The following is a 60,948-nucleotide window of genomic DNA, read 5'->3' as shown; positions in this document are numbered from 1 at the left end:
CAGTGCTACTCTTAACAACTTCATATTTTAAAGGATAACTTCATTTTTTCCCAACTTGAAACCTTTTTTCCATGTTTTTGTGTCTAAGTGACTAATGGAAACAACAATTTTTGGAATTGGTCCAGGACTTAGACCAATATTTCGCTGCAACCACAAAACAGACAGCAATGTAACCCATTGGGGCAATTGTGCACTGACTCTTTAAGTTTATTAAAACATTTGTTTTTGTCACTGACAGGCTCAGATTGCTTTTGAAAGTGTCTGACAACATTACAGAAAGCACCCTACACAGATAGATCTTTTTGTTAAAGAGTAAGATCCTTTTCGTTGGACAGCCATGAAATCGCCATTGTTGAACCCAGCAGACTCTATTTAAATAAACACGCATTTTCAGAGGTGGGAGTAAGTCACGCCTGCAAGTCACAAGCAAGTCTTGATCCATACTAAGTCAAGCCAACCTGTTGTTACTCCCAACTTGTCAAATACTGCTGCTTGGTCAGTGATCTTGGCATCAGATAATGACACATAGAGCCACCTTTTGGATCTAACTCTTTAACAAAAATGTTTATCTCTGTAGGTATTCTTTCCATAATGTTGTCAGACACTTAAAATAAAAAATCTAAACCTGTCAGTGGCATAAACAAGCACTTTTAGGGGACATTAACTGACATTGCATAATTGCCCCAAGTGGTTACGAAGCCTTTTAATCGCGGCTGCTGACTGTAGCCCTCTTGCTTAGACCAAATTCCAAAATTGTTGTTCCCATAAATCACTTAGTGACAGAAACATGAGGAAATATGGTCCACAAATAAAACTAAATAAGCTACTTGATATCAGTGTTATCCAAGAAATGATGCAGAGGAGATAGAAATTGTAGCTTTTGGTAGTTCCACTGAATCGAGGCTGGCGAGTGAATCAGGTCATAAACAGCTGGATGCTGCTGTACTGGCAAATAAGAGGCCTTTGTCATAACTTAACATGGAAACAACTTTATCAATAAAAGGAGAACAATCAACACTTCTACAGGGACCAGACCTCATCCCTGCTAGTTGGAGATGCATTTGCGAGGCAGAGGCAGACAGAGCTGTTGTATCCGAGGAGAGGGGCTGGCAGAGCAGGCTGCCCGGCTAACTATGTAAGGGTCATACCCCTCAAACAGCGCCTTTCTTTCTTTGGGGCTGGACAACTCAAGAAGTCTCGGGCTAGCTGTGTAGTGTCTCGCCGCTTTGGAGACAGGCCAGCACACAGAGCGCTCTCCTACGAACTTGAGGTGGTCGTGCTTGGGGGCTGAGAAGATAAAAGTAATTATGTCAAATAGCAAGTAAAACAATGCCACAATAGAGAAAAAATTGACACACTTACTTGCAAGGAGCTCTATGTGTGCTGATGCTTTGCAGGGCATGTGGGTCAGGGCTACAGGTTTAGATTTGGGCCCAGAGACCTCCAGTGCTGGCTTTCTTTTTGGTTGGGCAAGCTGGCAAATTCTGGAACTGGCCACTGCCGTCTGCGTCCCTCTGGTCAACTACAATCACATATCAGGTCATGAAGGAGTTTATATCAGACATGCACGTACAAAACCAAAGTATCAGACAACTCCCTCGTTCAGCAAGGTAAAATGACTTGTTTTTTGTGTTTGTCAATGGTGTCTGGCACTGCAGAGAGCAAAAGTAAGTTTCACATTCGGTTCAGTTCCCTGTCGGAAATTACTGTGCGATGGAGAGGTAAAGCTGTGACATTCAAACTATATCGTACACTTAAACTGATATTGAATTTATTTTAGGTAGGTGGCTGAAATATGTCTCGTTGCTGGCTCCATCCATCAACACTTCTCCCTGCTTCTTCAAACTGAGGGCATGCCATATACTGTACAGGTAACACACTGACTATGGTTGAGTACCTCATATAACCCCACTTCAAAAAATCCAGTGTCCCTTTAAAATGTAGGTTTTTCCTCATGTTTTCAAGTAGAAAGATATCTGAAAATTAAACATGAAACTTTCAAGATGTTGTTAAAGAAGATGTTTTGCTAAAGAGACACAAAACCAGCAGAAACAGCTGCCATCACTTCTATCATCAGGAAAATACAAAACCACTGAAACCACAGAAGACAAAGTGACAAGCAACCTGCATCTATAAAAAACAACTAACAGACTCAAAGACCTTGAAGTCGTTCAAGTTGACAGTTTCTCAACACCTGACAGTCTGGACTTACAAAACTAAAACATTTGGCTGTGGAGATTGAAAGACATGGCATACTGGGAGAGCTGCCAGCGACCTCATGATCTGCCAAACAGCAGTTCCGCAGGAAATAGTGTGTGTGTGTGTTACTCACAGGAGCCAGCACAGGGCGGTCTGGCTGCCAGCCAGCTGTGTGGGCCCGAGGTTGAGCGAGGCGACACACCCGCCCGGATGGAACGGCCCTCAGAGCCCAGTCACTCACCTCCCACACAGGAGAAAGTCTGGGGAGGGACAAAAAGACAGGTAGAGGAGGTAGAGAAAAAGAGATAAAGAGGAGAGAAAGAGGAGAGGAAGAGGGCATAAATGAGAGAGAATAGAAAGGATTTCGAGGAGCGTGAGATGTGAGTAGCAAAGGTAAAGGTGACTAAAATAAAAGAGGAAGATGAGGAAAAGGAAGGATGAGGACAGGAATCCAAAGACATGAGGGCGATTAAAAGCAGAGCCAGGAGGAGATGAGTTTAGAAAGATTTTACACGTATTTGTGTGGACCTTGAACTAATGACCAGGGACAAAATCTGTACCTCATGGTTGGACTAGTTGGGAACCACTGCATTGTACTGCATACTGTAGTGAAGGTGTGATTAAGTAAAAGATTAGGCAAAAAAAACACTTGGCTTTGTAGGGAAAGATTGTGTTTTGGCTTAAAACATTCATCTTTGGCAGCAACAAAAAAAGCTGCTAGAAAAGCAGGGACAGGGTGTTACAAAAAACAAAAAAAAAAACCATATTCCCATAAAACACAGCTGGTAAACACTGCGATGCATTGCTAAAAAACACAGAGGTTCGGTGCCACAAACAGTCACTCAAAGTCAAATGGTGTTATTGTTGGTTTTGAACTAGACAAAAACTAGGAAACATTACTCCACTTCTCAAATCCTTACACTGGCTACCTGTCACTCACACTTTGAAAATCTCGCTTTTTGTGACATATGAACTCTAAGGACCCTCAGAGCATCTGGGGCCGGCTTACTGACCGTCCCAAGAGTCAGAACTACACATCAAGAAGCAGCGTTTTGTTATCATGCAGCACAAACCTGGAATAACCTCCCAGATGAGGTTCGACAAGCCCAGACTCTGACCCCTTTTTCAGTCAAAACTCAAAACGTTTCTTTTTTACACTGTGTACTCCACCCGCTAATGACTACAAACTTATTTTTAAACTTGATTATAAATAATTTTAAATTATCTTTTTATCTTTGCAACTCTTGTCTGCACTTTTGCTATTTTTAATAGTGACGTTTTTATCATTTAATAATTGATTTTACCTTTTATATCTTATCTCTTTTACTGTAAATCTTATTATGTTTTATATTTAATTGCTCTGTAAAGCACTTTGAATTGCCCTGTTGTATGAAATGTGCTATACAAATAAAGCTGCCTTGCCTTGCCTTCAACAGTTATCTGCAGCTTTTTGGGAGTCTTGTCTATGTGTTATATCATCCACCATCACCTCCACCTCCCAGTGACAAAGTGAGGTTAAATATTACATCACTTCAGAAATGTTGACATGATGCACATGATACATATTTGTGGTTTGCAGGAACATACAATACAAACTTTCCTTTTTAGTGACTTGATTATAGAGACACCAAAATAGGAAACAACATATAGTTTGTCATGCATTAGTGATAGAAGAACTCATATTTACGTGACTTGAGTGTAGAACTTTTTACTTCTACTTAGGTCCGACCAGCGAGGGGTCAGCTCTATAAAGAAAAAAATTATGTCGAGCATCATAAAAAAAGCACTGAAGTCCAGATTTTTTAAAAAATAGAGGACAAAAATGGAGAGAGCTGTACCAATTTTGGTGGTGGATGTGGTCTTCTCTCGTGGCATTTCATCCAGCCAGTAAACAGAACGACTGGAAGATAAAAAAAGAGGCCTCAGTAGAGAAAGATGGAGGAAGAGAGAGATTCAGAGAAGTTCAGTTAGGCCTACCGGTCTGGATATCTGAGTCGGTTCGGTTTGGGTTGAGCGAGTTTCTGCGTCCGAGTTGCCATGGAAACAGCTGAAGCTGATGGGAGAAACGAAACATTTTGCTCCCTGTTGTTGCTTGACGTGGATGTTTACGCTGTGCAGAAATATGCCTTTTTGCAGAGTTTGACATTTGCAGGCTTTTTTTTCACCTGCAGGAGGTCTGAAAGTTTCGCTGTGCTAAATCTGAGTTTAAAATGTATGAGCATGGCTTGTGACAACAAAACTTGTTTAGAAGCCAATTTTAGTTTCATATACAAGTTACACAAGCAACCTTCAGTGCACAACGAGAAGGGACTTCTCAGTGTCGAAAACACCTCAACTGATATTTCTTTTTTGTTTTTTATGGAAAGGAGTAGCTGTAATTTAAATATTTTTTTAAATGCAAGTGATTGAATCAATGTGAACAACCCATATCAGACACAAATTAGAATTTAAAGTATTAGGCATATATGCATATATATATAGTCATTTTCAAGCAAAAATTCAAAACATTACTTGGTTTCAGACGTTAAAATATGTGGGGATTTGTTATTTTCTCTGATTTGATTGTCAGTGTAAATTAGTGTTGGGGTTTTGAAGTGTTGGGCAGACAAAATGAGTAATTTGAAGCCAAACTGTGATGAGCATTTTGACTTCTTCCTCTCATGTCATTAACATTATAGTCTCTTTATATTACATATTATGACTGTATATTGAAGTTTAGGCCTACATAATCATTAATTGGACTAGACTAAAAGTTTTTCTCTTGTTTTTCTGTTCTCTTTTTTCTCTTTGTACTTATTTGCACCGCTGGCATGGAATGAAATGCTATTTCAATTCCTTGATGTCTAACAAACATGTCAAAATTAACAATCAAGCAGACTTTGACTTTTTAAAACGTTAAAAAAAAAAAGCTACAATAATGCAATAATGTACTTTTACCTGTACTGTACTTCGTCCTCTCCTGGTGACATCGACACCTGCTGGTTGCTATGGGATCAGGTGACATGACAAAGATTGTCTATGCACAGGACGAGCCAAGATGACAAACTCTGCCTCCCCGTGCAGTTATTCATTTCCCACGTAACTGGTCTCTTTGCTGTGGATGCCCAATACCGCCAATGAGGTGCAAATACAAAGACCCTGTAATTAAGTCGTGTTGATGAGAAACTCTTAATTATCGCAAAAAGATTATGAAAAAAATATCTGGATGACATAAGCTACTCATCTTGAAATAATAACATACCCATAAAAAATGAGAAACTCTAAAAACTACGACTTAGTGTCACAACATGAGAAGGTTTCTCGATGTAATGACTTAATATTTCAAGATAATAAGGACTGGTAGTAATCATTTTAGCATACTGTTAACATTTTGAGAAAGCTTTCATAATTGTGACATACAAACTCATGATGCTGATATACAAAGTCATAGCTTTAAGACATTCTGTTGGTATAAAGCTTTGCATTGCTGTGAAGGAACCGACTAAACTTATATAAAACATGGTTTCTGGAAAGAGGAGCAGAGTGATCTCTCTCTTTTACTCTCTACTCTCAGCTGACATTGTCATTTAGGGAATTGTTAGTGGAAAATATTAGGAATACACATAATATAGTAATTTACTCAACCTTCACATGATAATTAATGCAAAGCAAGTAATTCCATTACCTTTATTTATCTTTACTTACCTCTTTTTACTCAAATAAAAAACAGCCCTGCAATTGCTATTGCCAAAACCCAGCTCCATTTAAGGAAGCAGTTATTTTAGTGTGTATTGAACCAGCATATTTTCACATTTAACTGCGTGAATTTTATTATTTTTTATTCTGGGTTTATTTATTTTATTCTGGGTTTTTTTGTCAGCTTTGGATGAAGTGTAACATGCAAAAATAACATTACTTTTTATTTAAATGCAGTCTGGTGAAATTTGGCAATAGGGATTTCAGGACAACAATATTTTTTTGTTGTTTTTTTTTAAATTACAGCCTGCTTCGCAGCTGCCAGTGGTGCTTTCAATCAACACTGCACCAATTTCAAAAAACATTGCTTCCATTAGTCACTTGAGTACAAAAACATGGGAAAATAAGGTATAAGTTGATAAATACCAAAGTTACCCTTTAGGTGTAATTGTGTGCTGTAAAATACCTGTTTCACAATCCATTCAAAATACAAACTTGATACGCAAAATAAAAACATGTAAAGATGATTTAAAAACAGACACCTTTATTTCCAACAGACATTTAAAATCTTATAAAACAGCACAGTAAATAATCTACCAAAGCTTTTTTTTATAGTCATGATCACAAAGCCACAAGCTTTTAATATAATACTGTAGTTATTATTCTCTAAACTAGTATTGCAGGAGTCTGTTGCTGTGTGAAGTTAAGTCATGTCTGTCGGACATTATACTGTCACTTAGTGTTGTTCACACATAACATGAACTGAGGAGAACACTGCAGGGTGCGCAGCTATGTAACATTCACAGGCCAGGGTTGAATATGTAGTGTTTGGTTGATATTGTAACACTTAAAGGGATAATAACAGTGTTGTTTCTAGTTACAGCACTTATTCCACAGCATTTACTACTGTCTATATCTAGTTTAAATCCCCCACGCACCTTATCCATAATTTTGTTTGTTTTTTGTCACTTTAAAAAAAAAGATTCACATAAAAACAACTGCTGCCTTGGCTGAAAAGTGAACCTAAATGATTGACACAAACAGAGAATTAACACCACTATTATCCTTTAAGTGACCCGGCAGTACAGTCTATCTCTGCTCTACAGTAAAAAAGACAAATCTCCATGCAATATTCTGTATATTCGGCTGTCTTAAGATAAGACATGAGTTTGTCTTTTTTTTTCCTTTTACCTAAAAGTACTCAGCTACCAATCCTTATATCAATGATCGCTGGTTTTCAGGAGTCCATGGTAACAAAAAATACGGGGATTTCAGTGACAATACCAGTTCACAGGCGAATATTCATGAGGCACTGAGCTCTCTTATTAAGCTGCCAGTGTAGTTACTGGGGTTATGGTAAATGGAAAAGATGGCACCAAACAGTCCAATCTCTTGCGGGCAGTGCAGGTAGAATGGCAATGAAAAGGCAGGTAGGAAAATAGGAAGGGAATAGTAAATACTGAGTATATATTGTATTCAGTAGCACCAGGAGAAAAAGTATGCGAGTGTTGTCAGTGTCAGAGCGTCTGCACTATGACAGGATACAGTAGGGACATGTGCTCAGCTCCTCTGATAGGCAGCTTGTGTGTGGTGTAGTAGTGGATGACCTCGGGGATGGTGGCGAAGGGAGGGCTGTTCTCCCCGAGCACGTAACGTCCATCTGCAGACTGAGTAAACTTCATGTGCATGAAGCCCTTACAGCTCCTGACAGAGACAGAAGGAAGACAGAGAGGTTCACCTTTGCTTGTTGTTGAGACAGAAGAAAATGGAAAGTGATTCTATAGGGATTCCAAAGCTGTTTCATTTCCCACACAAGACAAAATTTCCTGGTATCCTGTAGAGACACGTTGCAGGGAGTGACTAAACCCACGCGTAAGAAACATGTAATGAGTAATGTTTCTGAAAACAATTAGGGGAAACAAAAATTATTCTGGGAACAGATGTGGGGAAATGATGAAAGTTTGACCCGTAAATTTGTATTTTTACTTTGTATGATTGTGACACTACTGGCACGCTCCACATCTTCAATCCAACTTCCTGTTGTTGTTGTTTAGTGAATCATTTTGAGACAAATTTTATAATCAAAGACAAAGACAAACCAAAAAGGAAGCATTGTAACAGAAGAAGGAAGTGGAGACAAATGAGATAGCATCTGTGCTCATGACCTTGATGTAAATTTATTTAATTTTACAATGTTGGTGTCACTTTTTTTGTGGGTGCGTTGCCAGTTTTATTCCATGGCATTGTGACTCTTAGACCAGAGCTGGCCTTTTCTAACACTGAGTCTGTATTCACTGATGATAAAATAGATAAAACTGCAGATAAAAGATAAATACAGATAAAAACAAATAATCCTCTGCATACATGTTTTTGTATTTAATGTATCTCCTCTATCAGCAGCCGACAGCCCTGACTGCTCCAGTGTTTGTTTTCATTTAGCCAATCTTGTATAATTTAATATATATACATTATTGGTAGCTACTTGTTAATTGCTTTGGGGAAAGAAAGATTGGATTAGCTGTGTGATGTATTCCGTGTAAGCCAAAAATATTACTCCTACACCAGCTCTTTAAAGGATTCTTACTTGTAATTATGAGAACTTTGATAAATGTGGACCCTGGACTGAAGTGAATCCACAGAGATCGTAGAAACAGCTTGTTTTTGCGATGTTAAACATCACACAGATGCATTCACTGACACTCCATAAACTACTCCTACATCGTTTGATTATTTACTCGATTTTGGCTGGCTAAGCTCACTGCTTCAAAGAGTACAGATGTGAGGTTAGGAGCAATTCCCAGCATGCAGACGATCAATTACAAAACAGCTGCTTTCATGTTGATTATTCATACGTGATGCAAACACACGCAGAGAGGAGAAGGGGGATGGGGGAAAAAAAGAGCAACACAGATGGGGCTGGGGGGGTGGGGAAGGCGGATAATGGGAAAATGTTGAACAATTAAAAGTTGCCTCTGGGCTCAAGTGTGAGAAAATGTTCTTACTACCCACAGACAATAACAATACCGAAATGAGACAAAAAGTAAAAAAAAAACCTGATAATTTTGGATACAGCACAGTGGTGTGTGATACACTTGGGTAGAAATCCCCTTTAATAGAGCGCAATGATGTTTTAAATTAAGGCTGGAATCCGTACAGCTTACCATAAAGCACAAAAAAGCTTGTAAAACTGGCAAAGACGAGACAACTCAGAGTGTACAGTAAATACGCCTGTAAATAACCCTCACCCTCACCCTCACCCTCACCACCTCCTCTCTCCCCCCTTTTTACTTCTATCTGTCCAATCTAATATAGGCAAAGAAAAGCCAAAAATCTTTGAAATTCAGTTGAGTGTGAGCAGGAGGGTCTACCTGAGTGAGAGCGAGTAGTCGTTCCGGCAGGTCTGGCTGTTCCTCACAAGGTAGGAGCTCTCCTTGCACAGCGTCAGTAGACTCTCTGCCTCGGAGCGGCTCAGGGCTCCGTGGTACCACCTGAAGGTGACCAGGAGGAAACATGGCGTTACTTACTTAACATTACTTAAATCTATGTGGTGTAACTCATGGACTGCCGTCATCTTCATGCCGTCTCAAACTGTATTTGCTGGTTAACTCTATACTACAGATGCAATTATTAACCAATTAGTTCTCTTAGGTCTCTTTTCCTAGCATCTTATATGTGATTTTTTTCTGGTTTATTTACTCCATGGCTGTTAACTGAATACCTTTATGTTGTGGACAAATAAAGACATCTGAGGATGTCATCTTGGTCTTTGGGAAACACTGAATTACATCGTCATTTACCATTTTCTGACCTTTTATAAACCAAACAACTAATCAGGTAAATGAGAACAATACTGTAAATAATTTTTAGTTGCAATCCTACTCTATACCCAATTTACGGATTTGTGGTTGAAACACACTACAACCTGCAAGTCAAAATGATCGCTCAAGTTTACTTGCATTTTAAAAACACTTCCCCAAACAAAGGGCCTGGCAGGATTTAAGTATGTGATGTCATCGTTCTGCATTGCTATCTTCACCAATTTAACTGGCAACAGAGAAGCGGAAACAAGCGTGGATGACATCAAACTATGTCATCTTACATGAAAAAACAACAATTTAATCGACATATTATTGCTTTGATCAATGTAAGGGAACGGAAAAACAAAAATAAACAAACCCCCTCTCAACAAGAAGATCAATTAATTAATGTCCATCAATTAATTTCAAGCTAAATCGATGAAGCTGAACAGAGTGAGAAATCAGTCTGATTATCAGACTTAACTGTGTGCTGAGAATTTTGGAATTTCACTGGAGTCAATGGCATTTTACACTTTCCACTTTCCACTTATGATGTGCAATACTTTAGCTTCAGCAGTGTGGAAATACATAAGACTCCATCCTGTCTGAATCTGTAAAACAAATTACGACACAACAGAAGTTTTTTTTGCAAGAATGGCAGGCTGAAACCAGAAATGCAGGAGAGTGACTGTGATGACTGATGTATACAGTGAGTTAATGTGATTCTCTCTATTCCCCCTGCAACTGCTTTGTCTGTGACTGTCCGTGCAAAAAAGGCAGTTTCTTTTCATTTAAAAAATGTTTAGAGTCAATTGCAAAGAAACAAAAAAAAGACTAGAGCCAGGGGACACATGATTAGACACAACTTACAAAAAAAATAAGTGCTGCCTTCATACGTGTACGTGCAATCCCAAAAGAAATTAAACCTGGCATTTTGTTTTGATCAATAACAGAATGGAAAGTAATTTCCTTTTGTATGCTCAACTGTCAAATACAAAATAAACATTAAAATCCATTTGTCCCAAAAGGGTGAATAACACATTACCACATCTTCCTAATGACACACACAGTACAGTAAAAACATGGGAAGGAAATGAAGATCAGGCATATCCATTCAAATATGACTACTACACTGTAGCGTTAAATTAAAATACTGCTGCTAGAGATATTTTCTCAGCAGTGAGTTTGTTTTTGCTAACAAATGAATGTAATACAGTTCAATTTGTTTCTAATATTTTTCAAAAATATGCTCATAACTATCTCCGATGTGTGCATGAAATTTCTTACAGCTAACTTTCCAATATAGCAAAACTTTCTACCAGTTTAAAAAATAAAAAACAAGCAATATTTGTTAGAGAATGTGCTGTTCCTCTGCCTTTGACTGGTTTACTTCACTACTGCAATTTATGAAACCGATAACTATAATTCAACTTGATATTTTTTTCTGGTATGTCGTTATTTCTGTTAATTTTTATTTAATCCATTTTTAGTCTGTTTTTATTCTATTTTAATTGATTTAATTTATCTCTTTTTCTGTTTTTAAATGTTATTCTTACTCATAATGTAAAACAATTTGTAATATCTCTTTGATTGAAAGGTGCTATATTCATTAACTTGCATGCCTTAACTTGTCATTGTTAATGGGAGCGGGCCTGTTTGCCTTGGATGCTGATGTGTATAGAATCATTTCACCAAAGGGAAAAACGTAAATCTTTAAATATTTATGAGGAACTCTACTTGAAAGCAACAGAATCTGAATTAGGAGATGACCAAGTAGGTCAGCAATGTGAGATTTAAAGTGAGGGTGAGGAAGACGACTGCAGCTATGACATGAAATGAGGAAACGCAATCATAACATTGCAGATGTCCACTTACACTTGTCTCTCCAGTGGCATTGTAGGATCCACTCTCTCTCCAAGAAGAGGAGGAGTGTCCCCAACCAGGCGGAGTGTGTTTGACTCCGCTGTGGTAGATGTCTTGGCGAGCCTGGTCTGCTCTGTGTGAGCTCGTGAGCGCTCCCTTTCTGCCCCTTCAAACTGAACTATACCCAGACAAAAAGAAACAGTAGGTGAGTGTAAAACTAGATATATCGCCACCCGGTTGCATGCCTACGCACACCAGTCAAGTTGCACTTACGGTTTACATCCATGTCTTTGAAAACATGGATGCGTCACAAACAGAAGATCCACACAATCAGCACAGTTTCAATGTGGTTTTTGAGGGTTCTTGAATTGTGTGTGAATTGAAAATGTTGTATGAGGTCACAGTGACCTTGACCTTTGACCAATGAGCACCGGATTCTAATCAGTTAATTCTTGAGTCCAGGTGCATTTTTGTCATAAATTTGAGGAAGCTCCCTTAAGGTCACTGACCTTTAGATACCAAATTCTATTCAGCTTATCATTGAGTCCAACTGAATGTCTGTGCCAAACTTGAAGAAATTCCCTGGAGATGTTCTTGAGATATCACTTTCAAGAGTGAGATGAATGCAAGGTCACTGTGACTTTGAATCAGATCAGCCTTGAGTCCACTCAAACGATGTGCTAAATATTAGGAAATTCTCTTAGGGTTTTCTTGGGATATCGTGTTCACAAGAATGAGACAGTCGAGGTCACCTCAACCCTAAACGTTGACCTATGACCACCAAAATCTAATCAGTTCATCCTTGAGTCCAAGTGGACATTTGTGCTAAATTTGAAGAAATTCCCTAAAGGCGTTGTTACGGTGTTACAAAAATTGGATGGGTGTATGCAGGGACAAATTGAAAACATAATGCCTCCAGCTGTCGACGGTGAGGAGGTATAAAAACACATTTAACATGTGTAGACATGTGTAGACGGGTTTACCTGCTAAAGCTTTAGAGATGTTGTCCTTCTTCCACTCCCACGGCTGGTCGTATTCATCAGCCGGCCGCTCGTCATCCTGAGGCAGCCTGCTCTCCCTGCTGTCTATCTGGTTAAGTCCGACCTCAACCCTGTGAGTTAGCTGTTGTGCTGCTGGAGCAACTCGATGGACGTGACGAGTTCTCTCCTCGTACGGGTTGTCGTATAACTGGCCGCCATCTCCGCTCCCAGACCTGTTAGTCATCACGCTGTGCTGCAGTTCTGCACAGTTAATAGGGAGTGAATGATTTTCTAGAGATTTTACAGTCACAAGCAGGCAAACAGTGTGACTACGTTGATCAAAATTTCTGTTAAACTTAAAATGTGGAGCCGGAAAACTCAAATTAAATCTGTTGAGCATGTATTTAAAATTTATTTCACACACTAAATTCCCATGAAGGGCAACAATACTAGATGTTGGCCAGGTGGTGCAGACTCATATCCTTCCACTCTCTAGTCAAGATGAAAAGTTAATTTTGTTGGTGTACTTCCGGCTGCATCCAGATGACAGTATGTACTAGATAGTTATTTAGCTTGTTTAAAAGATGTGTGAAAAAATAAGCCATTTATATATACAATGAATGTTATTGTAATTTCACACTCACAGATTACTCCTGGTAGCTAGTTTTCCATATTTCTACACTGACTTCATTGGTTCTGAATTATTTAAAAAGGAATTGCGGAGAAGTAATATCTTGGAAGCAAAGCGCCTGCAATTTATGGTAGCTGTTAAGTGTGTGATACGCTATTGTTTGACTCTTTCTGTAATACGTTTTATCAAGAGCCAAAATGACTAGTGAGAGAAAAAGATCTCATAACAAACCTGAGATAATCCGCTGAGCCTCAAAAGGCTCCATGTAGCTGCAACAGTCTGTTGGTGCAGATTTGGGCTCCCAGTTTGCTCTGCCTCTCGGGTCTGGACGAACATCAAATGGATCAGAGTAGTCTGTGTCAGTGTCCAACGCTGCTGGGGCAGAAGGAACGACCTTGGTAGGGAGAGAGAAACAAAGAGCATCTCATAAAGTGTGTGCAAGAGGAAAATTAGCAAGTGAAAGAGAGGAAGACAGAGAAAAGGATGGAGGAAATAGAAGAGAAATGCCAAAAAGAAAAAAGCAGAAAAAAATAAAAACAGTTCTTACAGGTTCCTCTTGAATGGTCACAGGACTCAGAGGGACTTTACAGCGTCCAAACTCCTGAGAGTCCACTTTAATAAGCCTGTGTTTGGGAGACACCACTTTCACCTGGAACATAACACATGTAAACAAAACTCTGAATGTTCAAAAATCACCAAAATACTCAATGTCAAATGGATATTCAAAAGAAAGGACAGTCTCCAAAGGTATGTTTATCTTGCAAGACCTGGTATACAATTAAATAAACATATTGTGACTGTAAAAACATGCATGTCATACCTCCACACCATTAGGCAGCACCGAACCAAATGCAGGGAAAGAAGGAAGGCTCACTGTGGCACTACAGGGGCTGAAACCACCATTCTGATGTTCCTTATCAGAGTGTTGATACGGGTCCTCAAAATCTAGCTCCTTCTGTGCTCTGTAGGCCCTCAAAATCTCACTTTCACTGTAATCTGGCCTCGGGGGCTGTGGGGGGTCACGCTTGGTGCCAAAGTTCAGGTAGTCCTTCAGCCACTTTGCCATGGATCTGAGAACAAAGTGGCAAACAGTTTGTTTAGAAGAACTAAGGAGGACCAAGTGCTGAAATGACAAGTCAAGAAGTTTTCAAATTTCAGTAGTTAAAGGTGTGTTAGATTTAGGAAGATTTAGCAGCATTCTGCTTCCTACAAATGGCTCATTCTAAAGGCCCTGACACACCAAGCCAATGGTCAGCCGTCTGTCAATGCTGGACTATCGGTGAGCATCCGTCGCCCTTGTGTCCCACACTGTTGGTCTTTGTCAGCGTGCATCAGCTTTATTTCTGCAGATGTTAATGAAACACATATATTTCCCATTGGGGGAGCTATAAAATCTAATCTTAAACATGCCAAACTTAGGCTTCAGAAGTGTAAAAAGTTTTTCATATTATAAATTAGACACTGGACATTGGACAATTCAACACATCAAGGCATCACAAGGTCTTGCATGCTATGAAAGACATATTCTTTGACCTAACTGAACAGTGTGACCCAAGGACTAAAGTTGCTGGAATTGGGGTAAAAAAGGTTAAAAATGTACATAACATACCACAATGCCCTAAAGTGTGTTTGTTGGGAGTTGACATGGATGGTGTAAAATCTGGAGTAATACAAAGTTTGGTAACACTGCCATTACTTTCTGTGAAAATGATTATCCTTTTGAATGTTAAAAGGACGTGGAAAAAATAAACTGTTTTTGTTGAATAACTGAATTTATAGAGCTTACAATGATGGGACTTGCAGCCTTAGCCCTACAGGGGTTTTACAGAGATGATTTAGGTGGACTATGGACACTCATCAAAGAAGCATATAATTTAGGTTAAGATTTGTTTGTTTTTTTTTTAAACAAAGATAGTCCTGTGAAATTAATTTTTACATGAACCTTTTATGTAGAAGGCAGAAACCCTCTCATAACCATCTCACAAGTATATTAAAATGACATTTTTAATTCTGTAGTTTCTAGCAAACTGTCTGTTGTGTATTTGTACTGCATTTTGTGTGGTGCGACTTTTTATATTTGTTTTGTCTTTTTTAAAAGAAATGTAAATAATAATAAAGAAAAGTATTACATTGGCACTTATATAAATTGATGCAATACCAGCCAAGCGGTAAACCTGCAATCTTTAGTTGGGCCTATTGAGTTGAATAACTAATGTAGGCTAATGATCTGAGTTTTGTTTACGCTAGCATTAATGAACTTGGCTAGAGTTAAATCCCCTTAAAAGAACTGACTCTGCCCTCAGGAAGAAAGGTGTTGGCATTAATCAACAGGTCCAACGAAGATAGGATTTCCAGCATCCCATGGATCCCAGTAAGTGAAGCCAATAATGGTTTTAGATAACAAAGCTCAACGCTAACCAGCTCGCTCAGTCGGCAAATCACTGGAACCATCAACAATAGCTTGTTAGCATCAAGGGGTAAATTAGGGGGTCTCTATGAATCACGTATACATAACAGCAGACATAAGACAGCATTTTCTTCAAAACTGTCACCACCAAGCTAAATATGTGACTTACACTGCTGTTATGTTCTTTATTTTTAAAAAGTAAAGGGCTGAAGTAGTGTGAGTCGTACAATTGATGGTGACCGCTCTGTAAATATGCCAAAGCTAAGTTAGCTGAGTTAGCAGAATAGCAGCTAACCTCGAAGCGACCGTTAACTAACTACTAACGTTTATTCTCCATGCTCACCCTCTTTCTTTGCATTGACGGCTTCCCGGTCCGGTTATGTCTTTCTGGTTACCATCCGGCGCTTCGTATCAATGTTTTCAGGTCTAAAAATAAAACATTATTATCCGTGAAATCTGTCCTGCTTTCGAGCCAAGCAGGTCAGTGAGCTAATGTTAGCCGAGCCAGACGAGACCGTGGAGGCGCAGTCTGTCTCCGCCGACACAACACTCACTGGCACGGCGGCTTAAAGGGGAGGAGCGAGGTGTTTATGGTGGGTCGACATTAAAGTTTCAGATATGCAGAGCTTGTTTACTAAAAAATTGCCAGTGTGGGATCCCGCAACCCCGACAGAGGCTCTAGCTAAGCCCCTAATGTCCTAAACTCTAGAAACATACTAAAGACCTAGAAATGTCTTACAATCCTAGAAACATCCTAAAACCCTGGAAATGTCTTAAAATCTAAGACATGTCCTAAAATGCCCAAAACGTCCTAAAATTCTAATCACATCCAAAATCCTTAAAACGTCCTAACATCCTGGAAATGTCCTAAAATCTGAGAAGCACCCTAACATCCTAAAAATGTCCTAAAAACCCTGGACATGTCCTAAAATCCTAGAAATGTGCTAACACCCTGGAAATTTTCTACAATTAATGTCCTAAAATCCTAGAAACTTGTGAAAATCAGAAACATCCTAAACTCTAAGAAATGTCCTAAAATCATGTAAGTAAAAAAAAAAAAAGTTCTAAAATCTTAAGTGATGAATCCTAGAAACGTCCTAAAATCTTAAAAAGATCCTTTAGTCCAAAAATGTCTAAAAATGCTAGAAACATCCTAAAATCCCAGACACATCCTAAAATCCTACAAATGTCCTAAAATCATAGAAACATGCTAAAGCTAAAGCGGTTTTCCCTAAAAACGGTCGAAGTATCTGTAATGTGTCAACATTAAAGCTTCAAATATGTAGTACTCATTGCGATTGTTTCAAAATCTACAGATGTTTTACATCAGTGATACTGAAGTTATGTCCCGCTGGTTAAATCTGGCACCAGATAGGATACCAAGTGGCCCCCTAACCACGCATTGGAGCGCATTAAAAAAAAACATCAAAATAAAGCTTGTCTATCAAAAAAGTGCCAGTCTGAACAAATGTTGAATTACATAATATCAATACAGCAGCCTATATTCTACCTCTTCTGTTCTAGATATATTCATAACTTTATGGGCAGATAGATGTTTGACAGCAGAGAAATATAAGAACTAAATATCCTGATCCCACATTGACATTTAAGACATTAAAAGAGAGACGCTGCAAGATGCCAAAGCATGTCAAGGACAAAGTTAATCAGATTTTAATAAACACTAAAATATACACCTGATAATTTCCTTGGACAGACCCACAAACTGGTTAATATGATTTTGATGTCTGCACATAATTACAAAAAGGTCCATATAATTATGTTTATGCATCTTTCATACGATTACATGTCAGTCATTCAAGTCAAGAAAAACAAAACAAAAAACACCCATCTCAAGCATCTTCTATTCATTCGCTGTCATTGCTGTCACTGTCTGAATACGCCCCCAGCAGGCTGAGAGACGACGACCCATTTTGTGAGGTAACGGGCGGAGAAGCTTTCTTGGAGTCTGCTGTAGATGCTTTTGAATCTGTAAAACAAGATAAACAATGATTTTGCCTCCCAAAATTATATACAAACGTTTGATTTAGGATGTGAACAAGCAGCAAAATAAAATAAGAAAATATGTGCTCATGGGAACACAAGGGAGAAAAAAAAGGCATTAACTAATTTATTAGATCTCAGAAGAGTAAAGTTTTACTTCCATAAAAGCTGTAAGAAATACAGGTGTGTCACCTGTTTGTGACGTGGGAGCAGCAGCACTGGGCTTGCTGACAGCCGTTGTTGGTTTCTTTCGCACGACCAGGGAGCCCAGTGCTCCCTTACTGCCCAGCGTCCCCACACTCCTCTCCCAGCTCTCCACCTTGGCCCTCTTTACTCCTCCGGCTGTGGTTCCCTGTGAAAACACAGCATGAGACACTTCACTATTTCCTGCTCATACAATGAATTTTTAAAAATCCCCATGAAATGAAGAATACATCTTCGAAGTTTTAATCCTGTGTCTCTGTGTTAATTGAGCATGTTATGTCCTAAAGTCCAAGACATTTCCTAAAATCCTAGAAATGTCCTAAAATCCTAAAAACACACTGAATGTGAGCGGTCAAACCTACCTGTGCCTCTGTGGGTTTGACAGTGGTGAGGATGTCTGTTGGTTTGTCTGTGCTGGATTTCTCTGACTTCGAGCTGCTGCTCTCTTCCTCCTCTGAATCAGAGTCCCTGAGTCTTTTCACAAGAGCACGATCCAACATCTCTCTGTCAAACAGATGCATTCAGTTTTGACTGAGTCCTTGCTGAGTATTGTGTTCACATTGATTATAAGAAGAATACACATGGAAAAAAGTGAAAGCTTCATTCACAACATTCAAATTCTAAACCTATAAACCAAAACATTAAATCCACTGTCTGTTAAAGTGATTATCATTGATCACCTATCACTTACACTGATCAAGTGTTAATCAACATTCAAATGCTGCTTACCTTTTTTTTTTTTTTTGCATGTTAATTCATTATGTTTAAAATTTGTATTTCTACACAGCTGCAGATAAAAAAAATAGGCTACACCAATATTACTACTAATCATTTCCTAAATTCGCAGGTTTTTAGCTGATGCAAAATGTCTGCATCCGTCTATATTCACTGGCTTTTAGGCTTTCAAACACAAGATTTTCACTGCAGTCCAAAAATGGTTTGCTCTCCTGCTTGCCGGACACAAAAGGAGGTATGCACCTGTATTAACGGGACAGTCTAGCAGCAATCTAACAGCAACAGTAAGATATTTGATTGATCAAATTGAGGATTTTGTTTGGAGTCATGAAATCCGACAAGAGATTCAAAGCTTTACTCAAAAACTTTAGAAGATGCTTTGAAAAAAAAAAAAGATTTAGTAAACCTCCAAGTTATTCTGACATAGGCAGATATTAAAATTCCTATTTATCTGTAGCATTTGTAGTTTAAAGATGACAGCCAGATTTGATTTTCAAAATGATTCTTACAAATAAGTTGTTTTTCCAAAACTGTGCAACAAACTTAAAAAAAATGCTTTCTTTAACTATCCTTTGTTTATTTGAACCTTCCTCACTTACTTTGTCTCCCGCTCATCTTCTTCTTTCTCCCTTTCCCTCTCCCTCTGCTCCATCTCTCTGTATCGGTCGATCATTCCCTCAAAGTCCACCTGAGCCTGCCTCTGGTTCAGCTCCTTCAGCTCCTGGAGGTTCTCCAGAACTTCCATCTCCATCTTGGAGTCCTTTGTGCGGTTCTCCAACACCTGGCAGAGGACCAGAAAATCATCAACTTTACATTCTTATTTCCAGTTAAAATAATAGCAGTAAATTACACTTTGACACTGACCTTCATGGGGTTGTTCAGTTCCTCTTCTTCCCTCTCCTGTTGAATTCTCTTTTCCTCCTCTTCAATCAGTTTCTCTGCCTGGAAGTTTCGTGTCGCTCCGTGCTCCATTGCGTAGTCTGTGTTCTCTGGGTCGGTCTATAGTAACAACATGAGAGAAAAAAGCATGTAAAACTATCAGAAAATAGCAAGCAACTCTTTGTTTACTTTTACTTTAGGATTTTCTCTCATGCCAGAAAATATCACATTGACAATTAATGTGTTAAATCGTCTCACCTTAAACGTAATCTCAGCAAGACATCGAGTACATTTGATGTAGAAACGGAAGATGGGTAGTCCCATGTACAGCTCATTCTGGACAGTCTCTTTGCGTGCATTGAACTTCTTCCCCTTGTAGATGTACTCGCCACATGTTTTACACCTACAAACAACCAGAGAGGCAACGCTGGTCACTCCACAGTCACATGACCCATTTTTCTGAGGCCAGACAGTCCTTTATTACCAAGAGATAGTTGTGGTTGGACTGTAAATGCAACTAACATCTAAGACACAGTTTTTACCTTCAAATATCTTTCCAGAATTATACCAGTGGACATGGAGACACAGAACCTGGTAACATACCTTGATATTTTCACATGGGATAAGGTTCAACTGTGGAAATGGTTGACTGATTGGTTAACAATGAAGGCGGCAACTGAAATAATCAAACTGCATCACACAGCTCACCTTCTTTTCTAACAGCTGCTCTCTTAGAGAGAGACAGAGTCTTCAGTGAAAAGAAAAACAATCATAATGACAGACCACCTTTATTTTCCCAAGCGATCAAGAATAGCAGATTCGGCTTTTAAATCTACCCCCTTCTCCTCTCTCCTGAACTACTATTCAATTACATGACTAAGCATGCAGACAACTGGTACTTTGTCTTGAGATCTTGGATGCAAATATGTGACAGCTGCACTGCACTGTTTTTATCTGTGTGTTGAAAACAGCTCATTCAAGGCTATTATGAAAATGCCTTCCACTGCTGCACCAGCTGTGGGACAATAAAAGAGCGTGGAGCGTGGGTGAAACAGACATACCTCATATTGAATGGAGCCATCAATCTCACCACATACTGACGATCTTTAGGGAGTTTGAGTTTTGGGATTTTGGATGGATCGAAATCTGGTGGGTAGTATTTCTGTGGAAAAAAAAAGAAAACAGATGCGAGTAAATGAAAAGTCACAACTTGTAATAAAACTAACAGTAAGAGAATCAGAATTAGTGTGTTACTCTCAATATACTTGCACAGAAATTGATATAACAGCTAAAAACAAGGAAAACAAAGCTGAGTAAGGTAAACAAAAACAACAACACAATGAAGTGAGAGGGTGGTAACAATTTAAGGGGAAAACTTCAATTTCAAAATGTATAGTGTTCACACCACCAGAAAAAAAAAGTTTTTGTTTATCAATCTCTGTAGTTAAACTATGAAACAGTTTTAATGTGGAGCTAAAGCAATGTCCAGACATAAAGCATTTTAAAATAATTAAGGTAAAACATTATTTCCATGAGGTGCAGGTATGAAGAGGGAGTTTGAGTTTACACCAGTTACTGTTTATTCATTCGGTTATTTAATATTTATTTTTTCCCAGGTCTATCTTCATATTTTTCCTGTAAATTATAATGAAAAATCATATACGTTTGAGTGTCTGGGAATATGTAAATTAATGTTTAATAAATTACAGTAAGGGTTTAAATGATTAAGGAAGCTGGTTAATTAAAATTCAATGACTTGTGGAGAAGAGGTGGGATTAAATAAGTTTTTACTTCTCCTCACTCCTTTTCAAACATGTAAACAAAGAAATCTTGTGTTTGAACATTTCTTTTGCTTCATATTTTTCATTGACTGTAAATATTACTTTTTTTCTGTCTGCTTTTGTACAATTATTTCTCTATTCCATGTCTTACATGTTCAAAATAGATCAAATCAAAATGGCATGTGTACTGTAATAATATTAAAACATATATACTCATTACATGTTGAACAACCTGTTACATTATATATTTAATATATTATATAACAGGTTGCTTTTAGCACACAAGCTTGGCGAATTTGGCCGTGCTTATATTCGTATTAAAATCACAATGATAGTATTTAAATGTATAAAAAAAAAAAACTGTTCAGACAATAAAAATATATATAATTTACTGGTAGCAACAATGAAGTACAGCGGGTATTTGGCGTTACAAGAAAACACTTATATGATTGATGTTGAAATTTAGTATAACAATGTAGAAGCAGTAAAAGCGGAGTTAGACTTCTACATAAAGTAATCGTGGCTAATACATAATATAGTTTAGAAGTCGCAAATCAACAGCTAAAACAAACATATCAACCCAACGTTCATCACAATTAGCTTCAAAGCTAACGTGTTAGCCTGTTTTGGTTTCTTACAGCTCATACAGCGAACTGTTTTAAACGTTAAAAGAGATACAATGTTCTTATACTTACATTTAAAACTTTTCTCTCAGACATTGTTACTTGTGCTAGAAACCAAACGTGGAAAAAGAAACGCTGGAATTATTTAATTGAGAGCTACTTCCAAATCACCGCTAGCTGCGTGTAGGCTGAACTGTGTACTTCCGGTTCTCTCAGTAACAGTTTCCGGTCTTCTCTGAAGAGTGCTGCTGCCCCCCTGCTGCAGGGGTGAGTACCTACAACAACACCCGAAAAACAAATCCTGATGGCAAAAGGTGAACAATCATAAGATCGGATAAATAGGGACAATTATAAGGAAGTAACAAAAAAGGAAAGGTTTAAACGAGTCCTTTATTTTATGTGGTCTATTAGCTTACACAGACAATACACAAACATAGATAAATAGCCTGTGTTACACAGGTTGAAAGTATATTTCATTCATCTTTAATTATTCAGCTTCTCCATACACATCATTGTATTTTGACTGAGTATACAAATTACTGATCAGTTTAAACCATCAACCAACTGAAATCTATTAGCATTAAAATAAATGTTTAAATTTGGGGGAGAAAAGAGAGAATTTTTCACATGATCATATACCACATGCTGTATCTGCTTATTCTGATACATTTCACTGAACCCTCGCCTCATCTAAATATTAAAATTCAACATGTTGTTTTAATTTTTTAACCCATATTAAACCAGATAAAAACAGCTGAGTTAATAGTCTCTTTTTCAATGAGGACCTGCCCAAAAAGGCAGCAAAGTTACATCCAGTACAGGTTGATTACATACATACAATAAAATTCAAAACAATAAATCACAAATGGCTTTCTAGTATATTAAAATATACCAGTGCTGCATCCTTTGCATAGCAAGTGAAGACCATCCTACCAGATTGTGCAAAGTGCAGTGACGAGTCCTGTCGCCTGAATTTTGAAATCTGTCTTACAGGACTCAAATGGCTTCACCTACAGTACATTGAATGGACAGTTCTATAGATGGACGCCTTTATCTTAAACACTTTTACTGGTGACATAATGTGCTGAAATCACATAAACACACACATTTCAGAATATTCATATATCTGTAATTGTATATGAGATGATAAGATATTATGTATATTTTTCTATAGCATTCATTTAACCTAAATGAGTCATTGGCTGACTATGGCCTTCATTTCTGCCTTGTCTTTTTAGGAGACAGCGGAGGAGATTGTGATCAACATGGTGGAGGGATGGCCTCCCAGGGGTAACTTGTATTGTCAGTAACATGGGGTCTCTGAGAGGGTTGGTGTGTAAACATCAGCCTGCCTGCTACACACACACACACACACACACACACACACACACACACACACACACACACACACACACACACACACACACACACACACACACACACACACACACTGCTCATTGCTTTAGGGGTGGTTAAGGTTGTTCCTACAAAAGGAAATTGGATCCTGATTACAGATTGGTGTCACTGTGGGTTAACCTGAGGTCTGATTTATTGAACAGAGGTGACATGAGAAGACAGAATAGATTAGCATCAGAAAATTAAGGGGAAAAGGTTCATGTTTACAAGACTTACCCTCCACAAAAGGTAGTTAAGAGTAATGACATTATGTTTTGGATAAAACCACAGCAGCGTCCTTTGTTATTTGGTTTGAAAGTCGCAGATTCACAGTTTTGTTACGTTTTTAATTTTCTCTAAGTGTTGATTTCTCAGCCTGTTTCTGACACATCAAAATGACTCACGATTGAGTCACATGCATGTTTAACTGGAAAGGTTATCTTTGCATACAATAGGTCATGATTTAAAACTGAAATGAGATTAGAAGCTTGTTATAAGTTTGGTCCCAATCAGCCACTGGATTACATGATCAAATATGTTTTTATAAAACATAAATCCACTTTTAACCATCCGTGATTTCATCCTGTAATGTCCACAGATACAAAGGTGCTGAACAGTGTCACCGTGTCAAAATGTGCCATGAATATTTCAGAAGCTGGCTGATGTCAACAGTAGCCGTAAGGCGCCTATAAAGAGAGGGTCCTACTCAGACCTCCACACGACCACAGAGCCTCCGCAGACTTTTTCTCCACCCGCCGAAGAGGACTCCTCCTGTTTGTGTGTCAGCACCATGGTCAGCGCACGGGCTCTCCTTCTCGCGGCCACCTGCTGCTGCGCCTACCTGTGGCTTGCTCGCGCAGAGGACTCCTCACTGGAGACGCGCTCGTTGGACTTCCCGCTGAAAACCCAACAGGAGAAAGACCTGGTGAGAGATTTTAGTGATGTGTCAGCTGATAAATGAAGGCTGTCGATATATGTCCGAGAAAGTCTTACAAAATGCTTAACTGCACACACATATAAGATAAAGTTAAGCTTTCACAGTTCAAGTAGGCTAATGAGTTTTCTCGAAACACAGTGTCAAGTTTTAATAGGCTTTTAATAACCTTTCGGCATTTTATTCTCTGCAGATTGACGCGTTGCAAGAAGTTTTGGAGAAACTGAGGAGCAAAGAGATGCCCTCAGAGAAAAAGCTCGGCTGGCTGCCTTCGGTATGTTATATTATAAAAATATTAAATTTACTTGAATTTCTGTAGTGAGTGTTTCTTTAATATCTGTTTTTATGCAGTTTTATCTATGTACAAATAAATACATAAATAATAAGTAGAAATATATCAATATAGAAGTTTTGTCTATTATCTGTTTATAAAATGAATGTTACACTACATGGTGGAAGTGTCTTACGCGTAAATGGCCAACGTTTCCAGAGCAATACTTTGTAAAAACTGTTATTTGATTCGAAGAACACGTGCACATCTTATTTCCGCATTATCGTCAGTTAATTATGTTTTTATCATTCCAGTGTGACGCAGGGGAGCCGTGCGCCGTGCGTAAAGGTGCGCGTATTGGCACGCTGTGCAGCTGTCCCCGGGGAACTGCCTGTAACTTTTATGTTCTGAAATGTTTGTGAAAGAAAAAGATGGCGAAGAAGAAAGAAAATACAGGAGAGTGTTAAGAGCTATGGAATGAAAAAAAATTTTTTTCTGTGTGACAAAAATAAATGTCTTAATTTTGTATAATAATAGATTTTAAAGTCTGTGTGCATCTGTATCTATTTGTTTTAGGTTATTTGTGTGGGGCCGTAGCATCTTGTGAAAGACTCTGAATGCAATTTTTGTCATAAATCCTTTTTCCCCTTGTAATTTTGTTTTTATTGTTCCTGTTATGTTAGATAGTCAAGGTATCCTTACATCGGTTTCTAAACACATTTGTAAGACAAGGTGGTCAATAAAGTAACTACATTATATTAGTGTTTGCATGTCTGTTGGACTATTATAAAACAGATATAAAACAATACAACATAATACAATAATAAATCAAATCAAAGGGTTTTTTTGCATGACATGTCTTTCAACCATGATGATACACACATAAAACAAAACAATACCTGCAACTTGGCAAAACAAAAAGGGACAAAATACAGTGAGATTTAATATGAGAAAATAAATAAATAGATGAAAATAAATAAAAATGAGGGTTCAGAGCGCCTGAAGTGGACAACCGTCCTTACATCAGGAAAGTATGATACACTTTGCATTTCAGCATCACAGTGGGCTATAAATCCACATAATTTTTCCCTGTGGTGGAAAAATGCAGTGCTTTTACTTAAGTAAAAGTTTTCATACCACACTGAGAAAATATTGTTACAAGTAAAAGTCTTGCATTTAAAACGTTACTCAAATAAAAGTAGTACTGTGCAATGGTCTTTGGCAACCGTAAACTTTTGTATTTAAGAAAGGTTATAATGGTCATATGTTTTTATCTTATAGTAGTCTCTTTATTAAAATACAACCAGAACATAATGAAAATATACAATATTTAAAATGCAGATATTTCAGAATAAAACAACCTCAACTAAAAGTACAAGTGTTTAGGTTAACCTCCCTTTCCGTGTAGCATGTCTTCAACTGTTATGGGCAAAAAATATGAGATCTACAATACTTATTATTTAAGAAAACTTCAAGATATAAGAAAAACTTCAAGATATATATATATATATATATATATATATATATATATATATATAATAAAATAGACTTAAGTGTTTGTCTAAATAGTTTGGTGATTCAAACAAAACATCACATTATTACTATAAATTCTTCTAACGTTTTTCATGCAAAAATATTAATATGTAAAACAGAAAAAAGTGGTAAAAGTGACATGAAAAGAAAAAACTCAAGTAGGGTACAAGTACCTCAAATTTACATTGTTATACCACTGCTTTTTCCAGGTCAGTTCTATCAGTTCAGACTTCATCCTTGAAGACTGAGTGGTACCCGGATATTCAAAGAAGGGGTCCCAGATCAGTTAGAAAAGGGTTTAATCTTCAAGGCATGCAGTATTATTACAAAAATGCACCACCTCAGTTTCCACAAACATCACTTGTTGTCAAATTGCATCTGATTTAAATTACAGCACTAAAACTATTATGAGACAATAAAGAAAAATCAATTGATTCCTTTTCGCCACGTGTCATCAATAATGCAGCCTCCTCCTACACGTTCACTAATGCACGCGGGCGCATTCCTGCACAGCAGCTGTCATCTCGCTGTAATAAAAGGCGCTGTCAGCCTGTTTCAATGACATCACTTCCAAGTGCAAGTTTCCAACATGGCGTCCAGCCGGCTGCCGGAGAGGGAGGTCCAGGAGGAGCCGAGACGCGCTGCCACCGCGAACACCGACTTCTGCCTCAACAAATACTCCGTGCTCATCATTATAGGACGGACCGCTCACCTCAGACACACGGGACACATCAGCAGGGACATTGAACGAGGTACGTCAACGCCTCTTGCAGCTGATCTATGTTGCTTTTTTCTATAGATTTGCATGAAAAAAATAAATAGATGCCTGCAAGTTTTTATCGTCTAAATCAACACCAAGGATGCTACACTGACCCCATTGCAGTGTTTATGTAATTTTATCCACCCTACTGACCGAGGATGCGTCATCTGGCGATACTCCACCATCAGCACCACCTCAGCCCTGTGGGCGCTGGGTAATTAAAAGCAGTCTGGAGCGGCTTGTTGTCTTTGGTTATGTAAGGAGAGGCTTTTGGGTAAATGTTGCAGGGCGGATATTCAGTCAACACATAGCCACTTGTAAACGATGTAACCTTTGTGTGTTTATGCGCTGTAACTGTGGAGACTGCAGGGAGTAGACAGTGCTGTCTGTCTCTTACTGGGAGCTGTGAGGTTGGACATTTGAATGCAGGACATTTATGCAAAACATTGCATGGCTGGCCAAAGATAAGGGGACAAAAACGGAAGGACAGAGAGATATTTATCATTTTCTTCAGGCCTGTCAGCGTTTCATCACTGTTGAAAACCACATGCCTCCAAAATGTCTGTTTTGCATTAGCTGTGAGAAACAGCACTGTTTTGTTTTCTTGTTTTTTAGCTGTGTGATCATGCATTTTATCAAAAATATATTTTAAATTGTGTATTTATTGTTAGTAATCTAAGAACACTGTTAAATCTGACAATTACATTTTATTTTGAATAACCAATTGTCATGAAAAAGGAAAGTAAATATAACTATTAATCCTAATTTATGTTTACTTTAACATGTGCTCGATTTTGCAATGCTTTTTTGCTTAAAAATTATGAAAATAATCACTTGCTTATCAAACTAGTTATATAATAGTAGTTAGATAATAGTACTACTTATCAATTATCGATTAATTAACTACTTGACGCAGCCCTTGTTAACAACTAGACAATTCTGCTCTTAATGATAGAACGACCAAAATCTTTTCAAATGAAGGTCTTTCAAGTGAAATTTGAAACATTGAGAACCGCAGTACTAAGAACCTACAATAATTGCATTTGCACATTACAAGTTACATTAAAAATACACTTCTTATTGTTTGTTGTGTGATTATTCGGACGATTATGTTGTTTGTAACCAATTGTTGTCCCACATGTCTTTTCTGTCTCCAGGTATTCGGTCCTGGGACGTCGACTTAAAATCCTGTAACCTGAACATCTATCTTCAAGAATTTCTCTCCCATCACACAGCGTCTTTTAAGGGTGCAGGTAAGTAACTGTGTCAGTTTAAACCTTTAACATACAGAAAGCTCCGTCCCCATGGTAACCCGTCAGTTCGGCTGGTCTCGGGTCAACAAGGAAGGAAGGAAGGAAAGTGGAGGAGCAGTCGGGTGATTGTTAAACATGGGTGGGCCCTTTGGACAGAAAACAATGGAGCTCTGCAGCCAAGCGGTGCCACCTCTCTTTCTGTATGTGTCAGCGCCCGTTTAATATGCAGAAACGAGGATGAGCAGGCAAAAATGGTTAGAAAGGCCGACAAACAGCAGAGTCAGACAGTCGTATTACAGCTTAGCAGATGAACACAGACAGGAATGGACGCATCTGTTTCTAGGGAGGACAAAATGGCAGCCAGAAAGGTTGCACGCACATGGTAGAGCTGTCAGATATATAATTATCGATGAATATCAATTCCTAGCATTTTAAACGGTTTAATCACTCATTTCCCACAGTATCAATACATCAGTGCCAGCTGTGCTTTCTCACTCTCGCTTACTGTTAATATTTACTACAGTCATTCTGCTGCTCTCTGCTACTAACCAAGAAAAGACAACTCATCATTGTCATGCTATAGCCCCTTTAGATTTATCTTTAAAAGAAAATTAAAAAAATGCTATGCCCTCAATGTTAAATTTTCCCAGTGATATTAAAAATCGATATTTTTTAAGGCATTTTATGGAAATTCTAGTACTTTTGGTTTTACGTGGTACATAGGTGTATAAGTAATCTGTTGTTGCATGTTGCATCTGTTGCTGATGAACACACTGGAAACTGGACCACAAATGTGGTCTCTTGGATAAAAGTCCAATTTTGTTTGACCAATCCACCTTCACTCCCTACCACCCATGCAGAGGTTCTCGCTTTTGATTAAATATTTGGTGATTCTGTTAGTCTTGACTGGTTGCTTAGCAACTTCAGGGTGACAACAACACTTCACATAACTGCCCATAAAGTCACAGATTTTGTTCTACATTGACTTTTCAGTTCAGTTCAGTTCAGAGCTTTTTTTGTCCCTCAAGGGTAAGTTTGATCTGCAGTTGGCGGAACATAGCAATTTAAAAGTACAATAATAGCATCACAGCAGCACACAACCAAACTTGATCAAAAGCAATCCCGATCAACAGTAAAAGTAAAAGTAAGAGTATCAGTGAAAGTCATCTAAAAGTGTCAATAAAAGAAGTGAGCTTAGTCAACCATTAAAAAAGTAATTAAAAGATAGAAGTGTCAGTAAAAGGAGTGATCACTGTTATTTCCAATCATTAAAAGTCTTAAGTGCCACAAAAACAGTGCTCTCAAGAAATGCATAAGTTAATTATGTTGACTGCACGTGGAATAAAAGAAAATTTATACCTATTTGTATGTTTTTTTGTATTAATCAAACACACAAGATATAATGTGTTCATTTGTGAGCCTCAGAGGCTGGTGGGTGGATTTTGTGACCTTTGCACAGAGCCAGGCTCGCTGTTTCGAGTCTTAATGCTAAGCTAACCGGCTGCAGCATAAAATTTACAGACATGAGGGAGGTATGGATTTTTTAAAAAAGAAAAAGTCTCAGCAAGAAATCAAATAACCCTTTTTCACAAATTGTCAAAAATGTAATTTAGTGCAAAAGCCAGTGAGGATGGCTGTCATTTTTGTTTGTAACTTGACCTACAGACAAAGAAACTTTTGTTCTTATTTGGGTCATTATGTTCCAGTTGGCTGTGTCCGCCTCTGTATCCTCAAACACTGATCCACTTCCCCTCAGAGTGGATATTTGCTGCAGACTAACTTGGCATCTCATCCTCAGACAGTCCCTCTGACTCAGCTGTTCCACTCTTCTTCCTTCCTCTTTTTTTCACTCAGGGAGTCAATCATCCGCCCGGTTATCCCAGTTCACTTTCTCATTGACTTCTTTGAGCTCTTCTCCCATTCGCTCCTGGCCTCTCGCTCCTCGTGCAGAACCGTCGGCTTGTTTCCAGACTCCCTCAGCTCTGACCTTCCCCAACTCTTGTTTTCTTCCCTTCAGCTGTCTGCCTGTCTGTCCGTCTCTATCTACTCTTTGTTTTTCTCTCTGCCTCCTCAGGGCAGAAGTGTCTGCGCCACAGTACCAGAGTGTTGGACACTCAGGTGCTGATCAGTCCGTCTCAGGAACAGGTTCATTCAGAGGTGAGGGCATAAATCCTGCTTCCTTCAAAGACAGGTGATTCTTGGAAGATAGATAATGACGCCAGGTGTTATAATGATGCAAGTATTTTGATTTTAATTTATTTTATACTTAATACTTATACTTAATATTATATGAAATCATCTCCTTTATTAGCGTCTTGTCTGCTTATACACATGGTTATTTCTTTTACTCTTGCTTGGTGGCCAATTCAGGAACTATTTGTAATGTGTTTCATGATGACCCTGATATAGGCCACAGGCCCAAACCCATTGGTCTTACAACACAGTTATTTGAAATACTACAAGTAATGCTGGACTTCAGCCTCTTTTCATTTATTTCTCTTCTCCAGGCACCGTATCTATTCTGTTCTTTTAAGCATTTCTCAGGATTTTGTTTTCTTTATTTTGCATTTGTATTCAGAGAGATGAAGAAATAGTCACATTTAATGATTGGTATTTTTGCTTAAAGGTTGTCAATTACTTTTATGCTGACTCGAGGAGTCAGTTTTATTTAAAAAGCCCATTATCACAAATCAAAATTTGCCTCAGACAGCTTTACAGCATACATCCCTCTGTCCTTGGACCCTCACAGCTAAAGGAAAAACTCCCCCCAAAAACTCTTTAATGCGGAAAAAGTGGTAGAAACCTCAGAAAGAGCAACTAAGGAGGAATCCCTCTTCCAGGACAGATAGACGTGCAATGGATGCTGTGTTTACAGGCCAATAACATGAGTAATTATTTGATTTTTGCCTTTCCCCTTATTTTTTTCTTTTCTCGAATGTCTGTCTCTTACTTTTGGCGGAATAAAGTGACTTTGCAATATAAAAAATCTTACCTCTCTCTCTGGCCTGGCAGGTGTTTGCTCTGCTGTCCAGGGATTCGGCCCATAAGCTGTTGATCTTGGCTGGTCAGAGTGTGGAGGACAGCGGAGAGCTGCTGTTTCACAAAGGACTGTTGTCACCACACAAACTGAAACAGATAATAATAGAGCAGGTAAGAAAATCTGTCTCTCATGTCTGTTTCTTTGCCAATAAATGTTCATATGTGACTTCAGCTAATTATGAGGTGCATGTAACCCATACATTTAGGCTCTAAGCTATTTTTTTCATAATAGATTCATGCTGATTATTTTCTTGGTTGTTTGGTCTGTCAAGAGGGACTTTTAACATAAGAAAAGCAAACTATTCAAACTATTCAAGTATTCCTTGATTTTGGGTATTGAATAGTTGTGATTGGAACTAGTATGAAAAATAAACTTGTCAGTGTTTTTCCACTTGACAAACTATCCAATATAGATATTTTCTAAAGTACTCTAACCACATCATAGTACTGCAATTTCTTGCTCCTTATCACCTGACCTGTGTGCTTTTATAATATGCAGTGTATCTGTGATGATATTGGCCTGGCTAATTTAGCAGTTGGCCTCTCCTCAAAAATATAAATCAACATTAAGTACATTAAGAAAATGCTCTGTCTTTAGTTCATAGATCAAGAGAGCCCTGCATGCTCCACCAAAATCAGTCTGACCCTCAGTTGCCCTAACATCGGCCAGTGGAGGACAACTCTCTTGGGGAACCAGCCTCTGCAGGGTCCTTTCACGCTGCACATCAACCCCCCAGAGGTGCTGCCTGCCATGGAGGCCCTGGGGGAATTCACCTCCCTCATTTCTAGTACTCTCTCCCCTCCATCTCCCTTCGACCTCCTGCCTCCTCCCAGCACCGTGGGTTTTCTCAAGCTGTCCCGCCCCTGCTGCTATGTGTTTCCCGCCGGCCGCGGTGACTGTGCCTTTTTTGCCGTTAACGGGTTCACGGTGCTGGTGGACGGTGGCTCGGACACTCACGCCTGTTTCTGGAAGCTGGTCCGCCACCTTGACCGTGTTGATGCAGTTTTGTTAACACACATTGGGACAGAGAACCTCCCCGGGGTCAACGTCTTTCTGGAGAGGAAGGTGGCTGAGCTGGAGCTGAGCTCTGATATCAAAGGTAAGGAGTCAGTTTTATTCATACAGCCTGAAATCACAAACTGGGCTCAAAGCGCTTTTAAATCTGTAGTATTTATCCTTACAGCCTTAGTTCAAAATGAAAAAACCTGGAAAGAGCAACAAAGGAGGGATTCCTCTTTCAAGAAGCATGCTGGTGATCACATTGCAGGAAGATGAAACGATGAAGAAATGTTGTTAGGAAATTAAGGTTTTCCTGTAGTCCTCTAAATGCGTTTCATTTCAAATTTCTTTTTTGTTTCTGTGTCTTTATGTTCTCTTATCTGAACAGATGACTCGTCTAAGAGGCTCATCTCCCCAGAGCTCGGAGTTGTGTTCTTTAACGCCCCCAACAGGTTGTCGATGGAGGATCAGCCTTGTGAGTGATGACATGGCTGTTGTTGATCGGCTGTTTACAGTCTTGTAATGTTCTCTTCAACACTTGCAGTCAGCTTAGACGCCTGTTGCACCACACTGACCTCCGGTTGCACGTGATGCGCACTGCAGGCAAAACATCCTCATAAAAGCCTCTTCAGAATGAAATTAATAGAAAGTTGAGGGTCCATATTTTTGACGGTGTTGAAAATCACACTGTATGGATTTCCTAAATATGCTGGTATACGTAATACCCTAATTCCATCGAGGTCTAGTAAGAGACCTCTGCGGATAATTCGTCTCCCCATAAAACCTCCTGAACAAGTAAAACTGAAGGAATTCTAATCAGGAGATGTTTCATCTGGTTACAATCTGCAATCTTTAACACTACATGCCACTAAATCCCCCAAAATGTTACACACTTTTTTTTAAAACCTACTGAATTCATTCCTAAGATTTGTGTTTGCTATCAAGTAAAGTTGTCGTTCTCCACATTTTAGGTGTGGACAATGTAATGAAGAGCACACACCAGGCAGCTCTAACCCTGCAGCTCTTAAAGAAGTTAGAGATCCGGCCACAGCCGATGTTTCGACCACAGGGGGCCCCCATTGAGCCACTAACTCTGTTCCAGAAGATGGGAGTCGGACAGCTGGATTTATACATCCTCAACCCCGGCAAAAACAGCCAGGAGTACCACACATTCATGCAAAACTGGCCCGATGCCGTATTATCAGCATCCAAATCCCAAACTCTCCCCCTCACTGCACTGGCCTCCGTGGCCGCCCTGCTCGTGTGGCACCCAGCGTGTCCCCAGGAGAAGGTGGTCAGGGTGCTTTTCCCTGGTGTTACCCCACAGGCAAAGCTGCTGCAGGGGCTGGAGAAGCTGAAGGGGCTTGAGTTCCTCCAGAAACCCACGGTGACCACCGGGGATATGGAGAGGCTGGGGGAGGACAGAAATGCAAAGAGGATGGAGAGCCAGGACAGCAGCAAGTCACAAGGGAAGGAGGTGACACCCAAACATGGAAAAGAGCGTGGAGTTAAAGAAGATGGAAAGGAGGTGCTGGTCAGGGAAAAGGGAAAAGTATTAAATGGAGTTACAAGAGATGCTGATAAAACCAAACTCAAAGAAGCAGGTATGAAGCAAAAACCAGCATCGTCAGAGAAGAATACCTCCAAGAAAGGAGGAGGCAAAAAGGAGGCTGGAAATAAAGACGATAATGGCGTTTTGAGGAGCGATCAGGGGAAAAGGGATCTTCCTGCCAAACCAAAGACTGAAAATAAAACTAAGCTCAAAAAGGAAGCAAAGAATGACTCTAAAACAGGGGCGAAGAAAACAAAAAAAACATCAGGCAAGGAGGCGAATAACGGCAAAAAGATAAACACTGCAACAAAACCCGAGGGTGGGAGTGTGTTAGAAATCCCAGCAGCAGGGGGTCCTGATGCAGAGCTGCAGAATCAAAAAGAATCTGAAGAGAACCCCTGCGGCTCCAAAATGTCTACCCCCGAGGATATGACAGCCGAATTTCTCAAGCTCCAGGAGGAAACTGAGAGAGGAGAGGCGCAGGTGGAAGCACCAGATAAAGGAAAGCAGAGCAGCAGCGAGTCAGGAAATGAAAAGAGCCTTGGAGGTATGATCCAAGAGAGGAGAAATGAAGCTGCTGATACCCTCGGGGGTGATGCAGCAGGTGGTGCAGAGATAATGGGAGGAGAGAGTGGTGATAATAGAACACAAGATAAAGCGGATGTAAGCGTGCAGAAAGCACCTGTAGACCAGCCTGGAAATGCAGTCAAACCAGCTAAGGTTGTAGGATTTCCAGTTCCCCTGAACAAGGCGCCAAAGACGGAGCGCACAGTCCAGTTAGACTTAACCCCGACTGAATACACGCTCCTGGAAGGGGGTTTGAGAAACAGCCCTCCTTCACGATCCTCTCCAGAGAACCAGGCCCCCGTCAGCCCCGATGAGGAGACTGTAGAGCCCGCCTCTCCTGATTCACGGCCCAACAGCGCAGGCCACACTCCTTACTGTCTGTCCCCAGACGATGTGTGGTGCAACAGGGCCACTCTCAGCAGGCTACAGGCCCAGATGGGGAACTTAGAGTCGGCCGATGTCAACGAGCCAAACGGATCGTCCAAGCAAAGCGAGGTGCAGCTCAAAAGCGCTCCCGAGAGCCAGACGCACACCAGAGAGAGGCAGCTGAGTTTCCTGTCTTTGGGTACACTCAGAGAGGGATCTTCAGACCCCTCTCCCTCTCTCGCTACCACCACCACCACCACCACACACTCCATGCCAGCAGAGGTGAGCTCGCCTCAGTCCACAGAGGTCGATGAATCACTGTCCATGTCCCTGGAGCAGGGGCCGACCACTGTGAGCCAGAGAGAGGGGGAAGAAGGTGTCCATAATTCCAATGGAGGCCATTTTGCCGGCATGTCTTTACCGATGAAGAAGCCTCAGAGATGTTGCGGGCAGGGCTCAGAGATGGGGCGGCCTCCAGCCCCGAACACGCTTCATTTTGAGGTTTCAGCTCATGACGTGGATCTATGTCTGGTTTCCCCCTGCGAATTCAAGCATTTCAAACAGCTTGACTCAGGTGTGAGCGAGCCCCTCAGAGGAGCCTTTGCTGCGCATCACCATGGCAACAACAACAACAACCCCAAGGACACATCACCCAGCGAGTCAAACGCCCCTGTGTGCACGGAGGACTGCCCGTCCACAACAGCAGATGGAGTTCTGGACTCAGATGAGGATGAGTCTTGTAGTGAGCCGTCAAACTCTCCTCATGATCTCCACTCCAGTCGGGCGCTACCCCCAGACCCTCTACCGGCCCCTCTCAGGGACAGTCCACCCCTGCCTCCACATCCTGACGCGTCCATGCCCGTTCCTCAGACTGACTCCGATGCTCACGGAAAGAAAGCAAAAGCAACTGGCATGCGAGGGAAAAAGAGTTTAGCGGTGAGTTTGTCTTAAAAAGGTTTTCTGTGTCATTTGATGCATGAGTTCATGTGTGTGTAGCTGCATCTTTTGATTCATGTTTTTTTTAATGTGGCATAAGGAATCCTAAAGACATGCTTCTTAAAATATGAAGAGGGATAATGATAGACACTTATCACAGTTGCTTTTTTAGTAGTGATGAAACAGTAAAAATATGAATAAAACCACCTCAGCTTCAGATCAACTAAAATGGTTTCATCTCATTGTGAATCTTTGGTCTGAACTGTAATGAAATACTATTCTCTTTAAAGTGGAAATAGACAACAAGCGTTAGTATTATTGTTGGTGCTGCTTTCACAAAGACAACCAGATCATTTTTTTCCTCAATACCTAGCAACTGCCACAGTTTCCACTTTTACTTTGTTTCTTTCACTGTCACCACTTCCGCTAGTGGTAACAGGAACTGCAAAGAACTTACACTGATACTCTTTGGTTACTGGGTATGGTTACTGAGAGCTACCAGGGAAAACAAAAGTGCAATCGTCTTTCTGTTTTGGTTGTCGCACTTTGTTTTTGCTTTAATTGTAGTCTTTATTTTCCCCAGAGATTGTATGCAGTGCCAGACAGAACTGCATAGTGAAAGCGAGGCTTATAGGGAGCCAAACTAGATGCTGATAGTCTCATTATTCTTTAGCCATCACATTGTGCAATTAACATTTACTTTATCGTGATAAGCAAAAGCAAAAAACATGTCTAATAAAAAAATCTGTATTTAGTCCCTGTCTCAGTTATTATGATTTTAGGTTTACAATTACTGCATATTATTTTATGTAATTTTTCAATATACAAGCATAAAAACACAAACAGCCCTTTGCTGCAGTGGATCGATGACAAGAATTAATAGACCAAAAACATGAAAACCAAACAAAACCAAATATATCCGGCCATGCAAAATTAGCTACAATTACAGTAAAGAACAGAGTGAGGAACAAACTGTGGAGACAAGTGAAAAATCAAAAGTCAAAGGGGCACCAGGTATCAATCTGTGGGGTGGCATATTTTATGTAACGATTAGAGAGAAGATCATTACTGTGGAATACCAGTCCTCACTTAATTAAAACTCACCCATCATTAATCTCATTTAAGTCTAACATGAAAAAACACCTGTGTTGTAGTTAATGTATTAGCTGTGAATGTGTTATCTGTATGTCTGCTCCATTTATGTTTATTATAACAACTTGTTTGTTTGTTTGTTATATTGTCATGTTAAGGAGAGAATTACTGTTTGGATTTTAAATAGATTGTGAATTTTAGAGGGGAGGATTTCACTAAAAGCCCCTTCAGGTTTCTTAATCTCTCCTGCACAGTTATTGTTAGATTTGTTATTACCTGCTTTTTTAACAAACCTTGTGTGCTTATAAAATCATATTAAAATTAAAAAATTAAATTAAAATTTAAACCATTATGCAACACGTGGTTTTGTTTGGGTATACCCGATGGTAGGAAAGACAGTCGCCTAATGAGACATGCTGGCGATGGCTTATGCAATTATAGTTTATTATTGTGGCTGGAGTGAAATCTAATATAGCACTTTGAATATAATTTTGCCTTTTTTTGTTCCTAGGTTATTGATGCCTCCCAAAAAACAGGCTCAGGGAAAAGCAGGACAGGAGGCCAAACTGGAGTTGCAAAGGGGAATGTTTCTACTCGTACGCCTTCCTCCGGCACCCGCTCAGCACCAGCAAAATCCTCACCCAATCCAGGTATGAGGTGTAAATGATATGAAATACTTAAAGTTTCTCTGATACACTTCTTTTTCCCTCTTTGAACTGGCTTTGAGCAGTTTCATTTCTCTCTCCTGTCGCAGGCTCTAAGTCTACCTCTGCTGGTGAAGTCAGTGTGTATGTGGATCTGGCCTATATTCCCTCTGGAGCCTCCTCCTCAACAGTCAGCGTGGACTTCTTCAGATGCGTTCGCTCCTCCTGTTACATCATCAGTGGTGACAGTGCAGAGAGAGAAGAGCTGATGAGACAGACGCTGGACGCACTGCTGGATGCTAAGATGTCCTGGCCTGAATCTATGCAGGTAGAAAAACACACAGAATTAGACCCCTGTGCATTGGAACATACATCACATTACATTATGTTGGTGGCTGTCTTACATGGAAGTGAGCCGTCTAGAAGAAAATGTTTGTTATTATTATTGTCATTAGAATTAAGAAAGTTATTAAGTTATTAAGAAAACCACACAACCCACAACAGAACTTTAATGCAACAAGGACATCAGTTGGAAGAAAAAGCTTTGCAGTTAACATTAAGCTCTGCTTTACAATCATTTTGTCATGACTACAGCTCCCATCACCTTTTGACAGCATGGAAATGGCCAATTAAAGCTAGCTGTTTTTGATTCTTAATATAATAATCTTTGTTTTAGTTTGGCTCAAAAATGTGAAACAATTATTTTGCAAGCATTCAACAGCCACCTTAAAGGGGACCTTTTATGCTTTTCCATATTTTGTGTCAAATAATGAGATAAAGGAATATAACAGTAATCCCTGTCAGTAAAAACCTCAGACGTCAGACTGTTCTGAATATTCAGTTTCCAACTATTTTTTTTCCCACTCTGGCTACAAAATGATATCATAATGTGACAGATTTCTTGGTATGGTTATCTGCTTCAGTATTTATATTTATCTTGGATAAAATGACAATGTGCTAATTTTTTTTTAGTTTTGCTTTTTAGGAACACGATTTAACAATACTCACTGTTGCAAAATACATGCTGTGCAATGTACTGAAGTCTGTGGACTGTAACAGACGCTAAGCTGGATGAGGTGCACAACTGCAGCTTTTCATATATTCATATAAGAGCAGCTATTATCATGTTGACTAATTATATAATAATGATCCCTGTACTTTCTCTGTCATGCTCAGCTTGGAAAGCTGTGTTTTGTCTTTCTTGTTTTTTTGTTTTTTTTCTGAGTGAATCTTGCTCACCACAAAGTTAATCAGGCGGATACAGATACAGGTTCAGGTTCATGTAACAGGAGCTCAAAAGAAAGAAAAAAAGGGGTTATTGCAGGGCAGAAGGGAGTGGCTGGAATAGGAATAAACTCTGAGGGCCTCTGGTGGACTGGAAGAGAATGGCAGTGAACTGGTTTGAGTGTGAATGTGGCTGTAAGGAGGGAAAGAAAGGCAGAATGTGGTGATAAATCACCTCTGATAGTGTAAAGATGATCATACAAGACAAATGCTGGACAATAAACATGCAGAAAATAATTTCAACTATCTAAATTGAATGCAGTGCCAGTTATAATATTTTTATTAGATTACATTATAAAAAACAGGGTAATGTAAAAGTGATCAACCTATTTTTACAACAAAATGTCCTTTATCACAGTGCTTCCAATGTAAATATTTCAATATGGAAGAGAAGTTGATTATGTTAATACAGGGATCATCTGAGCTTTACATCTCTCCCACGGTCTATATTTCAGGCCCAATACACAGTGTTAAGAAACACCCCGAAAAAAGATCAAGTCTGCGCTCAGGATTTGTTTGTGGGACTTGTTTGTGGGACACACAGCAGCTAATAGGGCCACAGGTACTCACCATCCGCTGACTGTTGGCTTGGTGTGTCAGGGCCTTTAAGCTCATGAACACATCCAAATCAGAATGACCATCTGAGTAGCACCTGAACGCACTATTGGCCTTGGCTGACGGAGGTCTAATCTTAAATCCAATTTAACCAATCCTCGGTAATTGTTGTCGCTCTACGTTAGAACACATTCAGGATTCACGAGCCCCTGGATGTCCAACAGGCTGAACTAGGAAATACCTGCCACCAAAAACAGTAATTTAAAAGGATTTGTTCATTCATTTCTGCAGCTTATTATCCTCCTTTTAATCCACCTATCCTCAGGTGACGGTGATCCCTACCTTCGAGTCGGTGCAGATGCAGGAGTGGTACCAGCAGACCCTGGACAAACAGAAGGAGCTGGGCATCACCGTGCTGGGATCCAACAGCACTGTTGCCATGCAGGATGAGACCTTTCCTGCCTGCAAGATAGAGTTTTAAGGTTGACTTGTGTATGCAGCAATGAAAAAATGTATGGTGAATACGAGCATGTGAGAGAGACAAGAAAGAGACAGAATTAAAAGAGAAAAAAAAAGAATATATGGCACTTTCTGCACGAACCGAGTGACTGGGTAACAAAATGGGATGTGCACTCCATGCCGTCCTGGTCAGTCACTTCTTTGTGGGCTACTTTTGCACCAGAAAGCCCTAATTTCTCTTTATCCGATGAGAAGACACATTCCTGTTGGGAAGTACTGCATGATTTTTTTCAGACCCATGACCCTGTGCAAAACAGGAGAGGAGATCACTCTGACTGCAAGAGAAGCATGTCGGGCTGCAAACATGTGGATCCACATGAAAGCTGATGTTGTAGATTAGTCGATATAGTTATCATACCTGGGGTTAAAGGCACTGTGTGTAGGCTTGTTTTCTTAATGCAATCAGCACTGAAGTGTGATAGTAGTGTGCGCTATGTTTAAGGGCCCATTTTGTTGCTTTTGGTGCAACATTTACCACCTGACATTACTACTCCAGATGCGCCCAAATGTCAAGAGTGTGTTTCTTTTATTTACTAATATTGTATTTGTCTGAATATTGCAGAGGATGTCTATATTGTAAGAAGAGAGTTATACATTGTCGCGCTGACAAAATCGCATTCACAGTGTATGGGTCAGGTGTTTGTTGTGTAAGCAAACATGAGGTGAGCTGTGCTGTGTCGTACCTGCTTTTAAAAAAAAGAATTGCGCCGCTGTGGCTTCACCGTTGACCTTGTGATCTCTACCGAGCAAATGGACCAGTGTGACGTATCTGATGTTGAGCGATAATCTGAGATTAATGAATCTGAACCTGTAAACAGAGATTAGAGAACCAGATTAAAATTAATAGCATTACAGCAACCATCTCATTAAGAATGAGACTGCAATTGTAATCCATTACAAGTGCTTAAAATCGTACTAATCAGGAATCAGGCAGCAAATGCTTTTGTAGAAATAGATGTTCACTTGTTATATTACTAAAAAAAACATTAAAAGAGATAGTTTGGAGTTTTTGAAGTGGGTTTGTTTGGGGCACTTATGCATAGTCAGTGTACAGACAGTAGTAGTCAGTCAGCACTCCCCCAGTTTAGAGAAACAGGCTGAAGTCTGTCTGGAAGCTAAGCAATGTACTGCTGTGGATTTAGCCACTGAAAAAATCAATATCAGTTTAGGTTTATACTATATTAAGAGAAGTTTCATGGCTTTACCTTTACTCTGCTGATAGCTGCCAGAATCCACAGAGAAAAACGGTAATTTTAGCTCACTAAACAAAGAAGCTGCTAGTCTTCTGCTGCTACAATCAGTGAGTTAATTAATATCATTGTGGGACTTTGGTAAACCCAAACGAATAGTTTTAAATGCCAAAGCCACAAAATAATGCAAATTAACTACCTGATCGAGGCAGCGGTAGACCAGCAGCTTCTGTGTTCAGCGAGCTAAAATTACTGGATTTATTTGACTATTTTATAGATTTATATTACCATTGGAAATCACTGTTTGTCATTAAGGTACTGCAGTTAAAATATGCTCAATATAGTGTACACTTAAGCTTATACTGATTGAATATTGATATTTTAGATGGGACTCTTTTTAGGATGCTTTTGTTGCCGACCCCTCCCCCACAGTGGGTAATTTAGCTTACATGTCAGACTCCAGCCTGCTCCTCCAAACTGGGGACGTGCACACTGACATCTACTGTATGTAATATATGATGTGAAACCGATAAGATGTATCTTGATCGTGAATAAGATCATACACTTTATTGTAGACAATTATTTTGCACAGCATAGAATCAGTTCAGTCGGCAGAATGAAAAGTTGGTTGGAATTGAACGTTTCTATAAACCACAGATATGTTACATTTGTAAGTTTAATACATTTGATGACGTTCATACTACATGTACGTGAGCTGAGAGGTGGAGGTGATGGTGGACAATGTGAGACTTAGGCGAGATTGCTGCTATTACTGTTCAAAACCAACAAAACTGGATGTTTTTTTAATAAGAGTTCGAACAGTTCCAGCCATGTTTGTAGCGACCACACTGGGTATTTTAATCAGAGCAAGATGTTTTCCTAAAACTTGCCCTGTGTGATTTGTCCCTAAACAAAACCACATGTTGTCAGTACTATTGTCACAACAAAAAATTGAAACATAAAGAAATGTAAAGTTTCTACATATCCCCTTTATATGAAATGTACAAATGTACAACCCCAATTCCAAAACAAGTTGGGATGCTGTGTAAAAAGTAAATAAAAACAGCAATGATTTGCAAGTCCCTTTTTAACCTATAAAAACCTTTAAATTGGTAAACATACCCTTGTCCCAACTTTTTAAAACTTATTGAAGGTAGCAACATTCAGAATGAGTATATATTTACAAAAAAAATAAAATACAAAAAACAATGTTTATTAGGTTAAACATTAAAAATTTATGATTATTATCTATAATAATATCTCTACTGTATTAAGTGGAATATAGATTTAAAGGATTTGAAAATCTTTGAATTATGTTTTTATGTATGCTTTACACAGTGTTTGTTTTAGTCTGGGTTGTAACATATCCAAAGTTTGCAGGAACATTCAATGCCAACATTTATTCTGATGATTGGGTTGCATAAAATCACTCTTTAGTCACAATTGGTGGTAATGACAGCTTTCCAAGCTGTAGACTGTAAATACAAATTAATTTTAAAAATCATATTTAATATATATTTGGAACAAAGTAATCCTGAAATGGAAAATTGCATCCATCCATCCATTGTAGTCCGCTTATCCGAGGCCGGGTTGGAGACAGAAATTACTAAATTTCTGTGATATTAAAGTTTTCTGGAAGTGTGTTAATTTGGTGCTACTCATTAGTTATTCCAATGAATTCCCAGGATAACAGCACACACTTTGACATATAATGAGTACATTCTCCAACAGTGACCAATGAATGAACACACACTTGGGTTTAAAATGAGTATATTTCTTTTGGAAATATACAACTGTTTACAACTTACTTACGACTGACTTGTCTGTGTAATACGTACCAAATTAGACAGATTTTTCCTAGACTTTACAAGAAATGATGAGTACATTACAGATCTGTAACATATGTAATAGATTACATTTTAATCTCTCCAGACCTGCCTTTCTATCGTTTTCCTTTTTATTTTAAAATGTCCAAGGATGGATGTTATATTTTAAAGAGATTTGAATGAATCACAAGTAAACTTTCTCTGTTTCTGTATTTAAAAGAATTAGTTCACACAAATGTGTCGAGAGACTTTTCTCAAAACCAAAGCATGACATTACAAAGATACCACCAACCATTTCCCCCTTCGTCTGACTGTTTTTCTCACCAAATACGGAAAAATAAAACACCATTTCGATCTCTAAATGATCTTGAAGACATTTTCTAATTATATAAATGCACAGATGAACTTTTATCATGAACTTGTTCTGTCCTTGACATTTGTTTGATTTTGTTCAATCATCTTTCTTTTCTTTTTATCACACTTTCCTGCAAAAGGTCACCAGACTGAATTATTTACTGGCCTCAGAGGAAGGGTTGAACTAGATCTGTAATCATGGGTAACACTTACTTGAACCCCACAGTAGCTAAGTGAACTGTAACTATGTGTATGTGTCCCGCATGTATAAAACACTGTATGTTCTGTATGTTGTTTCATTCATGATATTCATGAAGACAGAGAGCAAAGCACTGTGGGAGAGCGGGTTGGTGGGATGAACAATGAGAACCTTTCACTTTGTAATTGTCTGTAAGTACAAACAGCAACAATGTCAAAATGTGTGGGTTGTTTGAATAAAGAATGTGCATCACCATTCAAAAGTGTGGAGGTTCAGATTCAACAGTAAAACCACCTCGTGGACGTTAAATGAATTCTGTTGCAGCTCAAAACAAGTTGACATGAGCACAAACATTTTTTAACATTTGCTGCTTTGTAATGTAGACTATTTACTGTTTAATTCCAACAAAACAAACTAATATATTTGCCAAAAGGACATGGTGAAAAAGTCAAGACATGCATAATCAGTTTACAAAATATAATATATATATATATATATATATATATATATATATATATAATATATATATATATATATATATATATATATATATATATATATATATATATAAACTAGTGGTAGAAAGTAGGCACTGCAAATATGGACAATGTTGAGGTACTTAATACTTCAATTCAACTAGGAGAGAGTGGATATAGTTGTAATTAGGGATGCACTATATTCGTAAGTTATCGGCCCATATTTTCTAACTAATTTTGGCAATTGCCAATGCAGATACTGATTTATGCACATATGTTTTTCCAGCTAATTGTAGAGGACATCAAGTCTGTCCTGCAGTGGAATGAACATATTATGCCTACTCTTATAGCAATGTGTGGCAGATGCTTTTCAAAATGTGCACATTCATTGTGAAAAACAGTAAAACTACTTTAACTCTTCAAATTTCCTTTTAAATTATTATGAGGAATCAACTTTAAAATGTGCAGTTAGGTTCATATATAAGTGCATATATTGGTATTGACATCGACCAAAATTAGTTAGAAAATATCGGCATATCAATCGACAAAAATCCAAAATGGTGCACCTCTAATATGTATATGATAAATAGCCTATAACACTCTGAATGGGGCCATTTTGCTGAATAAATACTTTTTCTTTTGGTAGTTCACATGTACTTTGCTGCCAATACTTACATATTGTGACATGTTCTTTTGACTTTGAATAAAATTTGTTCACAAAAAGAAGTGATCCCAAATGTAAGTAAGAGCCAGAAGAGTGACTTTTCTGATCATATGTGATACTTTCTCCACAATTAGCCTTTCTTTTCAAATGCATAGTTGATAACTATAGTTCTAAATCATATCCAAAGCCCAAAATATTTTCAAATAGAGGTCCCTGTGTCGAAATCAAATGTGGTCCATGACCTTGATGAGTATCAATCTAAAAAACTAAAACACACACAAAAAAGTTAAAAACCATAGAACTATAGAAAGAGGAGGGGCACCCCCACAAAGGGCTTGGCATAGTAAAACCGAGAAGATTCATTTCCGTTGAAGCCCTGACTGAGAGATCACACATCAGTCACAGCGACAGCGACTTTTACCTCAACACCTCTACTTCTGCAGGTGAGTTTGATAACTTAAACTGCATTTAACTGCAACTGTGTTCAGATAAAATTTGATTTTAATTATTGATAAAGCATTGGTGTTTTTTCTGGTCTGTAAGAGATTACTTTCACTTTCATTTCGCTGAATTTCCTCGCTTTCCATTTTCGTTTAAACAATCATTCATGGTTGTGTGAGGTGAGGACAATGTTTGTTGTGATGTTTACAAAAGGCAATGCAATCGCCTATAATGAAGAGGTGAACATCGAAGTGAACGCCCCTTCGATCATTTCGGGCCATCTAAACAGAGGAATTTATACTGAAGGAGTAGTCTTAATTTTTCTTATTTCTCAGCTTTGCAACCCGACATCAATCATTAGTAGCTCAATGAACATAAACATCAATAAAGCTTTAAAACATTCGGTAGAATTTAGAAACACGCTTAATCTGTAGAAATTAAGCACATTTATTCATTACGTGGTATCAGTTTAAATGTGAAAAGCACGTGCTCTGACGTGTTACATTCATTCAACCCCTGCCTCATACTGTGAAGGTGTGTAGGCCAACATCTGATTTTAAGATATTTTAAATGTGAAAGCACATTTAGGGACTTTATTTATCAGAAGAGGGTGGCATTACAGGGTCCACACAGCTGGCATTCGCAACATGTGCTCCCTCAAGAACATTTACACAACATTGGCATAATCTGTACTGTAGCACAGTGGACATGATTGGATTCTAAAAACTTTTAACTAAAAGTTAAAATTGAAAATGCAATCCTAGTGTTGAAAAGAGCCTCGTTTTTTTCACTCATCATGGAGTGCAGAATTCAATGTTGTTGTTTTTTTTGTTTTTTTTTTCTTTAGATTTGTTTTTGTTTTTATAGTTTCCAGCTATAGCGGAATTTGGGGATTCATAGTTTATTTAGAATAAATACAAAATTAAAAAAAAAAACCTTCAACACACTGAAAACATATTTTGAACTTTGAACATATTCAATATTTAGTGCTAGCTTTAGCTTAAGTAAGGAAAAGTATGCCTTATTAGAGAAGTCATAATATCTAACGGTAGTGCTTCATCCTCAGGTCAGTTTGGACAGTCTACCGGCCGTCATGCCTGTAATCAAATCCAGCCTGTCTAAAAATCAGCAGAGAAAGCTGCTCTCCCTCCTCGGTCACGTCAGACTCCACCTGCTCTACAAAGCTAGCGTCCATGGCTTCAGTGGTGCTGCTTTCCATCGCCGCTGTGACGAACAGGGGCCCACTGTCATTGTTGCCTACAATGCTGCTAGTTTCGTCTTTGGGGCCTACACCTCTAAAGACTACACCCAGAGTGGAGATAATGTCTATGATGAGGGGGCCTTCCTCTACAGCATCAGGGAGTGGATAAACTGGCCACTGAAGGTGACATCTATCAGAGGACAGCCTGCATTCACAGATGATGCCACTGGTCCAAATTATGGTGATTTGGTGTTCCTGCATGAGGACAAGCCTCAGATCCAGTCCAACCCAGGGACAAACTTCAACTTTATGGCAGACAAGATGCATGGAGAAAAGTTGGCACTGACTGAGTTTGAAGTGTATCGAGTTGAAGGTTTGTGATAAAAGAGATGTGTTTTATTCACATATATTTAGACAATATTTAAACTACATAATTTGGTGTGGACTATATTGAATGAATACTGAATGGTAGCATAATATAATCGTGTTCCACTGAACCTATTTCTCACATGCAGCCTTGGAAGATCTCCTGTCCAGTCCCTGGAGGAATGTCCAGTGGGCCGCAGAGTATGTAGAAATCTTACTTAATTTTTTCCATTTAGTGGCTTGACGGCTTACCTTGCTTTGGTGATGTCGAGATGCACTCCAGGGTGTGTTGGTGACTGCATGCTGCAACAGGCTTGAAACTTCAAATTCTACATTAAAACGCATTAATTTAACTATAATCCTCTGACTTGTAAATATTGTCCGTATCATTTGTGTTCTCTCTAGGAGGAGGCAGCAGCTGGTGGAAAATATTAAGAGCTATAAGCCTGAACTTAAAACAGTCCCCCAAGCCCGTGTGTTGTTGGTGGGGCCCGTCGGGGCTGGCAAGTCCAGCTTTTTCAACTCCATCAACTCACTGTTTCGAGGCAACATGACGTCCCAGGCCATCGCTGGTACAGCAGGGAAGAGCGTAACCACTCAGGTACAGATATGTTGAAGGTGAAGTGTGTCATTGTTTGAGCCAGATTGTAACCTGCAACAAAAACAGCAGAGAAAAACAAGAAGAAAAAAAACACTATTAGAAGTAGCATTGTTATTATATGCCTTGGTACACCAGTCAAGTTGCACTTAAAGTTTAAATCAATGTCTGTGAAAACATGGATGTTTCACACGTCTTCCCCCTGCAGAACAGAAGAGCTCTAAAATCAGCACAGTTTCGAGATTAGTGTCATCACTTCTGTTTCTGACCAAATATCTCCCCTTCTTTTTCCTGAAATATGACATTAAATCATGGCCAGAAAAGTATTTTTGTATAACTTTGCAGTTCAGATACCATATTCATGAGAATGGAACAAATTTATGTACGGATGTGCGGATGTCAAATGCAGCCATGGCTATCACCATCATGGAAGCATAAAAACTCAGGCTGTCAATTTAGTTAATTAATTTCTTTCATCGTGATTAATCACATTTTTTATCACATTTTCAATTCCATATTTTGCAGTTATGAAGTCCATATTGACAAGATAAAGCAGTTCTTACCAGATTGTCTTGATTAGGAATCAAATGACAGCCAAAAACGACATATATAAAGTGGACATGTCTGTTAAGAGATGACTTGTGGGTACCAACAGAACCCATTTTCATTCAGATATCTGGAGGTCAGAGTTTTAGGGACAACAGTGAAATAGCCTTGCCGTTTTTCTATCGCCAAAATGTAGTGTAACATTTGGAGCGTTATTTTGCTCCCTACCTGAGAAGCTACATGGGAAGTATCACTGTATTCCTCAGGTCTTCTAGTTTCATTTGATACCAGTATCAACACTGTAGGTTTTAAATTCAGCCCAGTATATCTCCTTAAACACAGGAATGTCGACTGGAGATTAACGCTATTTAAAAAAATAACATTATGAATGGACCTTGTTAGATTTTGTCATTCATATGAAGGTTTCCATTCTTCCACTGCCTGTAGTATAAAACTGATTCCACATGCTCCAACTGTACAGTTTGTCCCATTAAATTAAATTTCATGTCTCTCCTGTAGTTCCGCACCTACACCATCAAGGTGGGGAAAGGTGGCGAAGCTCTTCCTTTGATACTGTGTGACACAATGGGGCTGGAGGAAAATGCTGATGCTGGTTTGGACATTGACGACTTAGTCAACATCTACAAGGGCCACATAAAGGATCGCTGCCAGGTCTCTTTCATAACTGCCCAACTAATTACCTACATCGTCGTGTAACTGATGTAAGTGGTAAGAAAGTGGGATGTTTATCGAGTGATTAATGCATCTGTTTTATCTGCTCCTCAGCTTATTCCCTCCAGTCCTCTCCAGGAGGACAATCCTAACTTTAGGAAGGAGGCGACTCTGAATGATGTGATTCACTGTGTTGTTTATGTGGTCGACACCTGCAAGGTCTCTCTCCTCACCCAAAAGATGCTGGACAAGTTTGCCGTAATTCGCAAGAAGACCAACCAGCTGGGTTAGCAGTATAATAACGACATTTCATATATATTTCCTCTTAGGGGTCAGTAAACTTTCATTTAATCTTCTCTTTTATTTCAGTCTTTTCTGTTTGTGCTGGTCTCTTACAGGAATTCCTCAGATTCTGCTGATGACTAAAGTGGACGAGGCCTGCCCGCTGGTGGCAGAAGACTTAAGGGATGTTTATCGCAGTGTTTACATCCAGAGGAAGGTAGATTTTATTTATTATATACAGCCAAAAACTATTGACCTTTACAAGACCAACAGTATTACAGAATACTTAACCCATGGAATGACCATTAGTATATTATTTACTCAACACACATTACCTTGATTTCATGAAGGAAACTTTGTTTATCTCACATACCTCCACGGTGAACGGAAAATCCAGAAAAGGTCATTCTTTATGAATTTAAGTAACCGGGATTCGCTTTTAATGACGGCAAAACTTTTATCAAAACATCCAGTTACAAACTCTCACACAACTTCTGCAGTATTATCCAAATCTCATTTATAGTGGTATGATCAGTACTTCTCCAAACACATCCATCTTTATTTATCCAGGCTGGGTTGCGGACACAGCAGGCTGAGCAAAGCACTTCAAAGCAATATTTCTGTAAGATACTACAACTTGCTTTGAGCGCTGCTTCATCACTTTTTGTCTAGTGCAATCAATCACTAATCATTAGATAGAATGGCCCCATATAAGATAAGTGACATGAACTGATGTGTCGGTGTTGTGTTTATTTTTAAAAGTCCATAATGTCTTTTTTTAAATTATGAAAAATAACTTAAAAAATATTGTAAACGCTAAAAATATTATTGCAATTTAAATCCTACGAAATTATACAACTCTAGAACTAAAGAAAACACAAGAAAACATTATTCTGCTTAAACATATCAGCATAAAGTATGCGTAAGAGTGCTCTCATGCACATTTAGTGTGTAAGAGCACAACATTTCTTCTAAAGAATGGTTGGTGAATGAGGTCGAATGACGCTGCTCTGATAACTTGTTGATAATGATGCCTTCATCCATGAACGTTTCTTTTGCCTGTCTTTCAGGCCCGGGAGTTGAGCGAGTCTCTGGGCATCCCCTTGTCCTGCGTGCTGCCGCTGAAAAACTACAGCGTGGAGCTGGAGCTGGACCAGGACACTGACATACTGCTGCTGACTGCTGTGGAGCAGATGCTGAACTACGCAGACAACTTCTTAGAGAATCAGTTTGTAGAGTGCCCCGAGGAACATAAATTTGTGTAGGCCAATGAGGATGTCAACATCGCCATGGTTCCCTTGCAAAAAGCCAAAGGGATTTTCCATTTGATTTCACATTACTGCAGGAAATAAGCTCTGTGGCGAACGTTTATGATGCTTTACATGTTTTGTTCAGCAAAATAATCTCAACAAATGAACACCGCTTTTATGATTTTTTTTTAAAGATAAATGCAGTCACAAGAGGTAAAAAGCTAACAGGCTATAAACCCACTACAATACACCACAGTTGCATGACTTCACAGTAGCCACCATAACAAGGCTGTCCACTTGTGTTCTGCATGATGAAGGTCTATAATATCTCATCCAGGTACTTATTAGCAACTGTCTTTTTTAAGACACTCAAAATTTACAAGCGGGGTACTAAATGATGCATTTTGTGTCACAGCACAAAACATGAAAGTCTCATAAGTTGGGGTTACTACAGATCTTACTTAGGCATCTTATCAAAAACTCTTTAAAAAATCCATTGATTTCAAGAAGAGGCAACCACAAGTGCTAAAAAACTAACTCGTGTCCAGGTTTTAGGATACATTCCTGCACTCTTTAGATCTTTAGAAACATAATTTAGTGCACCATTTTGCTGTTATTTGAGAATTTGTGAACAAGAAGTAGTTGCCACACTGTGTCCTGTATTTTAAAAATGGAGGCTGAAAATACTATAAAATAGTAAATCTGATCAGTGCTGTTACAATATAAACCAAGATTCAGGTGATATGTTACCCTAAAATGTTTTCAGAAGCATGTTTCAGCTTACCGTTTCACTGTAATTGAAGATTGTTTGTTAGCAGCCAGCCACCATGTTTGGTTCTACCCAAGCTTGCATTAGGTCAACCACCAGTGGGAGCAGTGCATTCTGGTAGTTGTAGGTTTTCTACCTCTTGAGCAAAAGCAAATGTGACAGTTTTTACTGTTTATGTGGTACCAGTTTCAGGATAAAACATTAGAGTAAAGTAAATATGATCATATAGACTCTTCAGAAAATCATTGGTTGTTATGTTTACTTCTTTCTTCTTTTTATACGACTGTTTTGAGTTTAACTTTAAATAAAAAAATTCTAATACATGCACACTTATATCTAGTATTGGACATTGTTTTCTTTATACAATAACAAAACAGAAATAAATGGATAAGGGTCTTTGGTTACACAAACGTCTTACTTGATCATGCATGACTCTAACCTCATGTGACTGACAGTTTCACAATAGTGGGGTGGTTTTTCATCAGTCAGCCACCAGATGTCAGTCATCTTTGCATAACCACTGCTGCCCGGTTATGGAAACTCAGGATGTTATGGAGACGAGGAGCTCATGTTGCACAGCTGCAGCACAGCTCAACACAGTCACGAAGTTAAGCTGATTTCTATCGATACACTTCCACCGAATCATTATGTTTTATGCATATAGAGGACATATGCATACACATGCACATGTTTTATCGTGCGCAATAATGTTATGCAGATCACAACGTCAGAATGACAAAGCAAATGAACTTCCACATCGTGTAAAGGCATCACACAGTGTAACGAAACAAACAAACCAGCAGGACACATGACAGAAAGAGACGTTGGATTTCTTTGGAGCCAATTGTAAAACTCGGCTAGTTTCGGTGCCGCCCTCCTCCCAGCCCGGTATAAATACTGTGACGCAACGTTTCCAACAACAAACGCTCCTAACACTCTTGCACAGACACACAGAGAAAGCATTCAAAGCACAGGACTGCTGTCAGGCTTTTCCTCACCGGGATTCAGTTTGGACTTGCAAACATGATTCCAGAGGAGAGCTTTGCGTCCATCGAGAACAGGTAAGATTTTTTCTTTTTATTGCACTTTGTCAGATTTGGCTGTAGTTTTATGGCTGTCTGCGCCATGTGGATGGACATCATGTGCTGGATAGGAATGCTGTTTGTTCTTTGACCCTTGCGTTGCCTGAACTGCACAGGTCGATTAGGTAGAATCACACTGTGAGTTTGGATTTAAGACTGTATCTAACTGGAGGGCAGATATTTTTAGCATCAAGTACTAAATTTAACTTATTAAAGTTTGACAACATATAGTAACTTTAAGTCATTGCATAAATCATTGGTTTAAAAACTCATATATACTTATTTGTGCAATACTGTGCATGCATACTGCACAGCTTGCAGGAAAGACTGTGTGTGGACCATATGTATATTATGCTTGAAATCACACTCCCTCCTTATTTTATCACATTAATCCACATGCAACCTAACTGCTGAAACTGATGGATCAGGATGATGTATTATTAGCTTCTGATAGCTTTTTATGTAACTTCTCTTGGACTTTATCGTTTAATGAAGTTAGTTTAATGGCATTTCATAAAATTGATTAAATTAGGTACATTTATTAACCCTTGACCTGGATCAACATCAGTTTTCTTGTGCTTCGTCCAGATGCCGTTTACAAGCTATTTAACCCTTTCAAACCAGAAATTTCCCACAAATTGCAAGAAATTAACCAAAGGTGACAAAATTACCTAAAAATTAGTTGTGGAAAAAAGGGAAGATTATTAGAAAATTATCCCCCAAAAAGGGAAACATGCCCAGAAAACTATATTAATAATTATAATAATTTTAGATTTAAAATTATGTCAGTGGAAGAAAGAATTATTTTCAGTGCTTTTTTTTTGACATTTTGTGTCTTTTTTTTGCTGCTTACTTTCAAAACTAATGTGCTCACTTTTGAACCATATATTGCTAAGTTGCATGTTGTCTTTTCCCTATGTTTTTGAAAGAAGTCAAATCAATTTGCTCAGGTTTCAAAGGGTTAAAGAACTGCTGCAGTTGTATGACATGAGCAGTGTGTGGGTTTTTTTTGCAGAATATAAAAGGTTAATTGTTCTGTTTTTCCCCCTCAGGATGCAGTCTGTGGGTCTGGCTCTGGAGGAGTTGCTAGTGACGGCTCAGAAACAAGACTGCCTGACCGTTGGCATTTATGAATCAGCTAAACTCCTTAACGCGTGAGTTGAAACTATTAAGTTTGGCTTCACTATGCCTGTAATGTTTCTAACACACAACTTCACTTGCATTTTAGAAAAAAATGCAAGTATGTAGCAATGAGTGCGAGTGTCTACCTTAAACTCATAGTCATTTTCTCCTGCCTAACCAGAGACCCGGACAGCGTGGTTTTGTGTGTTCTGGCAACCGATGATGCAGACGATGTGGCGCTGCAGATCCACTTCACCCTGCTGCAGTCCTTCTGCTGCGACAGTGGCATTACCATCCTGAGAGTCTCAGGAGTTCAGCGGCTCCATCAGCTGCTGGGTGCCATGGATGCCAACAGAAACCAGGAAGAGAACGGAGACCTCCACTGCATGCTGGTTACGGTATGTTGACTCAGCACATCAGCCCTCTCTTACATAACTGCAAGGCCAAAGTGGAGATGTATTATTATTACAGATTATTTTCATGCAATGCTGTTACTGAAATGTTGCTTCATATTCTTGGTGTTATTTGAGTGAGTGCACTTTCTGGAACTTTTACTTGTGTTAACTTTTCTACAGAACAAATTCGCCTGTGAACATGAATTTGATGGTGCATTTGTTTCCCCTGCAGAACCCCCAGGCCGACCACTGCAGGCTACAAGAGGTGGGAACCTATTGCCAGGAGAGTCGACGCCTTGACCAGTGGGTGCCTGAACTGGTCCTGCAGGAACGCTGAAGGGTCCGGCACCAGCATGCACCAACAAACACAGGAGCTTTCTGGGTTCTGATGAACTGAAGGGTCCGTTGTTGCTCATGCAGGGATGTCCTGGAGCGGACTGGGACGGGCTGTCCTGACTGATGACATGCAGGAACCAAGGACCTCCTCTCAGTATCAGAGTGGAGAACGGTTTACAAAATCTGCTTTGTGCACAAAGACACAGACAGAAAGGCAGATTCACATCCAGGTCACATTGTTTTTACATTGTCAGCTTCTATTTTGTGCTTCTGTTTGATGTTTATGGGGTGTGACAGTCAATACCAGGAGTAGCAGCATCGACAGAAAGTGTCCACACCCCGACTTATACCTGGAAGACCTGTGTGTTTGGACTGGACTGGACAGGAATGCTGTAATGAAACTATGCCCAACATTCCTGTGTTTTCTGTCACGGGAGAGTCCTTGGAGAAAAGGCGTGTATGAATGTGTGGTATGCGTGGTACAATACTTGTGTCTTTCTTTAGATAAGACTGGGCGGGCGGCGTGTGCGTTCTTGAAATGAACAGCTGAACCTGCGGAAGAATCATCACCATGGAAACTGAAATGGAAATGATGTTCTAGTTAAAGTTGCACAGGATGTATTGACATTTCAGGACAAAAAAATCTAAAGAGAGGGGGTGCAAAGGACGTGATGTTTTTGGTCAGAGGATGATAAAGAATGAGCAGAATAATGAACTGTGTGTGATCTGATGGAAAATGTCGGCTGTAAATTCTAATCGTGCAAAAGAAACCACAGTCAGTATCTTTGTGCCTTCAGGAGTGCTGCTTTTTTGATCAAATGCTGTTAAAATGATTTTAAAAAAGTGCTACACCAGTAATTTATTGATCGTATCAGATGTTTTTGTAGCTATTTATGAACTGATTTTGTGCCCTGTTAACCAAGACAATAAATTATTGTATTGATAATTGTTTGACCTTTTTCATGTTTGCATCATGAAACTATAGCTAAGTTACGCAACTTCAGTTTACATTTTGGTTCAGGTAATGGAAAAAAACATGCCTTCTTGGGGCAAAGTGTAAGTGACAGCCTTAAAAATGGGCTGGGAAGCTCTTTTGTTGTAGAAAACAGTCAGAGAGAGAAACTGGGGTGGAGACAGAAACTCTTTGTGTTGGAGCAAACAGGCAAAACAAGCTGATGCAGACCCACTGTACCTACAAGTCAAGGAGCAGGGTGCGGGAAAGCTGCCGGAAATATCCAAGTTGCATGCAAAGACTTATTGTTTAATTTCTCTCAAGCTCTTTGCACTCAAGTTGTGTACAGGTTTCATGTCATAAAATGAAGCTAAACCTGCAGATGCATGCTCCAGAGGCCTGAGAGCAAGGGCATGTGCAAATTAATCTCAGTGTAACCCCACCCATGCCACAGTATCACATGATCACATGATCAGGTAGCAAGATGTTCCTGCAACACAAGTGGTTCATCCTACCCTCTGCCCCCCCATTCTGCATGTTTTGATTCCCGCTCCACCCTCCGCTCTCACATGTCTGCTCACAGATCTGAGGGCAGAGCACAAGCGAGGGAACATTCAGGCACATGGACCTCCCATTTGTTTATTATCAGCTGGACAGGGGAGTGGCTAATGTGGGGACTGACTTCTGATTGGTTGTAGTACTTCCGCCCTAAAACTGATTGGCTTTTACTTGCAGGGAATGGGGGGGCTGTGGTTTGAAACTTGGAGGAGACTCGTGACTGTTGAGGCAGTGCTGCAAAGGGACTTGTAACAATGACATTCTTGTCAAATAACCCTAATAGGAGGCTTTACCTGGCTGTGCCCTTTGTTTATGCTGCACTTTGTTTTGTGTGATGCAAAAGGTTTTCATGTTTGCACTGCACACCATGTACTCACTGGGCCACAGAGCATGTGTGTCCATGTGCATCATGTATCTTTACAATCAGTGTGAGAAAAAGCCAGATCCTCCTACAGAGAGAGCACAAAAAGAAAAACACAGAAAACATGTCCAATAAACTGCAGCTGAAAATGCACGAGTGTTTACAGCCATGATGTGAGACTATATATAAATAGTTTTTGTACTTATGAGTATCTGACATGTGAATAGCATTCATGCCACCTAATTAGAAAAAATGAGCAAGATACTCCACCTAATAATGCGAAGAAAACCACACAAGTTTCGATGCCTTACATCAGCAAGTGGCTGTTGTCCGGTGTAATTAAATGCAAATTTGATGAATATGGTGTTATTTTATCAGTGCACTGTATGTTAATCCTTACAGGGCCAATGCTTAGCTACGGATGTTTAGCATATTTAATATTAAGTATCTTCACCATAGCCTATAGACCGTTTCATTGCTCTTCTGTTGATTGAGCAACAGCTTTGGTCCGTTTACTTACTGTCAGCTCGTTTCCTTGTCAACCACTGTGTTGTTGTTCATAGGGGGTCGTGTTTACCATGTTCATAAGAAGTGACCATGTGAAGGCCCCCCTGATGTGGTATTCACGATCTCATAAGTGGAAATTTTCAGACAGCTCAGATTTCACGTCTTCTTGCCCACAACTTAGCATGTCAAAAACACGAGCTCCATTTGAATGCAGCATAATAAACATTCCAACAGGAAAAACACTGGGACCATTTTAAATGTTTATGCTGTCAAGCTTGAAACAATGTATTAGTTTAGCGTGTTTGCATGCTTACAGTTGTTGCATGCTTACAATTGCTAATCAGCAGTAAATAGAGAGCACAACTGAGGCTGATGAGAATGTGATTCATTTTACAGCTATTTGGTGATAAACGTAAGTATTGAGATATTACATTTTTTTCAAGGAAATATTAAAAGTGCAATGTGAAGGATTGATACAGAACTGAAATTTCTCCTTTGCATCAAGCATGAAGGACACCTGCAAAATGCAAATAGCCTATCTAATAATGAATATAAGCTACTGAAAACATTTTTTTGCATTATGTACAATTTTTGCCAAAGACGCCCCTCAGTCCTACACAGTGGACCTTTGAAGGCAAAACAACAGTTAACACGTCCATGTGTCTATGCGTCCGTGTGTCCACAATGGTCCACATTATACAGTTGGTCTGCATGATACAGTTGGTCTGCATGATGTAAATGTGGTCATCCAATCATGTCCATGGGATTCTGCATGGACCCATATGCAGATGGCCACATGAAGCACATTTTTATGACTGTGCAAACTTGTTGAACAGCAAGTGTGCTAACTGCATGTGCACCAATTCCTTGTACCGCACTCTAGTGCAGTCCAAAACACTGTGGTCAAGCCAACTGTAGCCTGCCACACTGCAGTGAGGTCAGCATAAAGTATAGACATATTTTCAGCAACACGTTTTTATAGCATGCACAGTTGCTATGCCAACATTCCATATGGTTAAGAAAAATGAGCTGCGCACGGACGTCCGCTTAGGAGTCCATGCGGACCCACACAGACATGGGTAGATGGGTACATGTACATCATGTGGTCAAAAATGCACTCTCGCAAATATGCAGAAACTATGAAGGGATCACCAAAGTTGTTAAAATTCATCCTACAAGTGACATTAAAGTGTGTATCAAATCAAAGTAAACTGTCTCAGCAGCGATTGGATTGGTTGTTGTTAGACCGCAAATGTCATCTTCAAGTGGCGTTAGATGAAAAGTCACAGCATTACCAAAGTTATTAGGATTCATCCTGCAGGAGCCATGAATGTCTGTATTTTCATAGAATTGCATTGAGGCAGTTTTTTAGGTATTCTAGTCTGGACCATATTGGTGGACCAACCAACAGACCAGCCCAGTCGGCAGAATATAATATTGGCATCGAATGTTTCTGCAAAATGCGTATATGGTAGATCTTCATGTTTCCTGTGAATTATATCAACATTTATGTGGTTCAGACTGCATATGAGCTGAGGGAGGTGGTGTGACACGTAGGTGAGACACCGGCCAAACAGCAGACAGCAGAAGACCACTGTACAAGACCAAAGAGAGTTTGGGACATTTCCAGCTGTGTTTGTTGTGACCAAACTGGGTATTTTTAAGCCAAAATATGTTTTTCCTATTCTTAACGAAGTGTTTTTATCGATCCTAAACCTAACCACATTAACTGCAGTGTTTTCACAACATAAAATTGAAAAAATAATGTAAAGTTTTAACATATCTGCTTTATATGAAACATACAAGTGTGACATATCCTTGGTTTGCAGGAACGTACAATGTAAACATTTATTCTGGTGATTGGATTGACCAGGGTTGTATATCCAAGAGCTGTGCTGCCAGTATGCCTAAAAGCAAAGACTACACAAGAGCATGTGTTATTATATCATCTTTTTATTAATGTTATCTACTTCTCAATATCATCTTTTTAACAGCAATATCCACAAAATATTAACAGTGTGCAAGAAAACATGAGTTATGGCACATCAGAGAACAGTTACAAAAAATAGATATATTTTCTTCATAATCAATCAAGGCAAAAAGATACATATACTGTATGCATACACAGGAGATCAGAACACAAAAGATGAGTCTTGGGAAGGGCTCAGAGCCGACTCAGCGATGTTTGATTTCAAAGTCCACCAGTGAGGAGCCTCGACTCTCCCCACCTGACCTGAAATAATTTCCCCGGGCTCGTTTTGTGTCACAACACCAGTGGATTTTCATCTCGAGCCATGTGTTCTACCTTAACACTGATGATCTGATCACCCCCAAGACCAGCATAAACACAATATACGCCACCATAAGGCAAACTAACAACCAACCAATCAGACAAACTGTCAGACAAACCAGCGATTTCGGCTGTCTGTCTCTGATCTTAAGCCCAACCAGCGATGGAATGATTGAAAAAACAATGATGATAAAAAATAGCATCTGCCAGACACCTCCAGGACAACATCAGTGTGTGTGTGCATGTGTGTGTGCTGATATGTCTGCATGCTTGTTCATGTTGTGTGAATTACTGCAGCTGTAATCCTTTATGACTTCAGCTGCATCTCACAAAGAAATTACAAGGAACTGCTTTTCCTTTCCAGAACACTAACAAAGAATCAGTTATTTCCTCAATTTATGTACTTCTTAAGTTTCTGGGGGAAGAAAATTTATCTCAGGTCAGTAATCACCTCTTGTCACTATAGTTTGGACACAGGTTTCTGTTTGTAGAGTTTGTCTATTTCTAAAGCTAGTTCCTTGTTTGTTTGTTTGTTTGTTTTTTTACTTTAACCCCCATTCATACTAGCCTGAATCAGGTCAAGCATCTCTTTACTTATCTCTACAGATTAGATAAAGGGATTTTTTTAATTTAAAGGAATAGTTTGACATTTTGGGAAATATTTAATGGACTCATGGCTGAAAGTTTGATGCAGAGATCAATACCACTTTCTGTTTCCAATACTAAATATGGGCAACAGGCAGCAGCTGGTTAGTTTAGCCCAGCATAAAGACAAAAATGAAGGACAAACAGCTCTCTGAGCTCTGTGGAGAGAGCAGAAGTGAAACCAAAACATCCAGATTGTACAACAGAAGTCCAAAGGAAGTGGAGTGGACTTTAAAGACAATTTTCTTTGTGGCTAAACAGTAGAAATACAACTGAAAAAAACTGTTTTCCTATAAATTTACACTGTGAAAGAGATGTGTCAATCCCTGCAAAAGGTCTCATTGCACCATGAGAATTTGATTCATTCAGTCATATAACATTTTGAAAGTGTAGAAGAGCTGCGCAATTAAATAATTTTATTCTCAATCAAGTTAGCGGAGAGCTAAAACTTAAACTGGCCATTCAGCTTGCAAAAGTCTTAAATGCACTTGCACAGGAAGCAGATTTGCAAAATCCTAGGAATGCGAAGGAATAACCCACCATATCCTCCCTATAATTGACTAGTACTCATTGCCTTCCTCAGTAGGATTGGTTACATTTTGGCAAAAGAAGGGGGATTGGTTTCGGTTAGGGTAAGACTGTCAGGGTGAGCCAATCAAAAGCAGCATTTTCCCCATAGACCACCATTGTAAAGAAACATCTGTTTAACTGTCGATACCTCAAACTGTAAAGAAGGTCAATTATGACTCTTTTTATTATGATCATTTGAGCCATGGGGGTTTTATATTTGAAAAACTTTCCGTAAGCCGAGAAAAGAAACTGAAAAATCTGTGTCCTCATGAAGTAAACCTGGAAACTATGAAGTTTTTGGTGTTAATCGGTGCCATTTTGGGAGTCCGCTATCTAGTTATCATCATATCTATGGCTTGCTCTTTGGACCCACCAGTGATAAAGGTGATTCAAGTAATTTTATGTATGGGAAGTCAAACTTTTCTGGCTTCATGCACCACTGAGCAACATTGAAACAGAAACGAACTTGAACAATGAAGTCAAACAATCTCATTCAAAAACCCCATTAGCATCTGTAACAACACATTGCCTGTGCAGTGACTTCATGGAGCCTCTGTGGTTGCCTTGCAATGTAATGATGAAGACTCCATTTCAACATAAATGGTAAGAGATTGATTTAGTTACCTTTGGACAAAGCCAGACTGACTATTTTCACCTTCTTACAGTCTTTAAACTTAGTTAACTAGGTCCCAGCTATTGCTTAATATTGAACAGACAAATATAAGAGTGGTACCAATCCTCTCCTCTCACTCTCTTTAAAAAGTGAATAAGCGTTATTTCCCAAAATGTCAACCTATTTCTTTAGGTCTCTAAGGCTTTAATGAGTGGTGAAAATAAACTGCAGCTAGCGCAGTGTAGCTGAGTCAGGCACAGATAGAGTGAAACAGAAAAAAGTTAAGTGGGTTGTTTGGGGTTATTATTGGTCATCACTTCAAAAATAGCCTCCCACAGTTTGAGCTTGTGACCGATTCCTTCTTCTCCAGGATGTGCATGCTAGCATCTGACAAAAGAGTGAGTGGAGACCATACATGCTGCTCTGACTCACACAGCGTCACATGACCTCTCCTCTGGTTAAATTCGCCCCGACCTGGAATCACAGGGCTGTAGTACTGTAACGTTAGTATGTGACACTGGAGGCTCTGTGTGCTCTTACACACTCTGCGCCTGCACTCAGAGATACACACTCACATGCGTGCACCTCTATTTTCTCTTCTCCGCCTACTGCTCTGCCAAATCATCCTTTTCAAGCCACCAAACATTAGCACCGGGCACCCACACACACGCGCGCGCACACACACACACACACACACACACACTCAGCCCTCTCTGGCCTTTCTCCAGCTCCTGCTCTCTCTGTACTTTGGGAACCGCCTGCTCTCTCTGTTTGGAACAAAGGCAAATGAGAGATGAAGCAGGGCTTTATACAAGGAGCCTACAGCGAACAAACAGTGATGTTAATCAGCAATTTAGCCTTGATTTGAATTGCAAAATCTTATTTCTTTAAGATATTGTTTTTCACATTTTAAGGAATATGCTTTCTTTCTGAGAGTTAGTTGAGAAGACTGTTATCACTTTCATGTTTGTATTGCAAATATGAAGTTACAGCCTGCAGCCTGTTAGCTTTGCTTAGCAAAAATACTGCAAAAGGGAAAATATAAAGCCTCACTTCTGTATAATCAGCGTGAAGTTCCTTTGCACATTAAGTGGCAACTTGTCTTTTTAAAACTTTGGTAGTTTGCTTACAGATTAAACAAATATAACATGCTAATTATTGAGCTTTAGAGGTGGCGGTAGGTGGATTTTCATTAGGACACGCTCCCT

General features: G+C 39.2%; 6 protein-coding genes and 1 long non-coding RNA gene across 7 annotated transcripts; 4 read left to right on the top strand and 3 right to left on the bottom strand.

Moving 5' to 3' along the window:
• Positions 1–6,398: 6,398 nt before the first annotated feature.
• On the bottom strand, positions 6,399–16,090 carry LOC121954031 (SH2 domain-containing adapter protein F-like). The gene is made up of 8 exons (XM_042501340.1): positions 15,896–16,090; positions 13,966–14,215; positions 13,693–13,794; positions 13,377–13,539; positions 12,518–12,775; positions 11,547–11,712; positions 9,243–9,362; positions 6,399–7,578 (listed from the first exon to the last, which is right to left on the bottom strand). Exons 2-8 carry the CDS (start codon positions 14,209–14,211, stop codon positions 7,392–7,394), a joined length of 1,242 nt encoding a protein of 413 aa, XP_042357274.1. The 5' UTR covers positions 14,212–14,215; positions 15,896–16,090; the 3' UTR covers positions 6,399–7,391.
• Positions 16,091–17,207: 1,117 nt separating this feature from the next.
• On the bottom strand, positions 17,208–21,999 carry yju2 (YJU2 splicing factor homolog). Its single transcript, XM_042501050.1, has 8 exons — positions 21,848–21,999; positions 20,433–20,533; positions 19,630–19,774; positions 19,357–19,491; positions 19,092–19,273; positions 18,120–18,261; positions 17,746–17,905; positions 17,208–17,539 (listed from the first exon to the last, which is right to left on the bottom strand). Exons 1-8 carry the CDS (start codon positions 21,869–21,871, stop codon positions 17,418–17,420), a joined length of 1,011 nt encoding a protein of 336 aa, XP_042356984.1. The 5' UTR covers positions 21,872–21,999; the 3' UTR covers positions 17,208–17,417.
• Positions 22,000–23,960: 1,961 nt separating this feature from the next.
• LOC121954139 (cocaine- and amphetamine-regulated transcript protein-like) lies at positions 23,961–24,800 on the top strand. The gene is made up of 3 exons (XM_042501478.1): positions 23,961–24,095; positions 24,298–24,378; positions 24,690–24,800. Exons 1-3 carry the CDS (start codon positions 23,961–23,963, stop codon positions 24,795–24,797), a joined length of 324 nt encoding a protein of 107 aa, XP_042357412.1. The 3' UTR covers positions 24,798–24,800.
• Positions 24,801–26,451: 1,651 nt separating this feature from the next.
• Positions 26,452–40,165, top strand: LOC121953861 (microtubule-associated protein 1S-like). The gene is made up of 10 exons (XM_042501110.1): positions 26,452–26,660; positions 27,826–27,921; positions 29,996–30,078; positions 30,934–31,071; positions 31,559–32,060; positions 32,349–32,435; positions 32,932–35,381; positions 36,985–37,123; positions 37,228–37,445; positions 39,282–40,165. The coding sequence occupies exons 1-10, from the start codon at positions 26,498–26,500 to the stop codon at positions 39,435–39,437; spliced, it is 4,032 nt and encodes a 1,343-aa protein (XP_042357044.1). The 5' UTR covers positions 26,452–26,497; the 3' UTR covers positions 39,438–40,165.
• LOC121953864 lies at positions 39,616–40,715 on the bottom strand. The gene is made up of 2 exons (XR_006106529.1): positions 40,159–40,715; positions 39,616–39,719 (listed from the first exon to the last, which is right to left on the bottom strand). It is a non-coding gene; the product is annotated as an uncharacterized LOC121953864 (long non-coding RNA).
• Positions 40,716–44,545: 3,830 nt separating this feature from the next.
• On the top strand, positions 44,546–49,685 carry LOC121953862 (interferon-induced protein 44-like). The gene is made up of 8 exons (XM_042501111.1): positions 44,546–44,627; positions 45,692–46,199; positions 46,342–46,393; positions 46,598–46,793; positions 47,856–48,008; positions 48,123–48,294; positions 48,407–48,507; positions 49,361–49,685. Exons 2-8 carry the CDS (start codon positions 45,719–45,721, stop codon positions 49,553–49,555), a joined length of 1,350 nt encoding a protein of 449 aa, XP_042357045.1. The 5' UTR covers positions 44,546–44,627; positions 45,692–45,718; the 3' UTR covers positions 49,556–49,685.
• Positions 49,686–51,150: 1,465 nt separating this feature from the next.
• LOC121953863 (growth arrest and DNA damage-inducible protein GADD45 beta-like) lies at positions 51,151–54,080 on the top strand. The gene is made up of 4 exons (XM_042501113.1): positions 51,151–51,370; positions 52,444–52,545; positions 52,695–52,911; positions 53,141–54,080. Exons 1-4 carry the CDS (start codon positions 51,333–51,335, stop codon positions 53,243–53,245), a joined length of 462 nt encoding a protein of 153 aa, XP_042357047.1. The 5' UTR covers positions 51,151–51,332; the 3' UTR covers positions 53,246–54,080.
• Positions 54,081–60,948: the final 6,868 nt, after the last annotated feature.

The sequence above is a fragment of the Plectropomus leopardus genome, chromosome 14 (genome assembly GCF_008729295.1).
Source record: "Plectropomus leopardus isolate mb chromosome 14, YSFRI_Pleo_2.0, whole genome shotgun sequence".
Classification (NCBI taxonomy): domain Eukaryota; kingdom Metazoa; phylum Chordata; class Actinopteri; order Perciformes; family Serranidae; genus Plectropomus; species Plectropomus leopardus.
The sequence above is the reverse complement of the archived record's forward strand: the minus strand, read 5'-3'. Positions and strand labels throughout refer to the sequence as shown.

Excerpts from the sequence above, each read along its gene's own strand:
- LOC121954031 (XM_042501340.1), bottom strand. The coding sequence starts at position 14,211 with ATGGCAAAGTGGCTGAAGGACTACCTGAACTTTGGCACCAAGCGTGAC. Across the intron at positions 12,776-13,376 it reads GGCTCAGCGGATTATCTCAG|AACTGCAGCACAGCGTGATG; the intron begins GTTTGTTATGAG and ends TTAACTGTGCAG. Across the intron at positions 7,579-9,242 it reads GACTACTCGCTCTCACTCAG|GAGCTGTAAGGGCTTCATGC; the intron begins GTAGACCCTCCT and ends TGTCTCTGTCAG.
- yju2 (XM_042501050.1), bottom strand. The coding sequence starts at position 21,871 with ATGTCTGAGAGAAAAGTTTTAAAT. Across the intron at positions 20,534-21,847 it reads CTGAGAGAAAAGTTTTAAAT|AAATACTACCCACCAGATTT; the intron begins GTAAGTATAAGA and ends TTTTTTCCACAG. Across the intron at positions 19,775-20,432 it reads ATGGCTCCATTCAATATGAG|GTGTAAAACATGTGGCGAGT; the intron begins GTATGTCTGTTT and ends GGTTGTTTGTAG.
- LOC121954139 (XM_042501478.1), top strand. The coding sequence starts at position 23,961 with ATGGTCAGCGCACGGGCTCTCCTTCTCGCGGCCACCTGCTGCTGCGCC. Across the intron at positions 24,096-24,297 it reads CCCAACAGGAGAAAGACCTG|ATTGACGCGTTGCAAGAAGT; the intron begins GTGAGAGATTTT and ends TATTCTCTGCAG. Across the intron at positions 24,379-24,689 it reads AGCTCGGCTGGCTGCCTTCG|TGTGACGCAGGGGAGCCGTG; the intron begins GTATGTTATATT and ends TTATCATTCCAG.
- LOC121953861 (XM_042501110.1), top strand. The coding sequence starts at position 26,498 with ATGGCGTCCAGCCGGCTGCCGGAGAGGGAGGTCCAGGAGGAGCCGAGA. Across the intron at positions 30,079-30,933 it reads AGGAACAGGTTCATTCAGAG|GTGTTTGCTCTGCTGTCCAG; the intron begins GTGAGGGCATAA and ends CTGGCCTGGCAG. Across the intron at positions 37,124-37,227 it reads AAAATCCTCACCCAATCCAG|GCTCTAAGTCTACCTCTGCT; the intron begins GTATGAGGTGTA and ends CTCCTGTCGCAG.
- LOC121953862 (XM_042501111.1), top strand. The coding sequence starts at position 45,719 with ATGCCTGTAATCAAATCCAGCCTGTCTAAAAATCAGCAGAGAAAGCTG. Across the intron at positions 48,009-48,122 it reads ACATAAAGGATCGCTGCCAG|CTTATTCCCTCCAGTCCTCT; the intron begins GTCTCTTTCATA and ends TCTGCTCCTCAG. Across the intron at positions 48,508-49,360 it reads GTGTTTACATCCAGAGGAAG|GCCCGGGAGTTGAGCGAGTC; the intron begins GTAGATTTTATT and ends CCTGTCTTTCAG.
- LOC121953863 (XM_042501113.1), top strand. The coding sequence starts at position 51,333 with ATGATTCCAGAGGAGAGCTTTGCGTCCATCGAGAACAG. Across the intron at positions 51,371-52,443 it reads TTTGCGTCCATCGAGAACAG|GATGCAGTCTGTGGGTCTGG; the intron begins GTAAGATTTTTT and ends TTTCCCCCTCAG. Across the intron at positions 52,912-53,140 it reads TCCACTGCATGCTGGTTACG|AACCCCCAGGCCGACCACTG; the intron begins GTATGTTGACTC and ends TTTCCCCTGCAG.